The sequence below is a fragment of the Marmota flaviventris genome, chromosome 2, assembly GCF_047511675.1.
Source record: "Marmota flaviventris isolate mMarFla1 chromosome 2, mMarFla1.hap1, whole genome shotgun sequence".
Taxonomy (NCBI): Eukaryota; Metazoa; Chordata; class Mammalia; order Rodentia; family Sciuridae; genus Marmota; species Marmota flaviventris.
The window spans coordinates 34,861,196-34,933,284 of NC_092499.1; the positions used below are offsets into that span (position 1 = coordinate 34,861,196).

Sequence of the window (72,089 nt, forward strand, 5' to 3'; positions counted from 1 at the left end):
AAATAACACAATGCCAAATATGTTCTTTGTTACCTGTAAAGTCTCACATCATTATTATTCTATGACCTTCAGCCTACCTCAGCATTTCCCAACAGAGAAACTAAATTAGTTGAATGTGAAATACTACTCAACCCAATGGGTTTTTAGAAGAAAAAAAATTTCTTTGTTTCTTGTTTACTATGTCTGAAAATATATTGCCATCTAGAAGAATTACTAATTCACAGTAAGTACAAAGGACAGAGGGATGTATTAAACCTATCATTAGTATATCATAAGCAAAATTCATAGTGTAAAAAATTCTGCAGGACAAAAAACTCTGAATTTTTCAACGATAAGCTTCAGAAAATTAAACGGAATGAGGAAACCTAAAGATTAAAGTTTCTGAAAATGAATCAATCAGTGGGCCCTTAGGTGGATGCTGAATCAAACAAACTGTAAAATAATTGAAAAATTGAATGTATATTGGGCATTAAATTGTATTAAGGAATTACTATTAAGTTTTAGATGTGATAATGGTCTTGTGATTGTTTATAAAAGTCATAATTTAGAGATTTGCTGTACAATTATCAAAGACAACAATTCTATATCTAGGATTTTAAAATGGTTTATGAAAAAGTAGTTTGGTAATAAGTGAAAGAAGTTTGGTCATAAATTAATAATTGTGAAACTGAGTGATGGGTACATGGGGCTTAATTTCTATATACACTAAACTTTCAAATATATTTGAAATTGTCCTGAATATAACAAAAAATAGAAATCAGCTAGATTCAAACCCTATCATCTTGATTGTAGAATGATCTTTGACATACTCTCTAACTGTTGGTGCCTCACTTTACTTATTTGTAAAATGGTGATATATAACTTATCATGTGGAGTTGGGAATCAAACAAAACCATGAGTCTATATAAATTATGTATATCTATTTATATCAGTTATATATACACCATATATATATATACACACATCAATATAAATTATCATATATAATATATATACACACTATATATATGTGTGTGTACACAAAAGCATGAATACACAAAGTTGCTAGTTTTGGTTTTTTTTGTTTTTTTTTTTTCCATTACTGGGGATTGAACCTAGGACCTCACACATGCTAGGTAAACATCTACCACTGAGCTATTTAAAAAAAATTTATTTTGAGACAGTATTGTCAAATTGCTGAGGCTGTCCTTCAAATTGAGATCCTCCTCCCTCAGCTTCCAAAGTAGTTAGGATTTCAGGTGTGTATGCCACCACAACCAGAGAGCATGTCATCTTGACACAATGGAAACTCAGTTTGTGCTAGCTATTATTAGTATAAAGGATAGAGGTGGTTCTTGGATCAGCATAACAATTTCAATCATGAACTCTTTACATAACACCATGCTGCTCTTTGTCATGATTTTCAAAGCAGAAAGCAAATAAGGCAGGAGATCCTGGCACAGCCTGGAAAAATCACCCCATCAGGGAAAATGCTTCTTGGTAAGTTTCTCCATCCATAGGTGCCCTTCCAACAGCACACACATTCCCAAAAACCCCAGGCCCTGACAGAGAAGCAGCTTATGTTTCAGAGAGCAGGCAGAGCTGTTTTAATCTGTCTGCCTTGGTAATTTAAGGGGAATTTTCTCATCTATGATGATAGACTAAGCAGACATTCTGTGACATAGTCAATATTCATGTCAGTATTCATACTGATTTTGTTTCAGCCTTTGTACTACCAAAATAGACAACCCAACAATGTCTCATGTCAAGATAAAATCTAAGAAGTAATGGTTTCTTTTCCCCTGAGAAATATAGTACTAATAGATGAGTTTTAAGACACTAAATCTCTATAGGTCATGAAGGTACACCCACTTCTTATTTTAAGAGTAGATTAATACTTTTTTCAATATAATTGAAAAATGACTGATTGCTTTAATCATTTCTTTTCTTAGATGAGGTGATTATTGACAGAAGAAGTTGTTCTCCTGTGCCCAGTTTCAGCATTAGCTGTCTTGGGAATGGGATGGTATGTATCACCTGCTTTAGGAAGCCATGAGAAGGTTCAGCCACCTCCAGAAACAGACATCTTTTTGTTCTCTGCTAGGGAACAAGGCTTTGGGGGCCACTTTGTCTGGTCACAGATTTGTGTCTGTGCCTAAAATGTTTCCGTTGAACAAAGGTAGTCTCCATATCTCTGCTGGCTGTACTCCTGCCTCAACCTCCCGTGACTGTACTTTCTAGAAGGAGGAACACAACAGGTAATGAAGGATGCCTGTTTTGCTGCTTGGTGGTCTGAGAGATATGGTCTAAACTTAAAGCATTGTCATTTTACAATTATAAGCACACTATAAAATTGTAGCGTGGCACTGAAGAATGTATAGTCACCATTCTTTTTTTTAACATCAGAAAATTATTAGTTGCTCAAAACATTACATATCATATATCATATATCACACATTTGTTGACATATCATATATCATACATTTGTTTCAAATGGGGTATGAATTCTTATTATTTAGTCACCATTCTTATTTCAGGACTTAGGTCTCTTGACATAAGCACAACAGGTGAATTCTTTCCACCTCTAAACTTCCAAATCACTGTTTAACACTTATTAATACTTGTCCTTTGACCCTTTGTATAATGGTTCTTAAAATTATATCTACATTAACACTGTGGTTAAAGTGACAAATACAGTACCAAGAGTTGGCAAGAACATGGGGCAACAGGAACTATCAAATACTGCTAGAAGGAATGGGAACTGGTCCAACTTTGAAAAGTATAAGAAAGTTTCTACCAAAACTGATGATATTTATTCCCTATGATCTACAAATTCCAATTCTAGGCATATACTCAATAATAAGCATCATATATTTATTCATAAAAATATATATACAAGAATGAGAAAATGTATTATGTGTAATTATAATACCCAGATCTGGAAAATAACCCAGATGTTTGTCATCAGTTTCAAGGGTATGTAAATTATGATAATGGAGCAGAAGAGAAATGGAAATGAATTAATTTGCTATATAATCCATGTGGAATGAATCCCATGAATATTTTTGGTTTAAAGATGTTAGACACAAAAGAAGTTAAAAAATATGCAAAACACAGGACACCGAGGCAGGATGGTTTTACAGTGAGATAGTTGCTAATCACTAGGAGTTAGGACAAAGGTGGCTTCTGGGGTGTTGGGAATTATCAGTTTCTCTATCTGGTGTCAGTTACATGGGTGAGTTCACTTTGTGAAAATTCACCAAACTCTGCACTTATGTTTTATGCTTGTTTTTGAATATATATTGTACTTGATCTTAAAATTATACCTTATCTTCCTCATTGATTAAATTCTGAGAAGTTATTTCATATTCAATCCACCTTCACATTCTTGCTTTCTTTCCTGCTGTGTCCTCATTTAAAAGATGCTGAATAAATGTTCACCCAATGATGGACTTGACTGTTGCTATGTGTATATACAAAGATGTCCTACTCTCAGTTCCAAGAGTACAAAATGTTAGCATGTGGACTTGAAATTTGTTCTGTTGCCTGCTGAGTACTTCCCAGTTCAGGCTCACAGAATCTCATACCTGGGGTTCTGTAATAGCATATCAACTGGCCTTTCTATTTCCAGGGTTTGCACCCCTAATCCAACCTACTTCTCTCTAAATGGTTCATTCTTGCACAAAACACAGTACAAATCACATATGTCTCACCATTCAGTAGCCATCCTCTACCCATGTAAGTAAGATAGGCCTCTGGATGAGGCTTTCTATGGTCTCTCCCTTCCCCCACAAAAGTTCTGCCACATCTCAGACACAGAGCAATGAAGTTGGCCACTTATGGACTCTGATCTGGAACTGTGAGCACCAAATACATTTTTCCTACTCTATATTGTTCTTGTCAGGTCTTTTGGTCACAGAAGTGGGAAAGCTGACTAAAACGAATTTTGTCATAATCTTTCTCCTTTAGCAAATGAACTCCAACATGAGAATGAGGCAGGGAAACACCCTCTGTCCTCCACCAACAGCTCTGCCTAGGGCCTCTTGCCGCCATCATCACTGCTGTCTGAATGCTTGCCGTCATTCTTCCTTCTGATCCCAGACACTGTCCAGTCATTCTTGCCTCATGAAGAATCCCTGATCTCTCCTGCCCACAGCATCTCTCCCTTCTTACAGAAAGTCCTGCCACTCAACCACTGCCTCTGATAAATCATCCAATTTTAAAAAATATTTCAGTTATGCCACCTAAATTTACAATGCACTACTATAAGCATTATCTCATTTATTCCTCAGGATACCTTTGTGAACAAGGCAAGTTACAGAGAATTAAATACATTTCATAAACAAAACTGTTGTTCAGAGAGGTGAAGAGACTTGATCCAGTGAACTCAGCCAAGTTAGAGCCTGTTCTAGTCTTCTAGGTTCTTACAGAAAATTCCCAGTGTTTGAGCTTATGTCTTATAACCCCCAAATAATATGGGTCTTTTGAAACATGCCCACACTTTTATATCCCCCACAGCACTAAAAAAAAGTCACCTGGGCTGTTTCGTAGAGGTAATTAATTTCTTTCAGCATTGTCCTCACTCAGCTGAAGGACAGACTTTGGCACACCAACTCTGCTCCATGGCACTTCTGGAGAAAGGCTGATTGTTGGAAGAAACCTATCACTGCAGCTCCAAAGTATTTAGCTTTGCAGAGTAAGAAGACATATGTGAACCAGCCTTTTAAGGCGAGGTCAGCCTTGATTTTACCTCTGAATCATGGGTTTAAATTGAAAAGTGTCTCAAGGGAGGCTAGCAGAAAGGGTGGCAATCGGCTCCAAGAACCACCATTTCATCACAATTAGATCAGATTGACTAGATTGAAGTCCAGAAAACATTCCCTGAATAATTCTATTTGGAAGTAAAATGGAGAACTTTTAGACATTGAAACTGTTTAGTAAAAATAAAAGTGTGCTTATATGAAATTTAAACTTTATACTAAACTACACAATATAAAAGATTTCTGGAAGCATCAGAGAACTAACGTGGTGAAATAGAGAATGGAGAAGGAAGCATTGAGATGTCTGGACACCCCATGAGGTAATGCTGCCTCCTCCCACAACATACTCCATCTTGCTCACTGGGGTCAGAACCCATCTGGACAGCAGGCCTAAGAGAGGGAGGAGGAGGTGGAAGGACAAAAGCAAACTTAAAGACTGGACAAGATATTCAGAAGGCTTTTCTTGCCTATTGATAAATCTATTAGCTGTTAGCTGTCTATTTCCAGTCCCACCCTTCATTCCACACACTGGGGTCAGGCTGGTGGGAGCACTGCTGTGGAAAATGATTCATTTTACTTATCTCCTTTTCACTGTGCATAAAGAAATCTATTTCTGCATATATATATATATATATATATATATATATATATATATATATATATATAATATATATTTATTTTTTAATTGTAGTTGGACACAATACCTTTATTTCACTTATTTATTTTTATGTGGTGCTGAGGATCGAACCCGTACTTGCGAGGTGAGCATTCTACCACTGAGCCACAATCCCAGCCGCTATATTTATTTTTAACAAGAGCTTTATACATCATAGGTAACTCTGTCAGCTTCTGGAATGGTTGTTTCAGTTTAGGGCTTCCTGAGCATGCACAACAGTATGAGAGCAGCTGGGTCATCTGCTTATCAGGGAATCTTACCCGTGTAGTAATTATATTCTAGATGATAATAATTTAAGTATAAGTTAATCAGCCTAAAAGTTCATTTGAATTGGTGTAAAAACCCACTTTGGGAAAGTATTAATCATTTGGAGGTGATTGTTATGTTAACTGATTTTAGTCATGGCCACTGTTTTTCCTTGGGGAGCACCACCCCTCAGAGTCTTGTTGGAAGATAGCATAGCCAAGTTTCAGGGCTTCAAAATGGTTTATGTAAGCAGAAAGCCACACCATGTCTTCCTCCTATGATATGATCATAACTTGCATAAATAAAACTCAGTCCTAGAGAAGCAATGAGATCTAAAATTGGTCTTTTTAATTCTTCTACTGAGCTAGTTTCACTAGCTCAAATAGATACAAAGCAACTATCCAACAGAACAACAGACACCAAGAAAATAGTTCCTTTAATTTAGATTTATGAGACCACTAATGAAACAAGTATAAGGGAGACAGTTGAACACAATATCAGAATGAATAGAGCCTAGGTAGTTGCATTAAACCTCTAAAACCTGGGTTCCAAAAGAAAATATGTATTTGAACTCCTGCAGAATCATGACCTACCTTTCAAGGCTGTAGGAGAGGGCTACTGCCATCCAGGAGTGGCCAGGGACCCCTAGGGAGACTTTTGCATTCTGAAACTGTTTGTACAATGGCATCAAAGCAGTGTCTGCTTTTTTATTGTATATTCTCACAGCTGTTTATGCACATTTTCCAGAGTCCCCATGTGATGTGGATGACCACCTTGCTCTGATGGTTGATGGAATTTACCTCTGTCTCCACTCCATCCCGCATAAACAAAACCTCCCTGTTGGAGCCTTGTCTTGACACCACACAGGGATCCTCAGGCCCACATGTTTGACAGCTGATGTTTCAGAGGCTGCAGATTTAAGTTATCCCTGTCTGATTTTAAATAGTGCTTCACCTCTTCACATGTAGTGCAGGACACACAGCATTCCTCCTCCATCCTTTTTCCTACTGTTGCCACCCACTTTCCTCCTGTGTATGTTAAAAATCCACAATGCAGTTTTATAATTTTGCCTTTTAAACAATCATCTTTTGGAGGACATTTCCTCTTAGCCCTTTAGTTATGTTCTGATGTGTGCATTGTTTCTGGTTAAAAGCCAAATGTCATTCTTACCTTTGATCCTCTGTGTCCTTTCCATTTTCTCTCTACCCAAACACAGTTGCATTTAAAAATTTTCTCTTTATTACTGTGTTTCAGAAACTTTATTACTGGTTTTGACATGGTTTGGATCTGAAATGTCCCCCAAAAGCTCATGTGCTGAAGGCTTGGTCCCCAATACAGTGATGTCCAGAGGTGGGGTTTTGGAAAGTGATAGGATCCTGAGTGTCTGACCTCAGTGGATTAATACAATTGATGGGTCAATAACTTTAATGGACTAGTGGGAGTAAGGTGAAACTGGGGCACGTGGGGCTGGTTGGGGTAAGTAGGTCACTGTGGTGTGCCCTTGGGGACTATGCATGTTCCCTCTCTCCTTCCCCACTCTTCTCTCTCCTTCTCCAGTCCCTGGCTGTCCTGACCTGAGCAGCTGTCCTGCACCATGCCCTCGACCATGATGTTCTGCCTCACCTCAGGCCCAATGCCGTGGACAACCTTGGGCTGGAACCTCTGAAACAGTGAGCCAGACTAAATCTCCCTGCTCTAAGCTTTTGTCCTCAGGTGCTTGTCACAGCAACAAAAAAGTGACTAACACATTTGAATGTGCTTTTCCCCACTGAAGCTCATCTTGAGGCTTGATCCCCAGTGTGGCAGTGTGGGAGTGGTGCCTTTTAGGGATGAATAGGTCACCACAGCACAGCTCAGATGAATCGATTCAGGTTTTTCTTGAGAGAAGAGGTCAGTTCTCCCAAGACTGGATTAGACTGAACTAGGCCTCTCAGGAGTGAGTTAGGTCTCCCAGAACTTGATTAGTCACTGTGAGGCTGGTTGTTAGAAAATGACTTTGGCTTTTTTGCTTTCTGCCTTACTATGTTGCTTGCCTTTGAAGCTTTTTCACACATCACTTCCCACTTTTAACATATTTTTCTGTGGTGTGATGACCTCTTCTGTGTTGTGATGTGGCTAGGGGGGCTTTGGAAGATGTTTAGACTTTCCCATCATCAGAATTGTGAGCCCAATAAACCTCAGTACTTTATAAAGCACCCAGTCTCATATATTTTGTTATAACAACACAGAATGATCTAGACAATTACAATGAAACTTGGAATAAAGTTTGTTCTATTTATTCTGCCTTGTATTGGTGGATTAATAATTAAATCTGGAAAGTTTCAGCTGTTGTTTCCTCAAATATTTTTATTTACTTCTGTCTCTCTTCATCTCAGGTTTCAGTTCCACATATAAAAGCACTTGATTTTTACCATACCTAGAGGACTATATTCCATTTTCTTCAGTTTATTTTCTTTATGCTTCAGTTTGCACAATTTTTATTGCTTTTTCATCAAGATTACTGAACTTTTTTTTCAATTTACTATATTATACTTTATTATCATTGTACTATACTGAGCATTTTGTCTGTGGTTTCTAATGTTCTTCTAACTCTATTCAAGTTATTTTTCAATTGATTAATGCTTTTCATCTATATAAAATCCATTTCGACACATATTTTATCCATTTTTTCTACTCTTTATTTCCCTATATTTCTTGATATTGCTTAATATATTTTATTACAGATAATTTAAATAATTTATAATAATTATATCATTTTATAATATTCTATCATCTGTGTCATTTTTAGATCTGTTTCTCTTGGTTGATTTTTCTCCTGATTATAGATTACATTTTTCTGCTTCTTCTTATTTCTGATAATTTTGATGATGCTAAATATGTGCCCTTTACATTTTTGTATGCTGAATTTTGTATAAACTACTTTAAAAGGTATTGGATGTATTTCAGGCCAGTGAATAATTTGCCCATAGTTTGATCTTTCGAGAGTTACTTTAATCTTTACTTGGAATGACTCTATTTTCAGTCTTCTGAGTGCCTGCCCTATGTATTAAAATATCTCTTGAGTCCTGGCTGCTGTGAACACACACAATGCCCAGCACTATGTGAACTCTGGAAATTATTTTTGCTTATTGCTTTCTCTTTGTCTTGGAGAGGTCCTTCACATGTGTGCAAATCAGCCCAGGATTAAAAGTGAGTGTGAAGGTCAATCCCTATAGCACTCAACCTTTATCAGTAAATCAGACATATCAGAAACTTGTTTTTATTCTATTTACAAATGTATCAGTCCATGATGTCTTGGGAAAACACTGGTCCTTCTCTACAGATTGAGGATCACATAATGCGATACATCCTACAAGATGGCATGCTGACTGGGGGAAGGGTGGTGAATGAGGTTGTGGGCTGGAGGAGAGGGAGGGGCACTCCAGGCACCCAAGGGACCCACAGGGACATGTGCAAGGAAGAGGCCTCAGACTAATCCATTTCAAAGTTGTGCCTGGGATTATTTGAAGCTAGAAATCTCTGCACCAAGTTGAGAATGCTGAAGTAATGTTGGAATATTATTCCTAGTTGGAACATATGAACAAATGCTAAATTCTTTTTTTGCCTTTTTCTCAAGCTAGTTTAAAATACCCCATCCTTCTAGAACACAGTTTTATAAGCAGTTCCCTGCTGTCAACTGTGAAATGAAGATATTAAGTGGGAATTTCAAGAAACAGATAATTCTTATTTCAAATTGCATGCCATTATGAATAGGAAGAGGAAATCTTGCACTGTCCTGCTCTGTGTTGCCAGGATTGAATCATCCCTTGGTCCAGTGTATCCAGACTGCTCTTTAGCCCCTATTTGTAGTCAGTTTGTGTTTTGAGGTCACCCATCAAGTGGAAAAAGTTACAGCTACAATGCAAGACAAGTGCTTAGCTAATGAGGAAAATACACTACATTTGTGGGTAGAAGACGTGAACACAAAACATGTTCCAGTTGATGGCAATGTGTTGTATCAGAGAACAATGTGCTTAATTTAATAAACTTTATCAAAGTATGTGTGGATAAGAAAACATGGAGTTCAGTATTAACTGTGTTTTCAAGCATCCACTGGAGATCTTGTGCAAGGAAGAGGCCTCAGACTATTCCATTTCAAAGTTGTGCCTGGGATTATTTGAAACTAGAGATCAGCTATTATGGATGAGGAGGCAGAGGCATTGAATTATTAAAAATGGAGTCTGACAAGTTTGGGATGCAAATTGCAGAGAAACCACAAGAGGGAGAACATACCTACTATCTTTGTAGTTATAACTGCTGTTATGCAAAAAGGGGTTCTTCCTCCTGAGTGAAGAGTTTCTATAAGATCCATCTGGAGACTGGCACCAGGTGATTGGTGTATTGCATGTAGCAAGGACCATTCCCTTCGCTCAACATGCTTTATGTCACTGGTTCAGTTCTCCTGACCCTCTTAATGTTCAGTAAGTAACACTTTATTCTAATCCTCAATTATATTTCATTTTTGTACAATGCTGACAAGTTTAACCTTTTTCCCCATGTAACAAAGTATTTTGATTTTTCTTTTAGGGAGGAGTAATGGAGACTCGGTGACCCAGACAGCAGGCCTGGTTACTCTTGTAGAGGGGGCACCTGTGACCTTGAACTGTACTTACCAGGCCACTTATTCAGGATCTTTCCTTTGCTGGTATGTCCAATATCTTGATAAAGCTCCTCAGCTGCTCCTGAAGAGTGCAACAGAAAACCAGAAGACAGAGAGCCAAGGTTTTCATGCCACTCTTTTTAAGAAGGAGAACTCCTTCCACCTGCAGAAACCTGCAGTCCAACCCTCAGACTCAGCTGTGTACTACTGTGCTGTGGAAGGCACAGTGAGGGGAACTGCAGGGGGAGCTGAGCACAAACCCACAGGGGCACAGGAGGGCCTTGGAGGGGAGGGTTATTTTCTCTTCCTGGGCAGTGTTTAGTTTCCTCCAGAACAAGAGCCAGACTTAGATTGAATCCTAGAAACCTAGGAGAGCTTTAATTACCCTGAGATAGGGTAGGGTGGACATCAGGGTTAAAGAAAACCCAAGTGTTGGTCTTCATTAGTGCCAGCACAGCCTGTAGGCTTCTCTCTCCTCCAGAACATCGTAACTCTCAGAGCAATTTCCAGAAAAATTCTGATATTGGATTAGTCTCTACCAAGATATCTTACCTACTGAGCTATTTTAAAATCTCCTCGGACTATACCCAAAGGACTTAAAAGCAGCATACTACAGGGACACAGCCACATCAATATTTATAGCAACACAATTCACAATAGCCAAACTGTGGAGCTGACCTAGATATCCTTCAGTGGATGAATGGATAAAAAAAAATGTGGCATTTATACACATTGGAATATCACTTAGCATTAAAAAAGAACACAATCATGGCATTTGCAGGTAAATGGATAGCGTTAGAGAAGATAATGCTAAGTGAAGTCAGCCAATCCCCCAAAACCAAATGCAAAATGTTTTCTCTGATATAAGGGGGGTGACTCATAGTGGGGTAGGGAGGGAGAACATGGGAGGATTAGATTAATTCAAGATAGGGAAGAGGAGGGGTGGGAGAGAAAGGGAGGGGGAAGGGGATTAGCAAGGATGGTGGACTGTGATGGTCATCATTATACAAAGTACATGTATGAATTGGGTGTCAACACACCTTATATACAAACAGAGATATGAAAAATGGTGGTATATATGTGTATTAAGAATTGAAATGCAGGGCTGGGGATGTGGCTCAAGTGGTAGCATGCTCGCCTGGCATGTGTAGGGCCTAGGTTGAATCCTCAGCACCACATACAAACAAAGATGTTGTGTCCACCGAAATCTAAAAAAAAATAATAAATATTTAAAAAATTCTCTCTCTCTCTCTCTGTCTCTCTCTGTCTCTCTCTCTCTCTCTAAAAGAAAAAGAATTGAAATGCAAAAAAAGTACATGTATAATGACATAAATTGACATGAACATAATTTATATACAGAGATACGAAAAATTGTACTCTATATGTGTAATAAGGATTGTAATGCATTCCACTGTTGTCATGTATTTAAAAAAATAATAAAAATCAATTAAAAAAAAGAGAGTCTGTAGTTCACCTGCAGCACTACCATCAAAAAATTAAAATTAAAAAAAATAAAATCTCCCCTGATCTTCAATTTCTCATGCAGATATTTATGAATCAAACTAGGTACATAGAAGCTGATCTTATATCCCGTTTAGAGCTCCACAACCAAAGTAGGCTCTGCTTCTCCTTGGTTCATGCTGCAGAAAGTTCAGCCCAACCCCCCACCAGCCCTTCACTTCATGAAGCTACACAGGAGACACTGATGTAGGGAGATGCTTAAGAGGAGGCATCTTCTTCCTTTTCCTCACCACACACTAGGTGGGAGGCAGTGACATCAGGAAGGCTGTGTCCAAGTAGTTTTCCCTCTTCATGACTGGGCTCCTCTGCCCTCACCCTGACTTTTAAATCTCAAGTATGTGGTATAGTCATGCACCTGGGGTTGGCATATGTTTTCTGATAATTCATCTGGTATAGGAGAAAGGAGTCCAGGTTTTAAAAATCTCAACTCTTTCAGCAAAGCATTACTTTAAATTAAATACAATAATATTCTTATATGTTTCTTTGCAAGGTAAGAAAGATCTGAATGCAAGGACCTTAGATTTGTCTCACAAGTGTATCATGTCTATGTATAAAAGGGAAGGAAAGATATACACTCTCCCATATTGACCAAGGAATCAAATCCCATGTTTCTGACTTCCAAAACTGAACTAAAGCAGCAATACATGGAAAAACAGGGCTCTCTAACCTGAACCCTGGTCAAACTTCAGACCCCAGGATGAACTCTGAGTTCTGATAAGAATCACTGGACATTTCTCTTGGGTTCTTATCATGGGCCTTATGACTCAGCTTCCATGTGAATTGAGGACTTCACTGAGATGGGAAAAAGGACAACCAGGGTTCAGCACTTGTCTTGTCAGTTATTCTATTGCTGGTTTTTCTTATGTTTTCCCTTTTACCCTAATCCATGCTTCCTCCATTTCTGTCCTCCATACAGTAGTAATTTAACCCCTGTGAACTGAATCACCAGGCTTATTGAGTATCTGTGCCCCAAACCTGCTCAGATGTGGTGGTTCTGACATGGGCTGCACCCTGTAAGTGCAGTTCTGTGGGGAAGACCCCCTTCCATAGCTCCAGCTCCTGCTGATACTGTGTTTACCCCTTGTCCTTCAGACTGAGGGTCTTACTGACACCCACTGCTCTCTGGCAGCCAACCACTTTGCTGGGTCCCTCCTGGACCAGCCCCTTTCTCAACATGCCCTTCATTGAATTCCCCTCATGTTTCCAACTAACCATGCCTCTGTCCTCTTGCCTACACCCTGGATGGCACAGGACTCCTAGTGTTGCTCCCCTGGGGGTTAGCAACTGTCAGTTCCCTTGACCTTCCTACATCTGTGAGTCCTACTTTATAAAGACATAAATTTGATTTAGATTCTACTTCTGCTATGCTCCTGACTCTCATCCTCTCACCCTCTTGCCCAAGATGTTTTCTACTGTGATATGAGACTCTGAGTGCTGTGGAGTTCTGGGGGCCTCCTCTGACCTGTGTTACCCTGTGTGTTTTCATGGGCTCATAAGTACATTCCTAGTGTTTCTAGATGACTGTGTTTTCATAGTCTCAGTTTCTTCTGTTTGTTGAAACATCTTTCTTTTCACCTTCAGTTTCAGAATCTGGTATTTAAAATATCATTAGCTTCAACTTTTCCAAATTTATGACACATACACACACACACACTTATATACTTATATATATTCTAATATAGTATAGAAAAACTGATATATTAGAGCTTATTATTGGAATATGCATATAAGAATATATTCACTTACATACTCCCATAATATAGATATGTATGGAATATACATAGTTTGAAGTATAATTTAAGTAACAACAACTATTAAATTAGTTTTAATAAACAACTAAGCAACAATGAATATTATAAGGTGTTACTGTTTCTATCTATAACCAAATTCATTTAAGAAGTGATATGGTCATTCAGTCTGATAGGCTTGGGACTATTATCACATAATAAGAGGGTCCTTTCCTTGGTGAACTAGAATCTTGGACTGTAGAGTTATCTTATATATTAGTCAGTTTTCTTAAGACAAACAGAACATTTAGGAACTGGAGAGGTAGAAGGATCAACTTATATGATTATATGATTATAGAACCTGGAAAGTCCCATGATCTCCTATTGGCACCTGGAAGTTGAGTTTTAGTCCAAAGACCCAACCAGGTGTCTATCATCCAATGGCAGTGGAAGATGGATTCCCAGCTCTAGCAGAGACAGTAGAATCATCCTCCCTCTACTTTTTTATTGTATCCTGTCCTCCACAGATTGTATGATGCCATCCACATTGGGGAAGGTGAATCTTCTTTACTCAGTCTACCAATTCAAGTGATAATCTCTCTGGAAACAACCTCATAGACACAGCAAGAGATAATGTTTTGCCAGCTATCTGGAAATCCCTTAGCCTAGTCAAGATTAGAAATAACATTAATCATGATGGCCAGGTATGGTAGTGCACACCTGTAATCCCAGCAGCTCTGGAGGCTGAGGCAGGAGGATCATGAGTTGAAAGCCAGCCTCAGTAAAAGTGAGGTGTTAAGCAACTCAGTGATACCCTGTCTGTAAATAAAATATAATAAAGGACTTAGGAATGTGGCTTAGTGGTTGAGTTCCCCTGAATTCAATCCCCGGTACCCACCCCCAAATTAAATTATAATGTACTCCATGTCTGGAGAAATTCAAAGCAAAAAAATTCATTATTTTGTCATCATATCACTCTCATGTTATCCTAAGGAATATAAACTATTTTATGACATAATAATAATCATAGTTTTTAGATAGCCTTCTTTAGACACTAATGCATATTCATCACAAGTCCCAATATTCAACTATTACAGTTCTGCTTTGTTATAAGTGCTACTATTTTTCCCTAAGAAGACTTAGATTTAGAGAAGTCATTTGTGGTTATCCATGACTGGAAATTTGAAATTATTAACCTTGTAAATAGGAAATACATGTTTAAATTTATGTTTATAATTTGAATGTAGAAAATACAAGAAACTATCACTCTAACCCTTACTACCAATATAAGCCTGACAACCTACCAAATCAAAGTCACCAATAGAACAAAACAAACTGTCAGGAAGCTGAGGATGCAGAGAAATTTAAATGAACTAATTCCAGAAAGAAATTGTGAAAGGTAAAAATAGTGAATGGTAGAGGAAGATTCTATAGAGAGGGATAAAGGGAAATCAGTCAAATCTTTATGGAATCCTAAAGGCCATCTTTTGGCTGGCATTAGAGATCAGAATTATGAGGAGCTGCAGCCTCTGAGCAAGTCTATAGCCTCCACCAAGCTTCTCCGATATCTTCATGGTACACAGGCAGGACTCTGAGGCCTTGGGAAAGAGCTGGAGAGTGAGAAAGAAGCTTCTGGGAAAGATTGATAATAATAGATGAGAAAAATTTTAAAATGGTGCTAATCAAAAGATAATATTAAGAAAATCTATGAGAAACCCAGTCTGAATAATATTCAAGAAAGGTAGAAAAGATGATTTCCAGACTATATAAAGAACTCTCACAAATAAACAATATAAAGACTACACAATAATAAAATACATGCACCAAATTATAAGTACTGCTGTTGGCTAAATGTTTTTGTCTCCCCCCAAAAAAATTCATGTTAGAACCTATTGTGATTTTAATTTATTGTGATTTTTAAATATTTTTTAATTTATTCTAATTAGTTATACATGATAGTAGAATGAATTTTGACATCTCATACATAAATGGAGTATACATTCTCATTCTTGTGGTTGTACATGATGTAGAATCACATCAGTCATGCAATCACATATGGACATAAGGTAATAATGTCTGATTCATTCTACTATTCTACTTACCCCCATGCCCTCCCATCCCTTCACTTCTCTCTGCCTAATCCAAAGTACCTCTATTTTCCCATGACCTCCCACCAGTATTATGAATTAGCATCTGCATATCAGAGTAAACATTCAGCCTTTTGTTTTTTGGGGTTGGCTTATTTTGCTTGGCATGGTATTCTTCAGCTGCATCCACTTACCTGCAAATACCATCATTTTATTTTTCCTTAAAATTGAGTAATACTCCATTGTGTATATCTACAACATTTTCTTTATCCATTCATCTGCTGAATGGCATATATATATATATATATATATATATATATATATATATATATATATTGTAAAATTTGGTTTGTGACTTCTGTCTTGCTTCAGAGTAGCCATAAGCCAAGATGGATACTGTCCATGAGAGCCTTAACTTGGGAGTAAGTTAGTTTGTGTCCATTTTTCAGAAGAAAAATGATGAGATCATGAAAAGAGAATGTATAAAATAAAACAAATTTATCATTCACAGGTCTCAGAGTGGTTAGGGATTTCAATGAGAGGCCAATGGTAAGTTTAGAGGTGGCATAAAGTTCAACCTCTTGTTACAGGAGGGTGGAATCGAGAGAGAGAGAGAGAGAGAGAGAGAGAGAGAGAGAGAGAGAGAGAAAGATAGAGGGCTTTTTGGTCTATCTCTTTATTAAGCTTTCCCAGAGGGATTGAAGATTGGCTAGATAAAAGAAAACATACATAAAGAGGGGAAAATATTTATGTGATATTGGTGTTTACTATTAGGTTTTCTATGGTCAGCACTCTGGGTTTTTTGGGTTTTGGTTCAATGAGATGAGGAATAATAACATGGGGATTTGTAACTAGGCCAAATGTGATAAAGCACAGTCAGGTTTCAAAAAACTTACATCAGTCCTAAATGTAGATGCCAGAGCAGCAAGTATATTAAACAAGTTTATAACAAACCTCATCCCTTATGTAATGGTATTTGGATGTTAGGCCCTGGAGAAGTGATGGTAATGGGAACACTGTCCTCATAAGAGAGGCCTCAGAGAGCTTCCTTGCTCCTTCCACCCTATAGAAGACTGCTATCTATTAACTAGGAATCAGTTCCTCATCAGACCTGAATTTCAATTATTTATAAGCCACCCAGTCTATGGTACTTTGTTACAGCAACTTCAACAGATGAAGCCAAGGACATAAAATAAGCTAAACATCATTAGTCATTAGGGAAATGCAAATTACATGCACATTCTGATGCCTTCATGCCAAATAGAAAGGTCAAAACCAAAGAGTCCAACAACTCCAATATTGGGAAATGTTTGGAGCAACTGGATATTTTGTGCAGTGTTAGTAGGAGTGTAAAATGTCACAATCACTGTGGGACCTGAGTTGGTTTAGCAGGTCCACACATAGGTATTTAGCAAAGAAAAGTAAAAACAAAGGACCACAAGTGACCATCCAAAACTATTTGTTCCAGCCTTATTCATATTTAGCACAAATTAGAAACAATTCTAATGTCCATCAATAGGAGAATATGTGAACAATCATGGTATGTCCATACAAAGGAATTTTACTCAACAATTGAAAAGAAGAATTGACTTATACATAACACTATGAATGGGTCTTTAAAACCTCATGTTGAGCAGTAGAAACCAAATTTTTCCCCCAATATACAGTGTAATTCCTCTTATATTAAATTCAAGAACAACAACAACAACAACAACAAAAACAACAACAATGAAACAATGATGGTAATAGCAGTAAAATATATGGTTTCCTCTGGGAAGTATGGATTGGCTAGAAGGGGGCACAAAATTTATGGGATCATAGGAATAGTTTACATACTGCTTTAGATGGTGGTGACCCAGGTGTAAAAAAGTTTTCAAATTCATTGAAATGAACATACAGTATCTGTGCATTATGTGAATTACATTTAATAAAAAAGAAACAAAATAAAATAAACCTATATAGATAGATAAGCACCTGCATAATTATAGAAAGATATACACTTTCAAAAATTGGAAAAGCCCAGGGAACCAGCACAGCTATCATGGAAGATGGCATTGTCCGCATGCCAGACCATTCTTGTAACTGCTTCCTCTCTACAACCCCAGTAACCACCATCCTGACATTTGTCATGCCTGGATCAGTTTGGTATATTTGTAAATGGGGCCATTTAGTATGTGCTCTTGTATCTGGTATATTTAATAAAATCTTAACTTTATAATACTCATATTATTATGTGTAGCAATAGATCTTTATTCTCAGAGCTACATGCTATTCAGTTTTCTTTAATCATTCACTTGTTTACATTTAGACCCTTGAGTCACACTGCACTCCTGCCAATACTTTATTGATTCCACATCTTTGGAAGTTGTTGGAGGATCTGAGAGAAGGTTGTAATCATGGAAGACCACAGCTGTTCTGTAATAATTAGAAAAATATTAATACATTTCTGAAACTAGACAAATCTGGAATGCTGATTTTCTCTGGGTATGTTTTATTATATTTTGGTTCATTTTTTAATAGGGCAGCCTTTTTCTGGAATGAAATTCTCTTACATATTCAGTCTAGTGTTTTTTAAGAACTAAATTCACGCGCATAACAGGCAATACACAGAACATTTACTTTACCTCAACACAACCCTCCTTGCTCTTTCCAGTTGATCTCTTTGCTTGAAGACAACCACTTTCTGATACTAGTACAACTAATTGAATCATCTTGCACATTTTAAAAAAATCTATCTTTTCATAATATAAGAATTTGAGTGTCACTAAATTTATGTATTCATTTATGGAAGACTACATCCATGGGTAATTAAAAGTGGTAATCAACTAAATAACACACATACATTAGCACATTAATGGCAAGCAAATCATTCAATAAATTCCATGTTGCTAAAACACAAAACAATTGCAGTGCATCTACAGGGAAAAAATTTAAGCCACACCTGCCATAACAGGGGCTGAGAGAAGCATTGTAGTTTTTAAATTGCTTTGTTTTTTTTTAAAGCAGGAGAATAATGATGCCTGACCTGGTGAGTTTGTCTGCTCTCATTTTGACTGCAGGGTGCAGAATCTGGAAGCCAGATTTTTCCTAGCACAGACTTACTATTGATTACCATTGTGCACGTGTAACTGGACTAAAGCTGACACTCAGGAAATTTGCTATAATATCAGTAAACAGACAAATAACTTAGTCCAGTGTAAATTTCCTAGAATCCTTTACTACAGTATAGGATGAAAGTTATGACAATAGAGAGTGAATAATTTTATCTTCCCATCAGAAATAAAAATTGATGAACACATTTCATCATAGATTTTTTGCTGGAGACAAACAATCCTACAGCATGTGAAAAGATGGATCATCTTTTATTTCTGTAGTCACCACAACCCATAATAAAATGTATTTCTCCTAAAACTTTCAAGTCCACACTAGATGCAGTGGCTGAATGTAGCAAATGTCTGAATTGTCAATGGCCTTCAATTTAAAGTGACTCATGTACATGCCCAAAAGTAACTGTTTTACATTCAATTACAGTAAGACCAAATAGGCAGGTTAGATTCTCTGGTCATGTCAAAAGCCATGGCAGAGCTCAGGGAAAATGAAACCAAGTGGCATTTCCTGTTCTGACACAGAAGCATCTAAGCACTCAGTCATTGTGCACCTGCTTTCTGAGACACAGGCCAGACCTTCAGACCTAGATTTGAGACAGAGCAGAGCACATTCGCTCACAGAGGAAGCTTCCAACATGCAGGTACCCTGTCTGCTGAGGGCAGTCATAGCCTCCATGTGGCTTGGTAAGAATGGTGAGGGTGGCCACAGACTCAGGACCTGGCTCTGAGGGTGGGGGCAGAGACAGGGTATTATTGTCTGATGAGGTTAGGAGAGTAGAGTGATGGGTGTGGGAATCAGAGCTCTCCTACACTAGATCCTCAAGACCCCCTGGACGATGCCACAGGGAGAATCAGTCTAATGTCTGTCTTGGTCTCTCTCAGGATCCAGCATGTCCCAGAAGGTAACACAAGACCAAGCTGCAATTTCTATGCTAGAGAAGGAGGCTGTGACCCTGAATTATTTATATAATGCTACTAGTTTTAGTTATTATTTATTCTGGTACAAACAACCACCAAGTGGGGAAATGATCCTCCTCATTGATATGGAGTCTTACAGGGAAGAGAAGGTGACCGAGGGTCAGTTTTCCCTGAACTTACAGAAGTCAGTCAGCTCCATCAGCCTCACCATCTCGGCCTTAGAGCTCCAGGACTCGGCAGTGTATTTCTGCGCTCTGAGAGAGTCCACAGTGAAGCAGGTGCCTGCAGGAGCCCTACAAAACCCTCAGATCTCAACACCAGGCCTCCCCCAGCGATGATCACCTGGGTGGTGGACTGGAATCATCAGAGGCTGTCAGCAGGGATGGGTTTAAAGGGGAACCTTACCCTAAGGAAAACATTGTCTCCCTGGCTCAAAGAACATTTCCACACTGTCATTCATCAAAAAAATCTGTCTTCAGTTCTTTATCTGGGAATAGATTATTTGATTAGAGAAACCACTGCTCTTATGCAGGAAAGTGTCAAATACATAGAAATGGGTAGATTCAAGCTTGGTTTTGGAGCTGAATTTGACAGCACTTGGTGATAGCTTAGACATGCAGAGAGAACAAGGAGGTAAGAGATAAGCAGGCTGGTGGACAAAAGATCATTTCCTGTGGGAGGTATCATGGGGAAGTAAAGATGTGAAAGGGAGAATTGAATGGTCTACTTTGATATGTTTCATATTTGAATATACTTTGCAATATCATGTGCAAAATTAATGGGTATATGAAAAGGCAATTGATTATATGGGTTCATATCACAGAATACTGTTCCCATCTGTATATATAAACTTGGAAATCAAGATCTTATGGATATTTTGAAAACCTTGAGGGAAGAAATTTCCTTATGAAAAGTACATAAAATTAGACAGGAAGATGATCTAGAATCAAAATGTGAAGTAACATCATGTTTTGAGATCAGAAAGAGGGAAATCAGCCAGTAAGATGGGTTGAGAAGGAGCAGAGAGGGCAGTCAGAGAAAAACCAGAGGCATGTATGAAAACGTGCTCTGGATTTTGCATCATGGATATGATTTGTGATTTTGTTAAGAGCTCCTGTGAGGACAAGGTGATGGTGCAGAGCTGAGTTTTTTGGAGTGTAAAGTGACAGGGAAAATCAATGGCCATGTGCAGAGCCCACACTGTACCTCCTCAGTCTTGACTTCTCAGCTTCCCCAGTTTTGTTCCCTGATTTCCTCATTGTTTGGCTTTTTAAAAAATTCTATTTTAGTTTTCTATGCTATTTTGGATGTATCTATTGTATAGGTTTCTTCAGTGATTGCCTTATGTATCACATTACCTCCAAGTGTCATGGTATACTTATGACATCATGTCACCAGTTTGAATGAAGTATAAAGGCCCTGTCTCCTTTTACCTCCATTTATCTTCCATTATGGTCCCCCAATACACACACACACACACACTCACACACACACACACACACACACACATATATATATATATATATATATATATATATATATATATATTCATCAGATACTGTTTTAGTTTTGCTTCATCTCTCAGACATAAATTAGGAAATGTGAGAAAAAGGAAAATCTATTATATTTACTTATAATTTTGCTTATTGTGTCTTTCTTTTTTCCTGATATTCCAAGGTACATTTATATCATTTTCTTTGTGTTTAGTAGAGAGCTACCTTTAGACATTCTCAGAGGATAAGTCTGTTGGCAACAAATTTTCCTAGTCTGCCTTCATCTGAGAATGTCTTGATTTCATATTAATTCCTGAAAGATCAGTTCATATATGTTTCATTCTGATTGACAGTTTTCTTTCTGCAGTTGAAAAAATACTGGGCTACTTCCTTCTGGCCTCCATAGTTCTTGTTGAGAAATCTACTGTCATTGGAATTGTTTTTTTCTTGGGTAAGATGTCATTGTTCTCTGGCTGCCTTTAAGATTTTTTTATTCTTTAAAAAGCTTTCAGATTTTTTATGACGGCATGAATTTCTTTAGGTATATTCTGATCAGAATGCTTTTAGCTCCTTGAAGTATATTTATAACTCTTTATAAATTTGGAAGTTGTTTTAGTTAGCTTTTTCCCTGCTGTGACTTAGGGACCCAACCAGAACACTTGTAGAGGAGGAAATGTTTATTGGAGGCTCAGGGTTTCAAAGGTCTTAATCCATAGACAGCTAGGTCCATTTCTCTGGGCTTGACATGAGGCAGAAGAGCATGACAAAGGGAAGTAGCTCACATGGTGATCAGAGAGCAGAGAGAGAGACTCCAGCCTCCAGATGCAAAATATATACCCCATAGCCACACTCTTGAGTCACTTCCTCCAGTCACACCTCACCTGCCTCCAGTGAATCCCATTAGGGATTAATTCACTGATTAGGTTAGGACTTGTCATTTCTCCTCCAAACATTCTTGTATTGTCTCACATGTGAGCTTCTGGGGAACACCTCATATCCAAACTAGAGGTTTTCTGTCATTTTTTCATGGAGTATTTATTCAGCCTTATTTCGTTTTTCTTCTTCTTATGAGGATCCTGATAATACAAATATTAGACTTTTCATCCCAATCCTACAGATATTTGAGGCTCTGATTGCTTTTTTCTCAGCCTGTTTTCTCTCTGTGCACAGGTGAGCATTTTCAGTTGTTATGTGTTCTGGTTCACTGATGCTTTTCTCTGACCCATCCGTCCTGTTGTTGAGCGCATTTCCTAGTGTTTTATTTCAATTATTATATTTCCAAAAATTTTATTCCTTTCCTCTTTATATATTCTATTTTTTTGCTGAGACATTCTGTTTTTAAATTTAAATTTGTAATTGCTTGTTGAAGCATTTAAAAATGCCTGTTTAAAATCCTTGTCAGGCAATTATAATATCTGAGTCAGTTAGGTGTTGATGTCTGTGGTGTCTGTTGATTGAGCTTTCTCATTCAAGCTGAGATTTTCCTTGTTCTTACTATGGTGAGTGGTTATTGATTGAAACCAGGATATCTTGAGTATTATGTTAGGGAACTGAGGATATTATTTAAAACTGTGTGTGTGTGTGTGTTTGTGTGTGTCTGTGCGTGTGTGTTTGTGTCTTTCTGTGGTACTGGGGATCTAACCAGTCCTCACGCATGTTAGGTATGTACACAACTACTGAGCTATTCCCCCAGCCTATAAACTTTTAAATTAGAGGCCATAATGCATCTTAAAATCTGTTTTCTGAAAAGCCATCAATGACATCATTAAATCTAAAAAATATTTCTAAGTTGCCTCATCTTGACAAATGTTTCTCAAGTTTTAATGTGCATATAAACCACATTAAAATGCAGATTCCAACTTAGAAAATGTGGGTAGGACCTGAGATTCTGCATCTCAGACTAGTTCCAAGGTCACTAATTTTTTGTATTTTCCTCTATATAAATTGGATTTCTTAGTATTTTTGGCATAAAATGGGTTTGTCCAATCATATTTAATAAGGTTGTTATTAATTAATTTCACAATATTAATAAAGTATTTACCTTTTGGGGGGGTAATGTAACACACATAATACACCAATAAACTAAGGCTATTAGCTACTATGGTAGCAGAAATCAAAGGTGGTACTCAAGATTTTCCACCCTGGTAAACACACCTAGCACAATTTCCTCCCCTTGAGTGTTGTCAGGACCTGAAATATGATGGCTGTCACTCCTGTGATTAGGTTATATTTCATGGAAAGGGTGAAGGTATTTTGCAGGTATAACTGAAGTCCCTAATCAATTTGTCTTTGAGTTCATCAAAAGGGGCTTAGACTTGGTGATCCTGATCTAATCAGCTGGGCTCTTTAACATAGTCCTCAGGCTCTTCCTGATAGGTGGAAGAGTCTCCTGCTAGAGGAAGCTAGCACCAAGAGTTCTGCAGCTGTAAGTGGATGAATTCTTCCAACTACCATGTGAGTTTGGAAGAAGAGTCCCAGCCATCAGACAAGACTGTGAGCTTAGCTGACTGACTGCAGCCTGTGAAATCCAGCTTAGCTGCTCCTAGGTTTTTGAGCTAGATACTATAAGACAATAAGTGGATGCTGTTTCATGGTCGGTCCTAGATTTGTGTTGATCCCCAGCAATGAGGAATTAATACACACCCAATAAACTGCTCAATGAGTATTCACAGTTTTTGTTATAGCTGATGAAAACTTGATAAGCAAAGAAATCTTATAACTTGATGGACGTTTGCCCCAGTTTAACCATATTTATAAAAATTTACATGACACCATCTTAATGTCATGTAAATTACAAAACTGAAAGACGATGGTGGGGTTAAAGATGACCACATTAAATTTCTTTCTCTCCATAGAAAATATCACAAATTATCCATTCATAGCACAATTTTTTGTAACTCTGTATATAAAACATGTTCACGCCATTATACATGAGCTCTTTTATTGTTTTTTTGAATTACAATTCTTAATACACCTTTATACCACAATTTATCATATCTGTGTTTGTATATAAGGTATGTTGACACCAAATTCACATCTTCAAACATGTATTTTGTATAATGATGACCGTCTCCTGCCACCATCCTTGATATTCCCCTTCTCCCTCCCTTTCCCTCCCACCCCTATTCCCTATCTCATTTCACTATTGTCATGTATGTAAGAAATACATAAAAATAAATAAATAAATAAACAACATATGCTGGGATTGTGGTTCAGTGGTAGAGCACTTGCCTTGCATGTATGAGGCACTGGGTCTGATCCTCAGAACCACGTAAAAATAAATAAATCAAAAGAAAGAAAGAAAGAAAGAAAGAAAGAAAGAAAGAAAGAAAGAAAGAAAGAAAGAAAGAAAGGAAGGAAGGAAGGAAAGGAAATGATTCCCAGGGTCAATAGGATAATTCTTTCTTCTCTGTTGTTCTTTTCCTTACAAAGGTTAGGTTTAAATTGCAGCTTTAAATGGATTGACAAAACTGTAAATTAAATGTTACAAAAATCTGAATAAGTCTATATGGTTGCAGTTATAATTTGATTGCAAAAATAAAATTTATTCACAAGTTAGAAAAAAAAGAAAATATCACAAATGTATGGTCACATGGAGAGCCAATTAAGAAGTATGAATTCTATCCCCAGCACTGAAAAACAAAAATAAAACAAATAAAATGGCATCAAAAAGGGAAGGAACAAAAACTGTTATATAATAACATCAAGATAATAAGTACTCAAATATTACATAATTTTCTGAATTCTATGATGTTTGTGGCTTTTATTTTTCAAAAGATTAATTTAAAATATTTCTTGTTATTTTATTTTTTCACTCTAAAAAATTCTTTCATGCCATTATCAATTCATAGTTTAGTACTTTTTAAAAAAGACTAGTAAGTTGCTTTTTAATCCTTTTGTAAGGATAAATACTCTTCTGTACCCTATCATAAAGCATTGAAATTCAACCCTGGGAGGATTGGAAGGAGGTGTGGAAAGTTCATAAAACCAGTAAATCTCTTAGCTTTCTATTTGGCCCCTGGAGGATGCTGTTGCCTCAACAGGAACTGGTTTTCCTGTAGATTGGAATAAACTCAAAACACCTTCCTTCCCTACATTTTAAGGAAGAACTCTGCTCAAACATTTTTTTAGACCACTACATATAAAGAATCTTAGAGGCCAGAGGCAGGCAGATTTCTCATGAGAGTGTCTTTTCCTAACAGTCCCTTCAATATTCCGAAGTAGAAATCTGAATCCCCTGTCATTCTTCCCTAACTTCAGAGCCCCCTGAGTCCAAGTCCCCAGTCATCTGATTCTATTTATCAGGAATCACCCAGGAAGAAGCCTGCTGCTTCCTCACCTATTGCCATGTATAATCTTGGGGTGCATCCCTGCTGTGCTGAAGGTGCCCCTGGTCCTGAGGAAATGTCATTCTGCTCTACTGCCTTGTCAGTGGATGGAACACTGCCTGGTTTGACTGAATAGGAATTCTTGTGTTAGCTGAGCACAGTACTGATGTTGCAGGAGGATGCAGAGTCCAGTCAGGCCCTCTTGCAGGAGCCTCTCTGAGCCAAGGCACAACTACTCATCTTCTAAGCTGTATCCCTACTGGCCCATGCCAAGCATGTCCTGGCCTCCAGCCTCTCCCTAAGTACCAGTCAGGAAATGGGCTTGTTTTGAGGCTGAATTTGAGAAGAATGCAAACTCCTTCCAACAGAGGAAACCCTGAGATCATTGGAGCAGCGCTGCTGAGTATTTCTATGTCCTGAGTCCCATTGTGCAGAGTTGAACACAAACCACCAGAAACATGCAAATTAAAGAAGCAGGGTCCCAGGCTCAATTATTTCAGGAATTTGGCCTGTTCTCTGAAGGCAACAGTAAAGAGAAAGTAGAATCTTAGGAAGTGTTTGGTTCCTGAAGAGATCTCAGTGTGTGTTTGCCACTTTGCAAAGGAAGGATCCTGATTTCTGAATGGCAGCATTCTTAGAGAGTCAAGATTCTCCAGGACATTAGGCTATAGGATTCTCAAAAACTGGTTACTTTCTGGCACGTCATTTGATAGCTTGCTGGAAAGCCTGCAGTTGGATTAGTGTGGGACAAATCAGAGGTTTGCCTTCAGCATTAATATCTTCTCTCAAGCCATCAAGAAACCCAGAACAACTGGTTTTTTTTTCCCCCTAAACTGCATTATCTAGAGATTATTTTATTCAGTATCTTGATTTCAATTGGCTAAATTCCTCTAATGAGTCTTTTTCAAAAGATTTCAGCTCACTCACTCAAGTGAAGTGAGTAAGTTCATTTGAAGCTGGGTAAGTTCATGGAAATGGACATTAAAGGAAATGTATAAGGCCACCATTCCAAAGACAATATAGTAGGAAGAAAAAGATCTTCTTTTTGCACTGGTCCTAGGAACAGGCATTCCTAATCAAACACAAAGACCTTCAGAAGTCCCAGGTGGAAGCTTCAGGTTGTTTTTTTATGAATGGCCTGCACTTTCTTTAACAGAACCATCCTCTCCTTTTTCCCAGCTCCCCAACACTTTATCTTTTTTCTTATATCTTGTGGGGATTTTGTAATTTATTTTATTTTTATTTTTTTGGTGCAGTGGATAAAACCCAGGGTCTCACATATGCCAAGCACATGTTGTACCACTGAGCTACGAACTAGCCTATTTTCTTTCCTTCCAATTCAGTTTCTCTAATACCTTTTGAGTAGCCAAGGACAATTAGTAATTCCTTATTCTGCTTAAGTTACTTCCTGCACTATTCCCCACCATGCCTGTAGTGTGTACTTACAGTGTTTCTTTTTTTTTTAAATAGTTCATCTCATCTTCATTGTCTGTAGATAACTTCATTTTCTACTTCAGTGAAAATAGAAGCTATCTCATTTCCATTCCCTTTGTCTGCAACTCCATCTACAGGAGATGATATGATGATGATGATGATGATGATTAGGTGCTGGGGATTGAATCTGGACCTCTTGCATGCTGGGAAGGCACTCTACCCCTGAGCTACATCCCTGGCCCCTGAGATTATTCTTAAATTAGTTTAGCTTGTGCAAGCAAACAAAGTAAATATTTTCATGTAAACTTTTCTAAAACAATTTTCTTTCAAAACATTTTTTAAAAAATGGGGCTGAGGCTTTGGCTCAGTTGTGGAGCTCTTGCCTTGCACATGTGAGGCACTGGGTTTAATACTCAGAACCACATAAAATAAATAAATAACTAAAACAAAGGTACTGTGTCCATGTTCAACTAAAAATTTTAAAAAAAATTTAAAAATCTATTAAAGATGACAAGCAAAGTGCACATAATACTTAAAAACTCATATTTGAAATAAAATGTATTTAAATGAAACTAAAATTTTATTTTAAATTTTAAAAAATTATATTTTTGATAAAAGGGCAATTACTCATCGTTCTCATTCTTAATGTCTATATAATTGCAGAAGTAAATAATCAGTATCATTATCCAGGTTCAATGTACAAATATGTATAATTAAAATAATATTGTGTAATGGGCAAAACTTTCTAGCATCATAAGCAACTATTGTGAATATTGTGTTTTCATTAGCACTCTTCAGGAGCACAGTTGAGTAAAGATGACAAGAGATAAGAAAATGCATCCTTACCCATAGTGGGAAATAGTAATAAAAAACAATTATGCAAGAATGTAAGTTGTACCCACATCATCTGAGAGGGAAGGTTGGGCTAGCTCACAAATTTTTCTTTCTCTTCCCTAAAGTTCCACCAAATTCCAAATCAAGGTGCCCCTTCTACATTAGCAGCAGCACAGCCCCCCAAATTTCCTGCTACTCAAATGCACTTTCAAAGACAAGGGTCTGTTATGTGAAGGAGTATTTTCCTTGAGCCTGAAGGTATGAGTACAGAGGTTGTGTAAGTTTACAGATTGTGTCTGTATGTGAGTGGCAGAGACATCTTCTGTTCTTTGGTACATTTTCTGAGTGTGGTTTTTTTGGCTGGTCCTTTAAAATATGGGGCTCTGGGCAGGGGCCCTCTTGCCAGAGTCTAAGGATGGCACTGTCTACATCCTTGCTCATCTTGTGTGTTTCTTGTCCTTAAACAAAGGATCACTTTTCAGACATCATCATCTCTATTTTTGTAACTGCAATTTTGTCACCTCCACAGAAGGCATTCAGCACCACACCTTTTTATTGAGTTTTGTAATAGAAGCTTGAAGTAACATTCCTGTTCCTGTCTTGCTGCTCCTGACAAGACACATTGTTTAAAGCACATGTTTGTTATGGTATCATTTAGGCCTTTATTGAATTTAGGGAGATGTTTGTCTCTCCCAAGACATCACAAATACTATTAAGGAAGTTACTGACTTGTTCATTTTGCATTCTCCAGGTCTAGAGCATTCTTAAATATTTTGACACAGGCTCTTCTTAAATTGAGGCACTCCCTTGTGAGATCTAGTTTTTAATATTTTATGAATGATATAAGGATTCTCTGAGAATGGCAATAAGGATTAATAAATAATAAAGAGGGGAGAATGAGGGTGTCTGAGGACAAACTATATCATCATAAGAAACCTGCTTTTTGCTGACTATGTTTTATACGCCTTTCAAGTATTAATTCTGCCTTCTAAAACAGGACCAGTGACTTTTATATCAGGAGACTTTTCCTTGATGGAAGTCCTCAAAACTTACAACTATAATGCAAATATATAAATACATTGTTATCATAACTTTAATCTCCATTATTAATTGTATTTGTCACAAAACATTCCCAAATCATACAGAAAGTCATGTAAAGGAAAAAAGGAAATGGAGAATTCCAAAGAATAGAAACACACTTTGTTTTTACTTCTGATTTTAAATTTTATTGCTTTTTTAACATACCATAGTAAAATTCAAACTTTATTGTATAGGCTCAAAATTGTTTAAAAACTATTTGATATCATTTTTCTTTAATATTCCTTCTGTTCCCTTCCAGTACTGAGAAGAGAGAGAAAGTACAAAGAAAAGGAAAATATGGAAGCTAGACCTTTGTCATGTCTTTACTGGGAGAACTTTTAAATCCTTTCCTCTAACTTTTTAAAAATATACACTAAATTACTGTTATCCAGTCACCCTATAGTGCAATGTCACACCTCAACTTGCTCCTAACTGTAAGTTAGTAGCTACTGATCAACCTTTCTCCATCCTTCTCTCCTACTATATGGCCATTTCTTATAATAATATACCACAAATATTGGTTGTTCCAGAATAGTCCCAGTCCACGTTTTTTTATATGACAATAATAAGGACTCATTAATTATATACTAGATAGCATTTATATTCTTAGTTCTTTGTGTGACTGGAATGACTTTGACCTAGATCAATTCACAGGTCAGTATCCTTTAGTCAGAATACTCACCTATTTTCTGGGTTGAGCTATGCAGATGTTCTGTGATCCACCCCTGTCAAGAGCCATTGCTGAATGGTGCGTGGACCAGATCAAAATGGAAGCCATTGAGTGAGAAAGTCTGGTACTGGGAACTCACAGCGGCACTCTGACTAGTGAGACGAGCCAAATACATATGAACTCCTAACAAGTTCTGCCAAAGATACTGCACAGCTCAGGAGATGGGATGACCTGCTGCAGCCACATAGCAACACAGCCTCTCAAGAGATGGGTGTGGCTTGTCAAAATGCCATTCAACCAGTTGACTGCAAGACACCATGAAGCAAGTTCCATCTGCTGAAACCTTATCCCTGCCTTTGATGCTCTCCATTAAATAAAGTTAAGTATCGGAGCCATTTTTTAACTGCTTTATTCCAGCTCCTACCAGGACTGGAAGAATTTATCAGGTGCTCTGCTTTTTAAACTAATTCTGGCTTTGTCTCTTATTTCTTCACTAATTACTTCAGACTATATTTTTCTCAGGTGACTTATCCCCTCCTGAGTAGGAAAAATTACCCTAGAGAGGTGCTGACGGTCTCACAATACTCTGCAGGATCTAACTGCACAGAGGAGGCAGTTCTCCTTTGGGGGAGACCCTCTCCTTCCTCATGTAGGTCCCTGCACCCTCCTTACAATTCCAGGCATATCAGAAATTGTCCCTCAAGTAATATAATGACCTGCTCCTGCCCCCCTCAGTCCACCTGGCTCCACCCAGATTCTCAGCCAGGGTTAGGCTGGCACAGGGTCTCCAGGCACAGAGGGGCTATAAAGGGACTTGCTGTTTCTGGGTCTGAGCAGGGTTTGTAGGTGGAATTAGTTGGTTGCAGGAGCAGGAACCCTTTCAGAGTCAAATCCTGACATTCATCTCCCCAGGGTCTGGTGGATACACGGGTCTTAGACACTAAGTGAGGTCATGAAGAGGCTGCTGGGTGCTCTGTTGGGGCTTTTGTGCATCCATCTTTGCTTTGAGTTGGGCTGCCTTGATTTTGAGGAAATCAAGGATTTCCGCAGCTGCAGCATATGGAGGAGAGGGAGGAAAAGGAGCTCAAAATCTTGCAAACTTTCTATCATTTTCATAATTGATGGGGTATTTTCAGGGCTTTGTAGATGATGCAGTAACCATCACCTGTGTCTGTTTCCTTGTTTTTAATCAGTTGTGAGAGGGACATGGGTAGATAGATCAGAGTCCTCCAGCCTTGATCTTCCAGGAGGAAGCCAGTTCCACAGGGAGAAACTCACAGCAGCACTCTGTGCAATTTTCTACCTCTATGATCAACATGCAGTGGTTTCACCAAAATCCTGGAGGAGGCCTTATCAACCTGTTTTGCATTCCATCAGGGACAAAACAGAATGGAAAACTAAGTCCACTACCATCTCTGAAGAACACTGCGGATCCTTGTACATTTCCTCTTCCTTTCAAAACTGTTATGGTTATTCAAGCAAGTTTGCATTTCCATATAAATTATGAACTCAGTTTATCAGTTTCTACAAAAACTCTACTGGAATTTTGAGTGAAATTGCATTGAATTTGTTATAGGATTTGGGAGAACCTAAAGCTACTGAGGTTTCCAATTCATAATATGATAGATCTTTCTAATTATTAAGCTTTCTTTACTTTGTGTCAGTATTTCTTTAAACTTTTCTAGACAGATGTCTTGAACATATTTTTATAAACCAAATAGACAAGGCAGTAATTAATAGCAACTTTTAAAAATATGTATTATTCAAAGGATTTTTATATAGAAAATGTAAAGAGCTCTTTCAACTCAATAAAATAGTACAAAGATCTAAGTTTTAAAATGGGCAAAACGTTTGAACAGACTCTTAATAAAAGAAGATATATGAATGACCAACAAGCACATGAAAAGTTACTCTACAAAATATGAACCATGAGCCAAATTCACTATTTTTATGAAATTTTATTGGAACAAAGCAATGCTATTTGTTTATATACTGTCAATAACTGCTTTCATCCTGCAGTGGCAGAGCTAAGTAGTTGAACCAGAGAATCAATAGCCTTCAAATTTGAAAATGATATGGTTGTCTATGGCAAAGGGTTGTTGACCTCTATTCAACATCATAAGTCATCAGGAAGATACAAGGGGATACCACAATAAGATACCACACACAGCATTGCTAGTTAAAAACAGATGACTAAATGAAGTATCCACAAAGGTGTAAAACAATTATCTAAATTAGAATATATTTAGGGACATGATCCTTTCAGTGTGAAGGGCTCATTCTGATATGACATTAATATTATAGGAGGGAAAAGGGCCTATGCAATGACTCTACCTGAGGACCAATATGTGCTTCTGAGGAGACCTCAGGGCAGGTGTGGTGCAAATTTCATATTTCAGTAGCCCTATGCTTTCCTGATATATCCAACATCCCAACCAACTCCTTCTGAACCGTCTGTGATACACTTCAATGGGGGGCACCAAATGTTTCTAGCTGACTTCATCAAAGGCAAAATCTCCTTCCATTAGAAGAAATCATGGCTGCAACAGGAGGATTCAGATGTACTTCAGTGCTCTGATTGATCCATGGGTTGCTGGACACAACCTTTAAAAATAATTTTGCTGCACATTTAATTTTGGTGCACAACTATACAGAATGGTGGATTTCACTGCAGTGTATTTGTATATAAACAGAATACAATTTGATCACTTTTACTCCCCAGTACTTCCCCTTGCCATTTCCCTCCTCCTTTCCTCTGATCCCCTTCCTCAGCCCTAATGGACTCTCTTTTATTTTCATGAGATCTTTTTAATCCTATGTTTCTCTCTAGCTTCCATATATGAAAAAAAAAATACAACACTTATCTTTCTAAGTCTGGATTATTTGGCTTTACAGGATGCTCTACAGTTCCATCCATTTTCTTACAAACGGCAAAATTCCATTCTTTATGACTGAATAAAACTTCATTTTGTGTGTATACATTCCAAATTTTCTCTATCTGTCCATTTATTGACAACCCCCTAGTCTGGTTCCATAATTTGGATATTGTGAATTGTGTTTCAATAAACATAGGAATGTATGCATCTCTAAAGTATGCTCTTTAACTTTTTGGATAGATACTGAAGATTGATGTAGTTGGATCATATGATAGCTCCATTTTGCTTTTGAGGAGCCTCCATGCTAATTTCCATTGTGGCTGAACTAATTTACATTCCTCTCAACAGCATATAAATGTTCATTTCCCCATACCTTCTTGCCAGCCTTCATTGATATTTGTATGCTTGAAGATGGCCATTCTGACTGGAATGAGATGGAATCTCAGCATAGTGTTGATTTGCATTTCTGTGATGGTTAAAATGCTGCCCATCTTTTCATATAATCTTTGGCCACTTGTACTTCTTCTTTGAGAAGTGTCTGTCTAGCTCATTTTCCCATTTATTTAATGAGTTATTTATTTATTTGGTTGAACCCCAAATTTGAAGAAGCTATAGGAAATTGTACAGTGTTATATCCACATATGGCCACAAAGGGGCAATGCTGCTTTAGTGAAAATTAATGTTGGGCTGGAATTGTGGCTCAGTGATAGAGCATGGGCCTCACATGTGTGAGGCTTGTTTCTCAGCACCACATATAAATAAATGAATAAAAACACGGTCGATCAATAACTAAAAATTAAAAATAAAAGATTAATGTTTATCTCTCTTACACATATTTAATAAGTAGGGAGTGCTCATTCTTTAAAAATCTAGTAAATTATCTCCTACTCTGCTTCAATATATTTGGACATCAAACATGTATCTGTTTGTTTATCTATCCATCTACCTAAATAGTATCTATTGTCCTGGTCTCACAGGGTTGAAATTGACTTTGGAAGGGAACACTTCTTTGAAGGAACATGATGTCCTTCAAGGTCAGAGCCATATTAACACTTCTAATGAAAGCTTATAATGTTCTCCTTCCTACACGGTCTAATCTCCTGACACACTGAGTTAACCTATGTGTAGAATTCCATAATCTAGTCTTTTTTAATTATTTATTTAAAAGTTGTAGGTGGACACAATATCTTTATTTTGGTGCCAAGGATCGAACTCAGTGCCCCAAGCATGCTAGGCAAGCACTCTACCACTGAGCCACAACCGCCGCCAATAATCTAGTCTTTTTATTAGGAAATCCAATCATGGTTTAAGACCCAGTCCAAGCCCCTCCTCTGTCAAGACCCTTCTCTGACTGGGTCCAGAAGTAGACTTCCTCATTCTTTCCTGTGTCATTTTGTCTAGACACACATGTCTCTTTGGTGGGTTTTACTTTGCTCTCCTTGACTATTGGGACTGACCAACTGAAGATTGGAACCATGTCTTTCATGACTGAGATGCAAGTACTATTCATTTGTAGGTATTTACTAGATTCGCAAATAAATATTTAGCAGTCCCTTCTTATCCTCAATTTCAATCCCAGTCTTCCAGGTTCCTATAGGTAAATGAGGTCAGACTATTAAGTGGGAAATTAAGATATATGCAATTCATAAGTTTAAATTGCCAACATTCTGAATAGCATGACTAAATCTCCTCCCATCCTGCTCCTTCCCGCCCAAGACATGAATCCAGCCCTTTGTCAGCACATTCATGCTGCATATGCTACCTGCCCATTTGTCAGTTACTAGCATCTCTGTTATCAGAATGAGCATTCATTATCACAGTGCTCCTGTTCAAGTAATCCTTATTTTATTTAACAAGTATTCTGGAGTGCAAGAGTAGTGGTTCTGGCAATTTGGATAAGCCAAGGAAAAGCCATGAAGTGCTTCCTTTTTGGGGAAAGAGGAAAGTTCATTATAGGTATATAAGTTTAGGAAAAAAATAGTAGAAAGAGTTCAGTATTATTTGTTGTTTCATGAATGAACAGGAGATCTTAAAACATCTCCTATAGAGAAGAGGGTACTATTCTACGTTGAATACATGTCCAAATAAATAAACATGTGAGTAGATAACAAAGAAAACAACAAAACTTACATAAGCAACACAAAATTCTAGGATATTAGAATGAAATGGGAATAGACAGATTGAGGAATGTGGACCATTGTCTCCTATTGCACTGTGATAATATTTCTCTTTGGTTAGATTTGAGAGGACATAAAATATAGATACAGCAAAATATACTCTTTGATTTAGTAATAACAATAGCTACCTTAATTTTTAAACTTCTATTACTTATAATATAGCCCATCCCTATGTTTTGGATTACTTTAGAATTTATTCTCAGTTTCTGACTCTAAGGTCAAATTGATTCTTCATAGGCTCATAATTTATCCATGAGAATAAAGTGTGAATAAAGCATTAAATGCTTATTCAAACTCAGAATGAGAGTTACCCAAAACACTGAATTATTGGGTGGCAACCATGGCCTCATATCTTCTGAAGTTAGGAAGTTTTCCAAGTTCTCTTGTCTATCTCAAGATCAGAATTCTTCCAGCAGTGATAATCCCAGTATTTCCTAGTTTCTTACTTCAGGTATATTCTTAGAAATATTTAATTTCCCTCATCCACATTTTATAATACAAAGAAATTGACATTTATTTAATTATCTTCTATCATTTTCTAGGGTCATGTAAAATATAGGCACATTGAAGTTCCCTGAGGAGAAAGGGACTATTTATTCTGTGTGTTCTGATCCATGCTCTTAGCTTGCAAGGGAGTATTATGCCCATTGTGTCCCTCAAAACTGTTATTAATATTTGTACTAAAAATGAAATTCCTCTATTCTTGCTAATCTTGTGGCTTCAGGGGATTTGTTCTCTTCCACTATTGTCATATACAATGATTTCTACTAATGTACCCAACTGTCATAGAGTATGATTTTTAATATTCCAGGAGAAATGAAGTAAAGGTAGAAGGGGATTAGCAGAGAGAAATTTTAAACTGATCCTTATCCATGTGTAAGGAGGGGATTTTTGATTCCCCCTAAATGTGTTTTCAACAATTCTAAATTTGGACAAAACAGGAAGTGCTTCCTTGTCAGAAAGGTTTCAGCAAACTTACTTGTATAAAGGTGGAGCCTGTTAGAATTGCAGTGCTCACAAACTTAGAGTGAAGCTCAGCTGTCTGGGGAGACTAGAAGACCAGCTGGGTTCTCACTGGGCTGTGGCTCCTGGAGGAATGGACAAGATCCTGGGAGCATCACTTTTAATTCTTGGCCTTCACCTCACCTGTGAGTTGTGGAGGAAAAGCCCCAGCTCATGTGATTAATATGGGGAAATGGAAAATTGGGACACAGACAAATCTTGCAGGTAGGAGATTTAAGAGGGAAATATTAATTTGTTGGCCTAATGACTTTTTGTCATCTTTCCAAGCAGGGGTGAGTGGCCAACAGAAGGGAAAAAGTGACCAGCAGCAAGTGAAGCAAAGTCCTCAATCTCTGACTGTCCAGGAAGGAGGGATTTCAGTGCTGGATTGTGTTTATGAGAACAGTTTATTTGACTACTTCCCATGGTACCAGCAGTTCCCTGGTAAAGGCCCAGCATTATTGGTAGCCATACGTTCAGTCAGGATAAAAGAAGAATTTGGAAGATTCACAGTTTTCTTCAACAAAAGTGCTAAACATATCTCCTTGCACATCAAGAACTCTCAACCTGGAGACTCAGCCACCTACTTCTGTGCAGCAGGAGCACAGTGCTCTCCAGGCACCTGCAGCCTGAACTCAAACCTGCAGCTGAGGCTCAAGCAAAGCCCTGCTGTAGGGCTTAGACTGACAGAAACACAGACTGGCTTTCATTTGCACAGATAGGTGATGGAGTAAATGTATGGATTCACTAGTGCAGGTGCATGGAAGGGTGGTTGTTAGAGTAAATAAAATAAACTTAATGAGTAACCAACCTGCAAAAATTTATTCATAATAAAGTATTTGGGATGGTCATCATTATTTAAGCAGTTCTAGGTCATGTGGCTCTTTTATACATTTCTGGTAGAATGCAAGTTGGTCTGACCATACTGGAGAGTCTTTTGGCACTTTTTTATAAAATGATTTATTATATGGACAGAAATTCTATTCCCATATATATGCCCATGAGAAATTAAAATAAATATCTACACAAGGATTTTTGTTTAAGGTAGTCTTATCCATAATAACCCACATTCCCATAATGGAAACAACAAAATGCTCATTATCTGGAGTTATGAATTGTTGTGTATTTCTATAAATAAATTCTATGAATTTCTATGAAATACCACACAGTAAAAATGGGTTAAACTAATGATACACGTAACAAATAATGGATCTAAAAATGGGTATGCTTCATTGGATGAATGGATACATATATTGTGCTACACCCATATGGTAGAAAACTATTTATCAAGGATAAAGAATGGACCATTGATACACTAAAAATCTGGATGAGACTCATGAGCATTATACAGAGTGAAGAGATAATCTCAAAAAGTAATTAAACATAAAGATGTAATGCATGATTTGACTTATATAAAATTTTTAATTGGAAAAAATATGGGGATGTAGATAATGGCAGAATAGTCATAGTTTGTGTGGGGGGAGGGTATGCATGGAGAGTGTATTTGGACTGATGAATCAGTTCTGGGTCATGATTGGAGGGTGGTTACAAAGAACTATAGCTGTGAAAAAGTTTCATGGAATAGTAGAAAAAATGAAGAGTCAGAATCAGATTTAAATTTTTATGAATAATATTGTGTCAATATCAATTTCCTTGTTTTCATAATAGTACATAAGGATAATGGTGCATAGCTATGATTAAATAATGTATTATTAGTGGAGAAAGATGGGTGAATAATATCACTGCGCATTGTTTTTGCACCTTCTGAGTGAGTCTAAAGAGATTTCAAAATCCAACACAAGTATGTGAAAAAATTAGATTCTTCTACATTGCTGGTGAGAATGTAAACTGGGCAATCATTTCAGCAAATTCTTACAAAAGCAAAAATAGCAAAGATACATCTATTATTACCCAAGGATGCCACTTACAGGCATTTTCTTAAAGGAGAAAACTTGTGTTCATGAAATACTTGTTTAAAAATGTTCATAGCAGCTTTGTTTATAATAGCAATCAATAGAGAAAATGCCCACAAAGAAAAGATTTAATCAGTTGTGCTGTATATATTAATGTAATATTAATCAGCTATAAAATGGACTGAATGATTAATATACATAATTATATACAAATAAATCTCAATCACATTATGCCTAGCAAAATTGCCACTCATAAAATGGTCCAAACTATTTGATTCTATTTATGTCAAATTCTAGAATAAGCAAAACAATTCATGGAGAAACCAAGCAGAAAATAGTCATATTTATGGAGCAGGAGTTGTTTAGACACAAGTGATCTTGATGGAATAAAGGAAGGAAATGTTCTATTTCTTGACAGGAGTGTGGTTTTCAAGGTTGTTTGTAGTTTTCAAGTCTCCTGTAATTTGATACTTACCAGTCATTTTTTTTAAAGTATAATCCATACTTCAATAAATAATAAAATGTACAAATATTAATCAAACAGGGAACAAAAGCAAAGCAAAAGAAGGAGAAATTCAATGCTAATTATTTTTGAAGAAATAAAAAATAACTTGATAATGTTGATAATGGAAAACAGAAAGTATTTGGGCAATGTGATAGGCTGAATAATGGCACCTAAGCTGCCCATATCACAATGTCCAAAGTGTGTGAATTTGTAGCCTTACATGGTGTATATTAGATTTCTAGGGCTGTCATAACAAAGTGCCACAGATTGGGGGAGTTAAAACAATAGAAATTCATTGTCTCACAGTGCTGGAGGCCAGACATGTGAAATCAAGGTGCAAGCAAGTCTATGCCCCTAGAAGGCTCTAAGGAAGATCTGTTCCAGCATGTCTGCTAGCTCTGATAGTCTCAGGCTTGTAGATGCTCATATTCTTTCTGGGTTTCCTCCCATCATTTTCCTTCTGTGTGAGTCCCTGCTTCTTCACATGACATTATTTTTTTAATAAGGGCATTAATCATATATTACTGGCAATCCAGTTTATTTCAGCATGACCTCATTGAATCTAATTACATCTGCAAAAAATATTATTTTCAAATCAGATGATATTCATTAGTATTCAAAAGTAGGACTTAAATATGATTTGGAGGGACACAATTCAATAAAATAGTATATGGAAAAAAGGAATTTGCAGGAGTGATTAACTCAAAGATCTTGAGATGGAGAGATTGTCCTAGATTACCCAGTAGATCCAGACTAATCACAGCGATCCTTATAAGAGAGAGACAGATAATAGAGTAACAACAACAACAAAAACTCTATAATGAATGTGGAAATGAAGAGAGCCTCTAAAGCTGGAAAGGCAAATATTGAATTATTCCTTTATTTTAGCCTAATAAAACTTGCTTGGGATATGTATCCCTTTGTGCTAAGAGAATAAATTTGTGTTGTGCCACCAAGTTGACAGTAGATTCTTATAGGAAGGGGGAAAATTAATAAAAAGAGTGATATGAAATACTGAAAATCAGAACTGTATGAAGTAGAAGTTAAAATTTATTAAGAGAAAGTTACAAACAATTTGCGCCAATAAAAAATTTAAAGCTCTTAGGAAAAGAAAACAACTTTGATGAAAAAAAAATACATATTTCCAAAAGGAAGAGAAGAGTAATTTATAAAACTAAGGAGATTTATACTTATCAAAGTCATTTGAAAATTAGAAATAACAACCCAGAAAATTTATAAGAAAATCTAATTTCTTAACCTGCATGTGTGCCCTACCACAAAATTGAAAATAAGAAACATTCTTTTATATATTTGCCAACCACATAACCCAGATAATAGTTATTGGCATCAGATCAATATTGGCATCAGGTCTGTCATTTAGGTGGGGAGCCATTTTTATCTAGGAACTCCTAAGTTTTGATTTGGAAGCCATGTTATTCAGGGATCTCAGGTTTCAATTTAGGAACCATTTTATCTAGAGACTTCCAGGCTTCGATTCTGAATGTGCTTGCTAAAAGGTTGACCTCATCCCAGCCCATGATGCAACCCCTAAGCATGCTTATGAAATTCCTCTTGTGGTCTATAAAGGTGCTCTGAATGCTGAAAGGCTGCTGCTCTCCTTGGAGGGACAGCCTTGTAGGTTTGCTCCATGCTACTGACAATAAATCTCTTGCATGAGATTCCGGTGTGTGGTGTGGTCCTTTGACTTTTCGTGGATTTAGAAAGTATCCTTTCAATAGTAGGAATTAAGCTTAGAAAAGGAACTGCTGTAAATAAATTAAAAAAAAATCCAAAATAGAAAAAAAATTATAAAAGGCAGTTCAAAGAAGTGGAAAGAGAAATGTTTGTGACATGTAAGACATTCACTTCCATAGTATTTACCAAAAAATATTAAGGTGAAAAAAAAGAAATTGCTGTGTTATTTGTATCAGATAAACAAAATCAAAGTCTGATCAAGTTGTCAAGCATATGGGAAGATGGGGCAGTTCTACTTTTTCAGAGAAGAAAAACAACCACATGAAGAACAGTTTATGCAGCCATTTATGAAAACAACTAGCCTCAACTAGTTAAAAAGGTACAAATCTAAAAATCCTGCTATTCCAATTACATTAAAGAAATTCATATATGTGAAAGGAGATATTTACAATAATACAGAAGTATTTAAAAATAACAGTAAAAATCAATCAATCATGGGATGGACAAGGGTAGTTTACTCATACAATGCAAATACACAGCTATTTCAAGCAAAGAAGTGGTTTCACGCATAGTTTCATAAGATGAATCTTAAAAATATGGTGTTGAATATAAAAAGCAAATGTCAGAATGTTATATAGCGCATAGAACTATTTAGGGGAAACCTCAAAATTAGTTGTAAGAGTAAAATGTGAAAGGACCTGTAGGGAACCTTTCCAATTGTGACTACTTCTTTGGAAGAGAAGAAGGAAAAGAAGACACTCCTTTAGCTCTGTCTGTAATGCTTGAGAAAAATGAAGACAGAGAGAGAAAACATAACAAAATTTACTGTGTGTTTATTCATATTCTGGATGAAAAGGAGTCCATTACATAATTTTCTATACTTTTGCTTGTGGGACTTATGAAATAAAATTAAAAAAACATTTTAAGTGGAGAGCAACAACTACAGTTTTTATGATCTCCATCTGCCCACCAAATGGAGAAGGGAATCCTTATTAACTATTTTTTTTGCAAGATGTATTCTCATTAGGCTACACACATATCAACAATATTTCTTTCGAGAAAAAATTATTTTAATGAGTTGATGAATTAAAGGGTATTCAGCTGGTGGGGTGGAGTGCCCCTGTAGTTCCAGCCACTATGGAGGCTTAGGCAGGAAGATCTCAGGTCCAGGGCTCCAAGGCCAGCCAGGTCAACAAAGTGAGAGCCTGTCTCAAAACAAAACAAAACATGAAGACTGGTCCACCTGAAACACAGAAGCCAGAAGCTCCCTGACCAGTCCACAGTGCACAGTTTTTCAATACACAGAAAGAGAAAAATGAAAAAGAAAAACCAAATCAATTGGCTCTTACCAATAAGAGATGTGCCATAGACATTGTATGTAAACTCCCATGACTCACAGTGTGTTTTACATTCTTTTCTAGGAGTTCTAAAAGTTGGATAATTAATTTGGAATAGATTTTGCATATGATTGGAGTAGCTTTCAATGTTTTGAAATGTACAAGACTAAAACAGGGTGCAATGTTTTGGAATTTGTGGTCAGCATTAGAGCTGAGGCATTTTCAAGGATGTAAAATGTGGGAGATTTGAGATGATCTGGGAACCTTACTATTCATTCTGTGCCTTCATGTGGTATGTGGGTTTGGGAATTTTGTTAAGGAACCAGGGAGAGTCTGAGGACCGATTTCCATAGAATATCTCAAGTGTTTCCATTTGGGTTTCTTTATGGGGCAATCAAACAAAACTAAATTTTTGGAATTTAGGAGTTAACAGAAACTTCTTCTCCAGATGAATTTTCACCATAAAGTGGAGAAGAATCTTTACTCAATTCAATGTCTAAAGAAGGAAAAATTTTGTTTTGGACAAAATTTATACAATTATCAATTTTGAATGTTTCACAGATGAAAAGGAATTTTGGGAGAGGTTTTGTCTTCCTGAAAACTCTTTAACAAGAGTAGCAGGATTGTTGCAGACCACAGACAGCTGTGCACTTGGAAACAATGTGGCTGCATGTTGGGATTCAGGGGTCCACCACTGCTCCCTTCCAGTACTTCTAATTAAACTAAGCACAGAGTTACATTATAAATAATATGACTGGACTTCTGCTGCCATTGTCACTTCTGTCACTGGAGAGATTTCAGAACTCAGGAACCTGTTTGGATCTCTTTTGTCTGAGCAGATGCTGTGCTTCTGTAAAGGTTTCAGTCCCATGGTTTGGGTGAGTGGGAGGGACAGGCAGTGAGGGATTATGTAAGAAAACCAAGGAGTGGTGAGCATGTTTCACTGCAGGATCTGACAGGAGGCAAGAGATCAATCAAAACCTGAGAGAATACTTGCAGTCACAGTCAGAATTCATACTTTGTTTCAGACAAGCCCCTGAGATCTCAGGCTAATTAACTAATGTTGGAGATTTTTAAATGATCACTCTTCTTCAAATGCTTCCTTAAATATTAAGCTTTATACTTTACCAAATATTATCTGTCAATTACATCAAAAGAAAGTGTCAAGGATGGGACAAATTTTGGAATTGAAGTGTTAGCCCATCCAAACAAGACCCTCCTGGAAACCACATTTCAGAGACAGTTGCCGCTTGCTGCTAAGACCCTGCACCTGCAACTGCCAGCAGCACAGAGCAGGAACAGGTCAATGGAGGGTAATTCTGCAGTCATGCTGCTCTCCTTTCTGCAGTGGGCATCCCAGTGTCCATCTGCTTCAGGAAAAATGCTGTAAAATTGCAAACCAGTTGCCTATGAGCACCTAGAGAGAAATGAGACAGAGAAGTATAGCTCAATTTATTGTAAATGCTTCCCTGCACCACAAATTGATCTGTATCAAGTAACTGGAGCTGTTTTAGAGAACATATCTGCAACTATCTTCATCAATTGTCTTTTGGTCTCTTTATATTCACTCACCCAGTAAAACAATGGGACCAAAAGAAAGATCAACAGCTATGTTCCACACCATCATATAGCAGCATGCAGAAATTCAGTCACCAAGTTCTGTGGTGTTGACAGGCCCCTAAATCATTGCAGTCAATCACACATTCTGCAGGATTAGATTATAGCTTTGTGTCACAGAAAGACTTGGCATGCTTATGAAGATGTTATTTTACAAATAAAAATATAGAAAAATAGACACCATTTAGCAAGTGAGGTTGAATTATTCAGATCAATGGGATAGAATGTGTGGTATAAAAATAGTTCTTTAAAATATGATCTAATAAGTGTGATTCCTTTTGTGGTGGCAGCAGGATTAAATGTTCTCATCCTCTTAAAATCTAGTAAATAAAATTCAACATCTTATTTAAAAAAAAATGATATTTCATTCCTGTTGTACTTTTACAAAAACATAATCAACTGAAGAGCTGCTAAAAGTCAAAGGATTGAACTTTTGAGAACTCCAGCCTAATTTCATTCTAAGATTGAAAGCAATCTCATCACAAAGTTATAAAAAGTTCATTTCTGTTTTACTATAAAATGTATAAAATACATTTCTGTTTGACTATAAGACTTCTAGTTGGCCTGACCATACTCTGAGTGTTAAACTTATTTGAACTTCCTGACTGTGCTCTGAACTCTCCCAGGCCTGGCTCTCCTTTACCAGATAACAACCCTCCCTAAAACCTTAGTGGACACTCATAAATTCTGGCTCCCCCTGACCAGATAATAACCCTCCCTAAAACCTCAGCTGCCCCTCATAAATTCTGATGTTGGAATCTCAATTTACTCCATAACTTGAAATATTAAGCCATGTGGTCACTAACCTGCTATCTGACCTTGTATTATGAATGCCAGAACCCTATTAGCTTAAGTTCCCAAGACACTGGCCTTTGTAACTTTTTGTACCATAAAAACTTCCCTGCACTTAGAACAGATGCTGTTCTCTGGCCTGGCTTTCAGGTGAGACAGTCGCTGGCCAGCTCTCTTGTGTACACAATATAAACTTGCTTTAATTTGATTTAAAATTGGAGTCGGTGGTCTTTACATAGTAGTTCAACACTTTTATCATTGACTTAGATGTATCTTTATTAATTTTAAAATTTAAATAGGCTCCAGAACTCAGTAAGGAAGAAGAAAGTGATTATGTAACTATTTTGATTAACGTTGCCTTTCATGGAGAAAGACAAATTCCCAGGAGGATTTTCTTCTTTTAAATTTCATTAGGTTCTGAATGGAGAAAAGTAAATATGTGTTAAATTTGTGACCCATAAATAGATTACAAAGAGACTCTATGACTCATAATAAATTCTACTTTAAATGGATACTCCAAATTATTCCACTGAATAACATCAGTGTGTGTAAACCAGTTCCGTCTGCAGCTCCCTCAGCTCTAACCCTCAACACTAATGACTTTTCTCATGCTCCCTGTGTCACTTCTGTCTAACTTAGTTACCAGGGAAAGAGAAGTAGGCAAAGTAACAGTTTGGGGTGAACCACACTTTTTCTCACATCTGTGCACAGACCTTGTGGTCTATAAATGTAAGAACCCCCGTTTCCTATTGGGGGTGTAGCATGGGAACCCAGGAAGTACATATGTACACTGCCAGGCTCTCAGGCACTGAAATCTTGGTCTGAGGCAGAAATCACCACTTCTGTGCAGAGGGATATGAGCCACATGCCGCTCTCCCACCTGCTGTGGGTGTCCATGGCCTTTATCTACTTCTACTCCAGTATGTTTGGTTCAAACATGGCTAAGGATGTTAAGGAGGAAAGGACTGCACACGGGCATATGGTGCTCCATGTGGCCTCAAGGAGGAAACGGGGAATGTAGGAAAGCAATCTATGGCTCCAGTTTGTTTTGGTTTTGTGTCCTAAATTAGTCTAATGTTTATAATATTTTATTCACTACATCAGAGGCTCAGCCCTGTTTTCTGATTGTTCCCACAGGATTCAGTGTGGCCCAGAAAGTGACTCAAGTCCCGCCAGCCACATCTGGTCAGGAAGGAGGAGCAGTCACCCTGGAATGTTCTTATGAAACAAGTTGGAGTGCATACGATTTATTTTGGTACAAAGAACTTCCCAGTGGAAAGATGATGCTCCTTATTCATCAGAGCTCTTCTGGTGCAAATAGAAGAGAAGGTCGCTATTCTGTCCAGTTCAGGAGAGCAGATAAATACATCAGCCTTACCATTTCACCCTTACAGCGGGAAGACTCAGCAAAGTATTTATGTGCTCTGAGGGAACCCACAGTGTTTGAATTGATAGTAAAAGCTGAACAAAAACTCAGGAGCTCTATAAGGAGATGGGGCCCTGCTGCAGAAGCCAGCTGAGATGCACCTGCAGAGCCCAGACAAGAAGGTAGTGACTGTGGCTGCCTACTCTGTGGTTTAGATCAGAAGATTCAATTCTAACTAATAACTGCTTCTATCTCATTTGGAAAGAGGTCTCTGCAGCAACTTTCTTCTAAAACATTCTCAGTCTTCAATGTTTGGCTTAAAATAGATCAAACAGAAAATGCTTAAAGCTGTCTAAATTTGAAATATCTTGCCCCATCATAGTTTAAAATGATAGCTTCACTTAAAGATGTTCACAGCACACATCTTTGTTGTTGTTGTTGTTGGAAAAAGCACTAAAGCATTTATTATACATTATTATTCTAAAATACAAATGTCAAAGGCCTTAACATGTTTTATTAATTAAACATATTTACTGAGCATTTATTTTATACCCAAGCATTTGTATAGGTTATGGATATAGAGAAACAATTAGTTGTTTTTAAGAGCACAATTTTTTACATCTCTGGTTGTATACAAAATTATTCACACCAATTTGAGTCTTCATTCATGTACTTTGGGTAATAATGATCATCACAATCCATCATGATTTATAACCCCATGTCCCCTCCATTACTCTCCAACACTTCAGCCCTACCTAGAATTCATCTATTCATCCCATGCTTCCTCTCCCAATTCCACTATGAAGCAGCCTTCTTATATCGAAGAAAACATTCACATTCGGCATTTGTTTTTTTGCTATTGGCTAAATTTACTTAGCATTATCTTCTCTAACTTTGCATTTACCTGCAAATGGCATGCTTTTATTCTCTTTTATTGCTGAGTAATATTCCATTGTGTATATATGCCACATTTTTTTAATCCATTCATCTATTGAAGGCATCTAGGTTGGTTCCATAGTTTAACTATTATTGTGAAATGTGCTGCTATAAACATTGTTGTGGCTGTGTTCCTGTAGTATGCTGTTTTCAAGTCCTTTGGGTATAGTCCAAGAAGAGAGGATAGCTGGGTCATATGGTGGTTCCATTCCTGATTTTCCATGAAATCTCCATACTGCTTTCCATATTGGCTGCACTAATTTGCAGTCCCACCAGCAATGTATGAGTGTAACTTTTTCTCCACATCCTCGACAACACTTATTGTTGTCTTCATAATAGCTGCCATTCTCACTGGAGTGAGATAAAATCTTAGAGAGGTTTTGATTTGCATTTCTCTAATTGCTAGTGATGTTGAAAATTTTTTCATATATTTGTTGTTTGATATATCATCTTCTTAGAAGTGTCTGTTCAGGTCCTTGGCCCACTTATTGATTGGGTTTTTTTTTTTTTGATGCCTAGCTTTATGAATTCTTTATATACCCTAGAGATTAGTGCTCATCTGATATGTGAGTAATAAGATTTGCTACCAAGATGTAGGCTCTCTATTTACCTCACAGACTGTTTCTTTTGTTGAGAAAAAAAAAAAAAAACTTTTAGTTTGAGTCTATCACATTTATTGATTCTTGATTTTAATTCTTCTGCCAAAGGAGTTTTATTAAGGAAGTTGGGGCCTATTCCCGTGTGATGGACATTAGGCCCTGTTTTTTTTTTTTTTTTTTCCTATTAGATGCAGGATCTCTCATTGTATTTCTAAGTTCTTGATCCATTTTGAGTTGAGTTTTTTGCATGGTGAGAAATAGGGGTTTAATCTCATTTTGTTACATATGGATTTCCAGTTTTCCTAGCACCATTTGTTGAAGAGATCATATTTTCTCCATTGCATGTTCCTGGCACCTTTATCTAATATAAAATAATTTTAATTTTGTGGGTTAGTGTCTGTGTCCTCTATTCTATCCCATTGGTCTACCAGTCTGTTTTGGTGCCAATACCATGCTGTTTTTGTAACTATTGCTCTGTAGTAGTATAGTTTAAAGTCTGGTATAATGATGCCACCTGCTTCACTCTTCCTGCTAAGGATTGATTTAGCTATTCTGGGTCTCTTATTCTTCCAGATGAATTTTATGATTGCCTTTTCTATTTCTATGAGGGATATAATTGGAATTTTTATTGGAATTGCATTAAAACTGTATAGTGATTTTGGAAGTATGGTCATTTTGATAATATTAATTCTGCCTATCCAAGAGCAAGGTAGATCTTTCCATCTTCTAAGGTCTTCTTTGATTTTTTTCTTTAGGGTTCTGTAATTTTCCTTATATAGATGTTTCACCTCTTTTATTAAGTTGATTCCCAAGTATTTTATTTTAATTTTTAGGCTATTTTAAATGGGGTAGTTTTCCTCATTCCATTTCTAAGGATTTATCTCTGATATACAGAAATGCCTTTGATTTATGGGTGTTGATTCTATATCCTTCTCCTTTGCTGAATTCATTTACTAGTTCTAGAAGTTTTCTAGTGGAAATTTTAGGGTCTTATAGGTGTAGAATCATATCATCAGCAAATAGTGACAATTTGAGTTCTTCTTTTCCTATGTGTATCCCTTTAATTTCTTTCATCTGTCTAATTGCTCTCCCCAGTGTTTCAAGAACTATGTTCAACAGAAGTGGTGAAAGAGGGCATCCCTGTCTTGCTCCAGTTTTTAGAGGGAATGCCTTTAATTTTTCTTCATTTAAAATGATGATTTTGCCATAATTCATTAAAATGAATTTATGTGTTAATGATGTAATAATAATAATAATGATAATTTCATTTCATTAGGATCTGATAGAATGCAGAGTAGTATCTCTACTTTTTTAGATTTGTTAAGAGTTGCTTTGTGGCATAGTATATGGTCTATTTTAGAGAAGGATCCATGTGCTGCTGAGTAGAAAGTGTATTCTCTCATTGAAGGATGAAATATTCTATATATTTCAGTTAAGTCTAAGTTACTGATCATATTATTGAGTTCTATAGTTTCTTTTTTAAGCTTTTTTTGGGGGAAGGGGAAGATCTATCTAGTGATGTAAGTGGTGTGTTAAAGTTCCCAAAAATTATTGTGTTGTGGTCTATTTGACTCTAGAACTTGAGAAGAGTTTGTTTGATGGTATAGATGCTCCATTGTTTGAGGCATATATATTTATAATTGTTAATTTTTGTTTGTGTATCATTCCCTTGAACAGTATGTAGTGTTCTTCTTTATCCTTTTTGATTGACTTTAGTTTGAAGTCTACTTTATTTGATATGAGAATGGAAACCCCTGATTGCTTCTGCATTCCATATAAGTGGAATGATTTTTCCCAACCCTTCATCTTCATTCTGTGGATCTCTTTTCATATGAGATGAGTTTCTTGGAGGCAGCATATTGTTGGATTATTTTTTTGATCCAATCTGCTAGTCTATGTCTTTTGATTGGTGAGTTTAGGTCATTAACATTCAGGATTATTATTGAGACTTGATTTGTATTCCCAGCCATTTTTGTTTATTTTTGGTATTTAACATGATTTGCTTTCTCCTCTGATTATATTTTCCTTTAGTCTAGTTTCTCCATTGCTGACTTTCATTATTGTTTCTCATTTCCTCTTCTTGGAATATTTTGCTGAGGATGTTCTGTAGTGCAGGCTTTCTAGTTGTAAATTCTTTTAACTTTTGTTTATCATAGAAGGTTTTTATTACATCATCAAATCTAAAGCTTAGTTTTGCTGGATATAAGATTCTTGGTTGGCATCCATTTTCTTTCAGAGCTTGGTATATATTGTTCCCAGATCTCCTGGCCTTGAGAGTCTAGGTTGAAAAATCTGCTGAGATATGAATTGGTCTCCCCCTATATGTGATCTGATTCCTCTCTCTTGTGACTTGTAAGATTCTATCGCTTGGCATTTTCATTATAATGTGCCTTGGTGTAGATCTGTTGTAATTTTGTACATTTGGTGTCCTGTAAGCCTCTTGTATTTGGTTTTCCAATTCATTCTTCATGCTTGGGAAATTTTCTGATACTATCTCATTGAAGAGGTTTCATTATTTTGGTTTAAAACTCTGTGGCTTCCTCTATCCCAATAATCTTAGATTTGGTCTTTTGATGCTTCCCATAATTCGTGGATGTTCTGTTCATGGTTTCTTACTATCTTCACTGTGTGATCAACTTTATTTTCCAGATTGTATACTTTGTATTCATTATCTGACATTATTTCTTCCAAGTGATCTAATCTGTTTGCTATGATTTCTATTGAGATTTTTAATTTGATTTATTGTATCCTTCATTTCAAGGATTTCTGACTTTTTTTTTCAGAGTACCTATTTCTCTCTTGAAGTAATCTTTTGCTACTTGTATTTGCTCTCTTATCTCATTGTTAGAGTAAGTAATTTTTCCTGTATTTTCTCATTTAGGTCATTCTTTAATTCACAGATCATTTTAATTATGAGCCTTGTGGAAACTTTCTCTGATACTTCATCAACTTTGCTGTCCATGGGTTCTGTTTATTATAGTGTCCTTATTTGTTTGGGGCACTTTCCTCCCTTTTTTTTGTGTTGTCTATTTGTCTTCCTTTCTTGCAGTGTGGATCTGATATATTACAGTTTCTTCCTATATTCTTGTAATACCTGTGCAGATTGTCTGTACCTCACCTTGATGATGGGTTTCTAGACCCTGCTGGTGAACCTCAATGTATGCTACTGCATCCTGGATCTGGGTCCTGCTCAAGTCGGTGTGGGTGGGTCTGGGCTGCTGGGCTTGACCTCCCTGGGATGGTCTGCTGGTTGAAGGGTGGTCCTGTGCCAGAGGCTAGGCTCTGACAGGTGTCTGCCCCACTGGGGAAGGGGGTGGACTGGACCTACTGTGAGCCTGGAAGCCACACAGGCCACTGTGGGTGGATCTGGGTCCCACAGCACAAATCTTGATCTACTTATTTGGAATAGAAATGAAAATAATTTTCTTAGCCCTTTCCCCTTAGCTTTGTGTTAGTTAAGTACAATGGAAGCCAGTAGGTTTTTAGGCAAGGGTTAAATCCTGAGAATGGAGGGATTGAAATGTTAATTCCTTCAGAACCCTTCCTCTACCCTTATCAAAATGTGCCCCTGTTCCATCCTTTTGCTAAGGTAACATGTCCCAGGAATTGTCCTTCTGAAAATGGAGTTGTAAAAGTTGCTACTTAATTTGCCCTGGGTCTCCTTTCTGCCTGGTTGACTACTCCATGGCCCCTCCAGCCCACCTGTTTCCCACCTTTTGGCCATTCAACTGAGCATTTTCTGGGCCTAGTCACATGAGCATGAAGGAGAGAGAAGGGGCAAGGGAGCAAGAGAACAAAGGAAGCCTAGGACATACAAAAAGGCAAACACTCTCACTTCTTGGGATCCTAGGATACCAGTTATGGCCCCCTTCTCCCTCCTGGGAGAATTCTACATTACCCCTTCTTAAATAAATCCTGCTTTATATGCTTGCCTCAGCATGCTTCTCTAATGTTATACTTTAACATGTGAGGGAGCAGGACTCATCACTGGTAACCAGCAGTATCATATTCAGAGAAGAATAACCACAATGGGTGATAGAGAAAAAAGAGACTACTTATTAAGGATTAAATCTCAGCCAATATCTGGCACTGATGGTAGAGTTTCTACCAAGCTGTTGTCTTTGCAACTGTCAATGAGCCCGAGTTTATCAAAGGTCTGCTAGATTAGATTTAGGAAGGAAAAATGGAAGAGGACATGAACTTGGATGAACTATGACTTGTAAGTGAGAAACTGATGTGACTCCATTTTTGAGTAACCAGTCCTACCTCAGAGCAAAGCCTGTCCAAGGAAGGGGGCGTGGCCCTTGTCCTTGGAAAAACCCACAGAACACTCCTAGGCACATATCCACCCTGCTGAGTTGTTTGTCTGTAAATAACGGAAGAGATCTGTGGTACCAGGTGCCCCAGACTCAGTTAGGCTAGGTGAGGATCCATAGCAACCCCCTAGGAACCACCAATCAGCATGAGACAAGGGAAATAACTGGGATGCCAGAAGACCCCACCAGTAGTTTATGGTGGTTGATAACATGTTAGGAAACCATGTAGTTCAGCATGAACTCCCCTTGTGGCTTAAGCCAATCAGTTCAAAGGAATCCTCCTCTTGTACTAACCAATCACCTTTACCCAACTTGTTCCCACCAGTGAATGTGCTAATCAATGTTAAGAGTTGTTGTTTGACTTTCCCACGGTGTGAAATGATTTGCTGTGTGATGTTGATGCAGAGTATCCCCTCAAAAAACTATAAATCCTCACTGAACAAAGGACTGGGACCCACTCCCTAGGACTGCTGCAATGGGAATGGTTGTGAGTCGAGGCTCGAGCTTGCAATAAAGACTCTTGTGTGAGTGCATCGCATACAGCTCCTGGAGGTCTATTGGGGTCCCACAAATCTGGCATTACATAAGGATATTGTGGAACCCCTGAAGACAATAGGAAGGTACAAGAACAAACTAAACCTATCTGTCCCTTAACTCCTTCAGTCTTATTTGGTCTATGACTTTAAGGTGAAGCAATTCATTTGCCATCACACTACAGGTCAAAGAGGAGCTGCAGGGGGAGGTGTGGTGGGAAGTGAAGCAGCTGTGAATCCACAGTAAGATGAGCTGGCAGATCACAGCACATGTTTCAGCTGCCTCAGTGGCTAATGCTCCAAACCTGCAGTGCCTGTAGGGAAGGGCTGCTGCCCACCTTCCAGTCTCATGCATTTCTTTTGTGGACAATGCTAAACCAGAACAATATTGGGAAGCAAGTAATGGGAAAATATTTGCATGTAGTTTAGCTGAAACAATACAAAGCTGCCATAGCAGCCCCTTGTGAACTTGGCATCAATATGGAGCTTCTTTAACAACACTTACTGTTTAAATAGACAATGAAAAAATCATTCCTCCAGATTATATGATGCCACCACTTCTCACTCAACCAAAAGCATGCTAACCCTCTCCACTAAGGATTCAAAGTACATTTATCCATCTCAGAGTGATAGTTATTCCCCTTTTCTCTCAATCATACTCTTCCACTAATGTCCTGTAGCTTAACTACTAGATATAAAGAGATATAGGATTAACTCTCATTAGTACATGTTAGGCTAGTACATGAAGAAAAATGGGAGGAGAGTAAACCATGCTTAACATATATCAGAATAAAGTCATGTTAAAACAAAAATGTTTCATAACTATTATAGTCTTTGTTTCCACAAATGGTCATGTGATTGAAGCTGGTTTTACAACTATCTATTCTGTTAACCATTCCATAATCTCTGTCCATAACCAGCAAGCATGTCCACCCATTGTCACACTTGACCTACCTCAGTCAGAAACAATGTTATGTGTGAGGTCAGAAAGTTGAATAAGAAATTCTGTAAGTCCACTACTCTGGTTTTGAAAAAAGAATGAAGGCAAATTCACATGTGGGGTACCCAGTTAAGAGGAAAATGACAACACTAAAATCTTGCCAAAAAGGCAGATGAAATTTGTACAGTATATTCTGAGAAACAACATTATGAATAATGCCTGACTTCTCATTTGAAGCAATAAATTCAACATTGATTCTTCAGAAAAGCATTTTTAAAGTAACTAAAGAAAGATAAGTAAAACATTTAAATTAGCTTCATATGAACATAAAATATGTTTTAATTTTTTTAAAGAAATTGCTCTTAAACTGGGGCACAGCAGCCCATGCCAGCATATGTCTGTGCCTTTTAGCTATTTGGGAGGCTAGGGCAAAAAAATTGCAAGTTCAAGTCCAGACTGAAAAACTTAGCTAGACTCTGTCAAAAAAAATTACACTTTTTTTCAATTTTAAAATTTTAGTTATACATAATATTAGAGTTCACTTGGACATAATTATACAAGCATGGAATATAATTTGCTCTTATTCATTGCCCAGTAAATCTCTTTTCCCTGTACTCCTCCCTCTCTCTGTTACTTTTCCTTTATTCTAACTGATGTTTCTTCTATTTATTTATATTTTTCTTTATTAAAATAGTGCCTTGAGGATACATATAAAGGTGAGATTCACTGTGGCATGTTCATATACGTACATAGGAAGGTCAGGTCAGATTCATTCCACAGTTATTTCCTTTTCCCATCTCTCCTCCTTCTCCCTAAGTCCCCTTCATGTATTTCACTGATATCCGTTCTATTTTCATGAGATTTCCTTTCCCTTCTTTTTCTTTTCTTGTCCTTATTTTGGTCTAGTTTCCTCAGATCAGAAAAAAAACTTTTGACCTTTGACTTCCGAGGTCTGGCTTATTTCACTTAGCCTGATGTTCTCCAGTTCCACCCATTTACCAGCAGGGAGAGAGACAGAGATCAAGTTTCATTCTTTACATACAGATGTCCAGTTTTCCCAGCATGATTTGGTAAAATGGCTGTCTTTTCTCCAATATGTGTTTTTGGCACTTTTGTCAAGTATCAGGTGACTGTACCTATGTGAGTTTGTCTCTTTGTCTTCTTTTCTATTCACTTGTTTGTCTTCTATTCTATTCACTGGTATTTGTAATCTGTTTTGGTGCCAATACCATGCTGTTTTGCTACTATACCTCTGTAGTATAATGTTTTGTTACTAGAGCTCTGTAGTATAATGTAGTATAATGTATAATGTAGTATAATATAGTCTGGCATTGTGATGCTTTCAGTACTGTTCTTTTTTGCTCAGTATTCTTAGCTATTCTGAGTCTCTTATAATTATTCTTGTATTTTAAACTCTTTTTTTTCTAGTTCTGTGAAGAATGCCATTCGTATTTTATGGGAATTTCATTGAATACATATAATGCTTTTGGTAATATGGCCTTTTTGACAATAGTGACTCTGTCTAAGAACATGGGGTTTCTTTCCATCTTCTGAGGTCTTCTTCATTTTCTTTCTTCAGTGTTCTATAGTTTTCATTGTAGAGGTCCTTCAACTCCATTGTTAGATCAAGTTCCAAGTATTTTATTGAGGTTCTTGTGAATGGGATAGTTTTCCTAATTTCTTTTTCAGTAGATTCATGATTAGAGTATGGTAAAGCGACTCATTTATGTATGTTGATCTTGTAACCTGCTAGTTTACTGAATTAAATAAAGAAAGTAGAAAGTCCATTCACTTAATTAAATAAATAAAGTAGAAAGTCCATTCACAGGTGAAGCCTACTGGAAACAGGGCTTTGCTCAACCAAAGCCAGGGAATTTCTCATAGCAGTAATCAGAGAGGATTCAGCCAGAGCATTCAGGAGGGCTGACTAGTTTTTGATCTATTGCCCTTCCAGATGTGAAACTGACTGACTTGAAATACATCTTACTTTTTTTGTGATACATCTTACTTTTCCTGGTTTGAAGCAGGTTTTCACTATGTTGCCATGCTGGCCCTGAACTCCTGAGCTTGAGGGACCATAGATGCATAGCATGGTGCCTGCTCTGCAATGCATATTTCTGGAAAATAACTAAAATGCAGGATGTTCTTAAAACCAATAAGAAAAGAGACAATAAAAATGGCAAATACTTAGCCATTGTAGAAATATGATCATCAATATCTAATAAACACACAAAAGCACTTAGTATCATTATTCATTGGGGAAATTAAATAAAAGTCCATTTGAGTGTTCATCTGTGTTCTTTCAGCATCCTAAGTATATTAGTGTAGTCAGGAGGACATGGCCCCAACAATTTAGGGAAATATAATGACAACCTCCAGGGGAAGGTTGCCAGATGTTTCCAACATGTGGAAAGAAGAAAAAACATTAGCAAATCACAGACTTGGGCAATGAAGGAAAGGCAGGTTTTACTATGAAAAAACAATGTTGGTGTTAATTGGGCTTACCATACATGAGGCACTGTATTACATTTCAGAATCCTTATCTAATTTACACATCAACACCCTATGCCATAGGTTTTATTATTTTTATTTTTAATATTTGGGAGACAAGACCTAACTTTTCCTTATTTTGAAGAGCATCTCTAACTTTTCTTGTCATCCAGGGTGTAGTGTCCTAGAGGTCTCTAAAGAATGAGGTTTTGCCTATGGAGAAGTAATAGCCCCAGAGCAGGATGGCTGGATGTCTCAGTGATGGTGACATTACTGATTGCAAAAGGAGCTCAAGCGAACTAGGAAAAAAAAAAAAAAAAAAAAAAGATGACAAACCATATACAAATTCCCCAAGGGATAATAGGTTAAAACAGTCATCAACTAACCAGTTAGCAGTGCTGTGTCCATTAGCCAGTCTCCTTTATGACAGTGTGCTGGAAGGTACAAGGGACTAGATTACTCCTGAAACTTCCCAGGCATGTCTCCATATCAGTACCTTTGCCCTTTGCCTTTACTCTCTGTCTGCAATGCTAGCCCTTGAAATATCCATATGGTGTACCTCTGTACTTCCTCTATGTTATTACTCAATTGTCACTACTTTGTGAAATCTTTATCTAAATAAATCTTCCTTCTTTGAGAATCAGGTTTTAGCACCCTCCCTGTGTGGAGAAAAGGAACAGTTCTTAACTGAAGCACTGCCACCTGGTGTCCAGACAAAATATTCTGTGATTTTTGCTGACCTAGCTGCCCTTAGTGTTCATGGGTTAAATGGTGGTGAAGCCTACTGGCAACAGGGCTTTGCTGAACGAAAGCCAGGGAATTTCTCATAGCAGTAATCAGAAAGGATTCAGCCAGAAAGCATTCAGGAGTGCTGGCTAGTTTTTGATCTATTGCCCTTCCAGACATGAAATTAACTGACTTGAAATAACAGATGCAATATATGAGGTGATTTGGGCTTCAGAGCAGTTGGATACTGTGGAAATTAAGCTTTACATATTATACAAGGTAGGTGGTTTTTCTCTGTGAAGTGAAATTGTGTTTATTATTCTATTATTTACTGTACTAAAGAGGTATCTTGAGAAGTGGGAACAAGAGTCATTGATGGCCAGGTGTTACTGCTGTTTTCCAGTGAGGAGTCCTTCATTCCCTGAATGCTGAAGTATAACACTAGAGAAACACGCAGAGGCAAATGTAGAGTGGAAAGTGGGAGGCTTTATTAAAAGATAGCAGAAGAGACTTCCTCTAGGAGGAAGAGGGGGACCTGAAAGGTGAAATCCATGGGAAGGGAAGGTCTTCCATTTTTATATCTAGGGCCTTCTTTTAGTCCTCCCACATTCCTGTCCTTTGTTTCCCTCTATCCTGCAGTGATAGAATGCAGGTGGAAGGCAAAAAGATGGGAGATTGGTGGATTTATGGGGCAGAGAGGAGCAATCTGGGCAGGAAAGGCCTGGGGTGGTTTTTAGGATGGGTTCCAGGCCTTGGGGACATTAATATTTCAATTTCCCCAGGTGTTGTTCTGGTTTCCTTGACTCCATTCTTGATATGGTCTCCATTTTCTTTATCATACTCAATGTTAGACCCAATTTACCTAACTATACTAACTACCTATATTTAAACCTGGCTTCACTGGCACAGTGGTGCATGTCTGTAATCTGAGGGACTTGGGGGACTAAGGCAGGAGGATTACAAGTTCAAAGTCAGCCTCAACAACTTAGCAAGACCTTGTCTCTAAATAAAAAATGTTGGGGATATGGCTCAGTGGTTGCACACCCCTGAATTCAATCCCTAGTTAAAGAAAAGAAAAAAAAAGAACAAGTTACTGATGGAGAATAATAAGCTATTATAGGGAACACAGTGTTGTAGACACCTTTCATGTTATATGCTATGTGGAGAGGGCCAGCATCTAATTGAGGGATTCTTCTTCCACCTGAGAAATTAAAATCTGGAACAATTAGTGAAGAACAAAAGACAAGAAGTCAAAAGATATTTTCAAAGAAGTTGGAGCCCCTGATAAGTCCATTCCACACAGAAGCTGGAACTAGACAAATAGAAAATGGCTCCAGTGGTTCATTTAAGGGGGTACATCAAAGGTAGGGGTAAGGATTCAAGGGTGGAGTCTTGTTTCGTGATGTCTTGCAGTCAGCAGGTTGATTGGCATCTTAGCCGATCACTCCATCTCCAATGCTGTGTGGGATCTTTTCAGAGCTGAGGGAGAAGTTCATCTGAATCTGGCAGTCTATTGGGGGTGCCACTGGCAGTTCACAATGCCAGACCTATTCTCTCACTGGCTGCAATATGCGACACTCCACACACAGCCCATGAATGGCTTGTGACAATATACCTCCACTCAATCTCACAGTATTGCAATGCACTGAGTTCTCATAGTAAGAAGCAAGATAGACCATGGATATCTATATAGATTCTGCTCTGTAATTGCAAAATACACCTCAGAAGAATATTGTGAGCTTTGCCTTTTGAATAGACTACACTGCAATTTCTAATTGAGTTTCCCAATCCCCAATATTTTATGTGGGAGGATCTGGTTCAGTGCCCCAGACCGTGAAACTATTCTAGATGATTTGAACATACGTTTTTATTTAATTCTTATTGGAACTCTTTGAGGTCGGTCACATCTTCCTTTAGCACAGCAGTGAAGCAACACTCTTGACACCATAGTCTTGGATTGCATTTCTAGCCTGTTGCTCATTAGCTCGGTGGTATTGGACAGATTAGTTAATAATTTTAATGCTTAATTTCATCGTTCCTCCTGTGGGTATTGGTAGTATCAACCAAAATTGTATTATGGGAAGCAAATGAGGTGATGAACACCTAGTCCAGTGCCAACAGAACATGACAGGTATTTTAAAGACAAGAAAATTGAATATGTGAGAGGTGACATGTCTTTCTCAGTGTTAAAGAGTAAGTATCAAATAAAGTCTTTCTCTATAATCTATGTAGATGCCAAAGACCTTCTCAGTGGAAACTGTAATTTTTGTTTTACTTCTTGACCTCCATGTACTGGCCTGATATATCTAGTTGGCTCTTCAGTCATAATGACATTTCAGTTATCCATGTAGTTGAATTCCTATTGGAGAAGAACTTGAATGACTACAAAATTTCAAGTAATATTATTCTGCTTATAAAAGAAATCTTAGTTGTACAAAAAAGTTATTTAACTTTAGGAAAACAAAAAAAAAGAAAAGAAAATTACCTGTTAGTTCATATCTGAGAGAAATTATTAGGATTTGGCAGGATTTCCTGTTTAGTCACAGATAATAAAGGTGTATTTAACAAAAGTGTGAGTGTACTGTACATCCCATATCTACTCTACTTTTTCACTTCAACGATTGTTACACTTCCTCATGTTTCTCATTTTTCTTACCATGTTAGTCCTTCTAGAAACATTGTTTTCCAAAATAATAGCACACTCTACCTTGGTGGAGTGAAGGAGGATCCTGGGTCTGGAGGCCTCACAGAAAGTTGTCCCACAAAGGACCCAGTCATTGACCTCACTAACTCCATTTTGTCTCTCTGGCCTGTCTGTCTCTTTGACTTTTTCTTTTCTTTTTTCTCCCTTTTCACATTTCCTTCCTCTCTTTCCTGGTGTTTTCTGAGTTATTTCTTCCCTCAGTTTATCAAAAGTTCCAGAATCACAGATCTAGTGGATAAACTTCTTGTGACAGAAATTGAAACTGCCCGTGACAGAGACTGCTGGCTGGGTAAAGACCCTCCACTCTTGCCTTTGTTTTTCCCCTATCTATACCCAGAGCTACTGTTGATATCCTGAAGACAGCTAAATGCTGGCTTCCTAGTACAGCCATACTAAGAATAAACTGCTTTCCAGCTTCACTTCACTATCACTTTTGTGGTGAATGGCTTGGACAGGTCTGTTGGGATTGCCCTGGAGCCAGGCCTTGAGCCAGGACTTCAGTAACATCCACAGCCCTCACCTGAGAGCAGCACCAACCCCTTAGAGGCAGGGAGATCATCTCTTCATTTAGTCTTTGTTATATTTGCTAACTTGGAAAATACACTAACATCTCTTCTGGAGAGTTGTAATGGTGAACCCATAATACAAAGAAAAGACCACTAACTCCAATTTTAAAACAAATTAAAGCAAGCTTATATTGTGTACACAAGAGAGCTGATCAGCAATTGCCTCACCCAGAGGCTGGGCCAGAGTACAGTAGCTGGTCTAAGCACAAGGAGGTTTTTATAGTACAAAAAGTTATAAAGTCAGATGTCTTGGGAACATTAGAGCTAATAGGGTTCTGGCAAGCCTAATACAAGGGCAGATAGCAGGTTAATGATCTACATGGCTTAACATTTCAAGGTAGGGAGTAAATTTAGATTTTAACCTTAGAATTTATGAGGAGCTACTGAGGTTTTAGGGAGGGTTGTATCTGGTCAGGGATATCCAGAATTTAAGAGGGGCCACTAAGGTCTTAAGGAGGGTTGTTATCTGGTCAAGGAGATCCAGGCATGCATGAATTCAGAGCACAGGCCGGGATTTCAAACAAGTTTAACCCTCAGAGTATGATCAGGCCAAATAGAAATCCTAGTATTTTATAGTAAACAAAAATGAACTTTTTATGAATTTATTGAGAGAGGGCTACCAGTGTTAAGATGGAATTAGGCTCAGTTCATCAATAACATGATTGTTCTCATTTTTAGAAAAAAAGAATTCAATTTCCATTTTAACAAAAACCAAGTTATCCAAATTTGGGTACTTTAAGTGACAAACTAGTACCCTCTGAAACCCTCCTTGAGGATCCTCCTGAAGCCCAATGGTCAGAAATGGGTGTGGAGCACCAGTTCTGAACATATGGCCCAGGATGAAAGGCAGCAGAGATACAGTGTGATGTTGTCAGTTTCTCCAGAATGGGATCCTATGATGTCTACAACGATGCACCAAGCAGCAAGCTTAGGAGAGGTCACATGGCCTCCTTACCTTTAGGCTTTTAGCCATTTACTTGAACTGTGACCTTGGATAAATATTTCTCCTGGGCTTTAGTTTATTCACCTATGAAATGAGGGCCACAAGCCTTCTTTCTTCACAGGGTAATAAAGTTTAGAGAGGTAATACATCAGATGTTTGGTCCTGACTTTGCTAAACTGTGGGATTCCAGAGAGTGAAACATAAAACCTTGAATAAACTGGGAGCTCATCACAGATCTGCACCTCTGTGAGACCCACTCCCTGGTCAGAGGCTGTCTGATCAGAGCTCTGGGGAGAGATTCCCATTTCTTTGGTGTCTGCTATGACGGACAGAGCTCAGGAGGAAAGCTGCCTCAAAGGCTATCAGTGTGGAGGAAAGACATGCTGCTTCTTCCCTGATGCCTGCTCTTAATCTAGTTGTTCTGCAAAGAGATTCTGCAAGTCACAAGTCTGTCCCTTTTACCCCCAGCTGTCCCTGGGTACGGTTTAAAATAATCTAGTGAATGGAGGTTATCTGGCATTGTCTTGACCAGGAACTTTTCTTGGTTTGGTCTTCTTTGCTGGTGTGGGGGTGGGTGAGACTGAGGCCTGCCAACACACATAGTTTCACCCCTCCGGGGCTGCTGTCCTTAAGAGGCAGTATACAGAGGGCTAATAGATGCAGCTGTTGCTGTAACTAAGTACAATGGGTTTGCATCTGGGTGAGTGCAAAGCCAAAAGCATAACCAAGAAATAAAAGAAAGGAGAAATATTTATTATCTGTAGCTGGTAAGGAGAACATGGGTTATTTCCAAAGTAATTTCCTCCTTGAGAAACACAATTATGGGGATTTTATTTAGAAAGCCTCTAAGTATTCATATAGGAAGAAACTTTAGGGGTGAACACACTGCTGAGAATCCTCAGTTCAGGATTTGCATTGTTGAGCGTGCTTATTTCAGGGTCATAGTTCAAGAAACATAGATGATGGACACATTTCTGGGCATGCTCAGCTCAAGGTCATAGAGCTCATGTTATAAGGTAAGATAGCAGAACTGAACCCTCCTGGGCATGCTCAGTTTGATTTGCCAAGTTTAGGAGTCTAAAAGAAAAAGAGTGACTTGTTGATTCCAATGATCTTAGTTTGTTCTTCATAAGTTTTTCCAAAAGTTTTTGCCAAAACAAAAGAAAAATATACTTTGAAAGTGCATTAATGTAGGAATTTGCTCCAAAAATGCATGTCTTGCATAGTAGCTAACATTATTTTATATTTTATACTACTAATTTTTAAATTATATTTATTATCCTATATTTATAAATATACTATGTTTTGCACACAGTCTGAGAGAAAAAAATCAAGGGAAAATAAAAAGTAAGAAAAATTTGAGGGCAAATTCAGCATTGCTTATGTATGTTGGAGTCCACGTCATTACTAGAAAAATGGGACAATTCCATACCATTGTTTCTGATAATGAGACAAGAGTCAGTAAAAAAGTGATGGGGCTGAGAATTTGTCCCAGGAATATTTATTCTAGGGTTATAGTTGTGTTGGAACCATGTGCCATAAGCAGATCATATTGAATCACGTTTTCCAGTATAGATTCCATATTCCAAAATGATATTGGCCTAATGTGTCAAAGCAAATACAGGAAAAATGCAACCAAGAAATATCATGGTGAAATATTTGGAATTTATATTCAATGATGAATGAGTTAACAAATGCACAATTTAACTAATTATGTTTACTGTATGTATTTCATAATATATACATGTATTTCTATATTAGGAAAGTGATACTACCTAATCAGTCTAGAGATATATAAGCTGTGCAAAGTGGAAGTAGCCTGATGCTTTCTGAGTTTCTACTTTCTTATGTCAGTTCTTTGTAATAAGTAAGCCACATACCCATAATCTCAGATACTCTGTTCTGTCCGTAGAAAAGATTTCAAAGTACACACAGATTTCTTATCACTATCAGTTAACTTTTTTCCTTTGGTTAGAATATTTTATTAACTCATAGAAGCCTTTCTCCTCCTCCTATTCTCTATTACTTCACTTTTTACTAAAGAACATTCATGTTGTGAGCAATGGTACTGTCCACGTCCTGGCAATGGCAAGATTGATACCTAGACTAGATTTGGAGAGGCAGAGCCTGCAATAGCATCTGACATATTTAGGGAGACTCTGTGCTTTACTCCTGTTTTTGTGTTTAAATATCATCTACATAGTTTTCATCTATGAGAGTAGAACCAAGATGATTGATTTGGATGTTTGATCCTCTGGCCAATTTAAAAAAGGAGGAGAGGAATAAGAGGAGTAAGAATTTTACTTTTCAATTGCTGAGGAATCCTAATCACAGTATTTTCCTGATATCATATAGACTAAACATGATGCCAAATAAACATGGGAAACCTGAAGCTTGAAATTTATTTAAAATGACTAAGTAGTGTGCTGAGAAGATGAGGTGGAATTCTGCACTCTGCATTTTCACTGTGTTTGCTCTCTGCTAATCTACATAATTTCAGATTGGAGACACACTTGGAACTTACTTTGTTTGATCTGCTGCTGTTTGTGTGTCAGAATTTCCCATAGACACAGGGTAGAAGAGGATTTCATGAGGTGAGTTAGCAGTTGCGGATCTGGCCACAAGATGGCAGAGCATCTCTGCTGATGCAGAACGGATGGAAGGTTCTTTTTGGCTGACTTCTGTGAGAGCAGGCTGCAGAAAGGAGCTAATATCTGTGCAGGCAGTTTAGGAAACTGCTGTGCTTTGGAGGAAAAGAAGAGAGACTGATACTAGCAGTTCCTTTCAAGCTGCAGACTGCAGTCCCAAAAGGGGAGCCATGAAGACCCTTCCTGGGCCTTTGTTCCTGTTCTTGTGGCTGCAGCTAAACTGTGAATTGAGAGCTTTTGGGAAACAAGGTGTTTGGTAATATTCATTATAAGTCTGACCAGGACACTGGCCTCTTCCAGTCTGTTTGAGGTTGCACAAACCCTGGGAAATGATGTCCTGATGATCTTGTCCAACATTTCCTTTTACCCAGGTGTGAGCAGAGGAGAGAAGGTAGAGCAGCATCCTTCCTTCCTGATTGTCCAGGAGGGAGACAGCACTGTCATCCACTGCACTTACACAGACAGTGCCTCCACTTACTTCTTTTGGTATAAGCACAAGCCTGGAGCAGGTCTGCAGTTGCTCATGCAGATTCTTTCAAGTATGGAGAGAAAGCAAGACCAGAGACTCACTGTCCTCCTGAGTAAGAAAGACAAACATCTCTCTCTGAACATCACAGCAGCTCATCCCAGAGACTCAGCCAACTACTTCTGTGCATCAAGAGCACAGTGCTCCCCAGACACCTGCAGCCTGTACCAAACATGCAGCAGGGCTGAAGAAACACTATTTTTTTTTCATCTTTGAGAACATGATTTTCCTATATTTTATTATCAATACATTCAGTATATATTTTCAACATTCTTAAACATGCTGCAAACTTGTCGCAAAATGACCCAAAAAGGATTAGAGCAGTTTAAATGAACTCTTATTGGGAGTTGGTGATTTCTTAGATGCCAAGGCTCTATGGTCATCTCTCTGGTGCCTTTGAGATTTCTCCCAGGACATATTGATGTCAATATCAGAAAGTAGTCTTCTTGATGACAAGTCCTTTATTTTTTTTTTTTTAATTTTAGATGGACACAATCCATTTGTTTTATTTATTTATTTTTATGTGGTGCTGAGGATTGAAGCCAGAGCCTCACACATGCTAGGCCAGCACTCCACCACTGAGCCACAACCACAGCCCCTTGTCTTTTAATAATAGTATTTGCTGGCTATTTCTTATTATATAATTATTAACTGCATGGCGTAGGAAAAACAGTAAAACATAAAGTAGAAAATTAAACATGTTCAAAATCAAAAGCTGTCTTTTTCTAAATAACGTTTTCTTCCTCCCTTCTTTATTCCTTCAGTTAGGGCTGAAATATTGAGGCTGACTTCAAACATACACTACTCTAGGGTCTCACGTCCATTATTTTCAAGTTTCTCCATAGTTTTTAAAGTATCAGATGATTTCCTTCTCAGGCCTTTCCTGGCCCTCTTATTTAAATCACAAGCTTCCTCATGCTATTCTCCCCCGATTTCTTTCCTGTTTAGTATTTCCAAAGCACTCACTATCAGATAATATTCTATTTTATTTATTCATATGTTATTGTCTTTCTCTCCCCTTTATGATGCAATCATAAAGAACAGAGCTTGTCACACGCCAGGCCCTAAATAAAGCTGAATGAATGATTTTTCTTTTTGATAAAGAATAGTGAAAGTGATACTTGTCACATTAGACAATGACTTATTTTTTTTTTGTATTTTTTTTTAGTTGTTGATAGACCTTTATTTATTTATTTATGTGCAGTGCTGAGAATTGAACCCAGTGCCTCACACATGCGAGGCAAGTGTGCTACCACTGAGCTTCAGTCCCATCCTGGACAGTGCCTTCTTGTTACTGCTGTAAGAAATATCACTGGATTAGAATAGCTAGCCCATAATAACAACAATAATGATGATTAGTACAAAGCCAGTGGAAAAAGAAAACACAAGGAATGTATTAAATAAAAAGAGTTTTGCACAGGATACAAGAAGAGTTTTAAATTAATGAAGAAGACCAGGATTATTCCTCAAATTGTGTTATATTAATTGTTTAAGTCAGAGATCCTCAGACTTTGTGCTGAAGCATCTCTGCAGACCAGGGAGAATGAGCACAGCCCTCTTCCTTCCAAAAACCTGTATGATGGGGGCACAGAGATCCCAAGTACTTGCTGAAAGTGAGCATCTCCTGTTCATTTTACAATACTTGAGTGATCATTTTTATTTTACTGCATGATATATCCCTATTAACTTCAGGGCAGTACAGCTTTTAAATATTTACCTGTTGCTTTCATTCTCTAGTAATAATAATGCTCTCAAATTATGCATCCTATTCATCTTGAGTTTTGTAGTAAAGGCAAGAGCTGTCTAATTTGAGAAGCATATAGTCAAATATTTTAAAAAATGTAAAATCACCAAGCAATCAACACACATTAATTAAATTTATAAATTAAATGTTTTAAATTATGAAATAAAGTCTGGAGGAATTAAAATAATTATCACAAAGTTATAAGTAAAAATATAAATATATATAATTACTTAAAAAATCTGAGGGAGGATTTTCAGAATTGACTTAAAAACTATGTAAGAGGGAAGAAATCATCTAAGTAATTGTTTACTTTTTTTTGCTGCTAATTTAACAATCGTACCAAATACTTTTTATAAGAATATCAAGAAAATATCAATATCCAAACAAAAAAATGCATAGATGATATAAGGAGTCTATTTACATAGAGAAAACAACATGGTACAAAACAGATGGAAAATGTCTAAATCTATTGGTAGTCACAAAATTGCAAACAAATAGCTTTAAGAACTCATTATGGAATTATAGTAATTATAAAAGCAAAAGAAAGAATTTAGAAAGGAAGCATTGAAATAGATAAATTTGGTGGGAAAGTAAATTTGTAAGCCATTTTGGCAAGTAATAAACTGGAAAGACTTATGTTACCCCCAAACTGAAAACCCTAGTGTCTAATCTTACAAGGAAAGACCTAATGACCCAAATGGAATATTATGTAACAAATCAATGTTGTTTACAAAACACAAGTATAGTGATTATTGAGAAGTGGAAATGAAAAATAGTCATATCACATGTGTGATTGCTGCTTGATAGAAATATAAAAAGTACCACAGTTGGAATGTGACCTTCCAAGATTTTTTTTAAAAAATTAATATATATTTTTAGTTGTTAATTGACCTTTATTTTATTCATTCATTTATAAACGGTGCTAAGACTTGAACTCAGTACTTCAAACATGCTAGGCAAGTGCTCTGCCACTAAGCTACAACAGCAGTCCCCTTTTAAGATCTTGATAGCACAGATTTTTGATTGATAGGATACTTAGTGATTTTATACATTTTCCAACATATAATCTTATTTAATTAAAAGTTTTTTCTGATCCATTTTTTTACTATAAATTTTCTAAAATTCCTCTTTGTCCTGAAGTTTGGTGATGCTTCTCTTGTCACCTAAACTTCAAATAGAAGACAGCAGTGCCTTCTGACTGGTTGTGCAGCCTTTGCTTAAGTCTTATTTTTATGTAAATTTCTAACATTTATTGTGTTCTTACTGTATATGATGTACTCTCAAAGTGTTTTATGTGCATTATCCCATCTAGCCCGTTTCATAGTATTCTGTTGGCACCCACTTTACAGAAAGGACATTATACTTGTAGACAATTAAGTAGCTTTTCCAAGCCCACTCAGAGAGAGTAAATGAAATAGCTGGGTTTCAAAGTCAGATCTGTTTGAGGCTGGAAAACAATCTCATATATATATGTATATGTATATATACATATATGTATATGTATGTGTGCATACATATATATATATATATATATATACAACTATATATATATACATACAAATATATATATATATATATATATATATATATATATATATATACACACAAATATATATATATTGTTGTAGATGGACACAATACCTTTATTTTATTTGTTTTTATCTTTATGTGGTGCCAGGGATCAAACCCAGTGCCTCATGTATGCTAGACAAGCACTCTACCACTGAACCACAATCCTGGCCCTGGAACACAATCTCTTAACTAATTCTTCCACAGTGCTCATCAATCTTTTTCTCTTCCAATTATTCTTATGGAGGAGTACTAAGTGTAGAGAATTCCACTTTTATAACAATACCCACTTACTCAAAAGCCTCAGCAATTCTTTGCTAAACCTACAAACTCATTCAGCATTCAAAAACTTCTGTTTTCTGGATCCAAACTCTCCATCCTTCCTGATTTCCCACTACACTCCAGCCCACTCTCCTTCCATCTATCCATCTCTTCGGCCATCTTTCCACAAAATGGCTTAAATATATTTGATGAAATGACTACAGTACATCCACCCTGGCAATAGCAAAGTAGAAAAGAAAGAAATTCTGACATAAACCACCAGAAAACTGGTATATTAAAAAAACAATTTGAAGTACTTCTTCATAGGGAATTTTGCATAAACTGAAAAAATCCTTACTGATTGAATTCTTGGTGGATTTAAACTGACTGTCTACATATGCTAGTCCAGTAATATCAAGAAAAAGTCCTTTGAAGTCAATGAACTTCCTATGGGAGTCCAGGAGTGGTGGCAAGAGGGGGTTCACTACCCAGATATGAGCATGGGTTCCCCTGTGCTTTACATTACTCAGAATACATGACAACCTCTCCTGTGTGGTTGGATCAGAACAGTTCAACTGGGCAAGAAATGGAGGCTCTGGGAAACCTGGTCATTTGTCCCAAGTCCAACCTTAATACTGCAAAATCCATTTCAAGCATTGAGACTCAGCAGGCTTGCTACTTAGAGTTGTGCTCTGAGAACTAGCACCACCAGCATCTCCAAAAAACTTGCTAAAATATCAACTGTCCAGCCCATACCAGACCAAATGGAATATCTTCCTCTTAACAAACAAAATCTCCAGGTGATTCCAATGCTCATCCTTTGAGAAGCCTTGCTCTAGAGCCCATTCCATTAGCCTAACAACCCTCTGAACACAAGAGGGCAGAGTTTCCTAATACCCCAGAGCCTTTCTCAATTTTTAAAAATTGTACAGGTGAAGTGTTTTAGTTGGATACATGTGTACAGTGTGCTATGATCAGATCAGGTTAGTTAACATTTCCATCAGTTTAAACATTTAAAACAGTTTTGATTAACAAGTAATAATTGTACATATGGGGAAAAGTGTGATATTTCAATTCATATGTACATACACTAATCAAATCAGAGTTAATAATATTTACATCTCCAATCACTACTTTTTTATTTGGAACTTTTGAGTTCCTCTATTCTAATTATTCAGAAAATATATGATGGGATATGATGAACTAAACTCAACCCATTGTGACTACTACCTCAACCTTATCTAACCTCCCTCTATATCCTCACTCTTCCTAGTCTCTAGTAGTCACTATTATATTTTCCAACGGACTTTTTAAAGCATCTACATATAGAAGAGAGCATTTGGTATTTATCTTTTTCCCCACTAAACATAATGTCTTCAGTTTCATCCATTTTGCAAATGATGGGATATCTTTGCTTTTCATAGCTGAATAACATTCCATTGTGTATACATACTATTTTCTTTATCCATGTATCCATTCATGGCATCTAGGTTGATTCTGTTTCTTCACTATTTTGAATGCTGCGGCATGTTGGTGTTTCTTTAATTGCCTGATATCATTTATTTTTTTATATCTACCCAGAAATGGAATAGCTGGATCATACCGTAGATCTATTTTAGTTTTTGCAGAAACTTCCACATTGTTCTCCATAGTGGCTATGCTAGTTTTCTACACAGCAAGGGAAACCATCCACAATGTGAAAAGACAAGCTACAGAATGGAGAAAAATGTTTGCTAATTATTCATTTGATAAAGGAATGTATAAAGAACTTAACAAGAAACTGAATAATTCAATTCAAAATGGCCCAAGGATATGAATATGAGTAGATACTTCTCATTAGGTTAACACATTCATGAAACATAGTCAACTTCATTCACTGTCAGTTAAGTACAAGTCAAAATGCTGTTGTGATATCACATCAGCCCATTTAGAAAGATTGTTATCAAAAAGATGATAAATAACAAATGTTGGTGAAGAAGTGGAGATAAAGGACTCTTACACACTGTTGGTGGGAATGTCAATTCATCCAGCCTTTCTCATGTTTGAAAAGAAGCTCCCCCTGAAGTTGGATTTGGCCAGTGAGTGTAAACAAAGGGCTCAACATGCTGATTGGCTGGTAAAAAGGCAGAAGCTTCCTCCTAGGGATAGAAGAACCTCAGTAGCACCCACTGCTGAAGACCATGGCTTCTGACTGAGGCTGAGTCCACAAACCAGGTCACAGCTGGGAGCAGCATGAAGCCATTCCTGGGAGGTGTTCTGGTGATTCAGGTGATGCTGTGGCTTCACGTGGACAGTGAGTTGGTGGTTTCCTGATGAGAGGGACAGAGAGATCCAGGGACATAGCACACAGAACAGAGGGGAAGGGCCAGGATTTGTTGTACTTCCTCTTTGGTTGCATCTGGGGTGGTGGGAAGAAAGCTGACTCCTAGGGTTGTTAAATGTGGTGACTAACCCTCCTTTCTGGCATTGTGCTCTCTCCAGGGGCTGATGGCCAAAAGGTGGAACAGAATCTTCAGGTCTGCAGCATCCAGGAGGGTGAAAATGCTTCTCTGACCTGTCACTATACAAATTATTCTCCAGAGTCCATCCAATGGTACCAACAAGATCCAGGGGAAGGCCTCTTCCTCTTGATACTAGTGCGTGAAAATGAGAGTGAAAAACAGAAAGGAAGACTGAGAGTCACCTTTGATACCACCACCAAACAGAGTGCCTTGCATATCACAGCCTCCCAGCCTGCAGACTCAGCCACCTACCTCTGTGCCCTGGCTCACAGCAGCATCCTGGCAACAGCTTCCTGTACATAAACTTGTAACTTCTTCCAGTCACAGAGCTGATGTCTTTGGGGACTGTGCTGTCCCCAAAGACTTGCCAGAGCTCCTGCAAAATAAAAGGGAAGGGAGCTCACTTTAAAGTGACAAAGTGTGGGGGAATGATTCTGGATTACCCAGGAGCAGGGGATCCTTCATCAGTCTCAGAACTATGATGCTGACTGCATGACTGTCAAAAACTTGTGAGGTTTGCAGGTCTCAATTTCCTCATATGAAAACAATGGACTTAAATATGTGATTCTCAAGTAGCTCTGAGGTTCAGAATCTAATATTTCTAAAACAAGCAACACCCTGAAGAATGCCAGAGAGTGGGGATGAAGGATATGCTTTTTTACCCAGTGAGATATTTTTGTTGGTGAGTTATAATTATACACCATAGTGGGATTCATTATGTCATATTCAGATATGCATATAACGTAATTTGATCAAACTCTTTTCCCAGTACCTCCCCTTTCCCTCTCCTTCTCCTTCCCCTAATCCACTAGTTCAACTCTACTGATCTGCTTTCTATTATTATTATTTTAATTAGTGCATTATTTATTCACTATTCCTTGTGGTCAATGTGTCAGATTCATTGTGGTATAGTCATCCATAGACAGCATAATTTGTTAGATTTTATTCCCTAGTATTTCCCCTGACCTCACCTCTTATCCCCTTCATCTATTCCTTTGGTATTCTTTCTGTTTTCATGAGAATCCCCTTTTAAATTCTGTTTTCCCCCCTTTCTCTCTAGCTTCACATTTGAGAGAAAACTTTGACTCTTGTTTTTCTGAATCTGGTTTATTTCACTTAGCATAATGTTCTCCAGGTCCATTTATCCACAAAAGACAGAATTTAATTCTTCTTATGGCTGAGTAAAACTTCATTGTGTATATATACCACAGTTTCTTTATCCAATCATCCATTGACAGGCACCTAAGTTGATTTATAACTTAGCTATTGTGAATTGTGTTGCTATAAACATTGGTATGCATAAATTACTATAGTGTATTGCTTTAAGATCTTCTGGATAAATACCAAGGAGTGAGAGAGGTGGCTCATGTGGTGGTTGCATTCATAAACTTTGGGGGAATGTCTACAATGATTTCTAAATGGTTGTACTAATTTGCATTTTTATTAACAGTATATAAGTGTACCATTCCCCCCACACCCTTGTGAGCAATTAATGTTCTTTGTATTCTTGATGGTTACCATTCTAACTGGAGTGAGATGAAATCTGTGTTGCTTTGATTTGTATTTCCCTGATTGCTAGGGATGTTGTCAGTCATTTTTATTTCTTCTTTTGAGAAAAGTCTATTTATTAATTTGGTTACTAAAATTTTTTGGTGTTAAGTTTTTGAGTTCTTTATTCTGAATTTTAAAACCCTGTTGGAGAACTAGCTGGCAAAGATTTTCCTGTTTTTAGGTTCTATCTTCATGCTCTTAATTGTTTCATTTACTGTGCAGAAGCTTTTTAATTTAATTCTATCCCACTTAATGATATTTGGTTTACTTCTTGAGCTTTAGGAGTTTTTTAAGGAAGTAGATGTTTATGCCAATGTGATGGAGCATTTTCTTTATGCTTTCTTCTGGCAGATGCAGTGTATCTCTTAATTCATTCATCAGATTTTCTTTTAATTTATTAATCATTTTAATAATCTATTTTTGGTAATGTTTCCCTGGAATTTCATACCTTTTCATATCTGTTGACTTCTTTGCTGAAGAATTGTAAATTTTATAGGGAGACTTATTTGCATGTTTCCAGAGTTCTTGGGTTTGTGCATCTGTTAAGATGGTTTTCTCTTCCTCTTTTATGACGGTGTCTTTTGGTATTGGTTATCTCTTTTGCAATAAGTTCTGCACTGTTGCTATATCTTAGTTTCAACACCTGGGAACAACATAACCAAAGTATCAATTTGCTACTGCAGAACTGCTAATTTAATTCACTCTTGGAGAGCTGCTACAATGCTGTGGGCTCCTCTGAGCCTGTGTCTTGAAATCCCTGTTTTTGTTGTAGGAGCAGATGCTTAAGAGGAGACCTGAGGTCCTCCCCAGCTCTTCCTACTTTGTGCCTGGTTGTTGGTGTTTTTTGTTTGTTTGTTTTTAGTCTTCCCTATTTTCTGTGTTAAAGTATTGTTGAAGCTTGAATGGCGTTGGTTTGTGGTGGAAGTGTGCTGTCTCTTGACTAAACTGTGGGTATAGATTGGCAACAAAGTATCTACACTGAATTTGTAGTGTCTCAGTCACTTTCCAGGCTTTTTCAGAAAAAAGGAAAACAACAGCAGTAAACAACATACAGTATTAAAATAAACACTTGATGCTTCGTATGACATCTACAAAAAGAGGAATGGCAGGGTCAGCCATTAGCTCCAGCAACAAGGGCAGAATGTGCAGGTTTGGGGGCCAGGGCTGGTGTCTTCGTCTACTGTAGGTCACATGAAGTCACCACCATAATGATGTGATCATGCATCCCTTGTGTGAGTGTAGGTCATATTAGATATGGAAAATGATACACCCCAAAAGTAGTGATAACTGGGAAAAGGGGAGTGAGAAGTAAAGCCATACATTGGGAACATTGATCCTTTCCCAGTACATTCTTTCCTGGTCATAAAACAAACCCTGGGGTTGGAAAAGAGGTGTCCATCAAACCTGGAAAGGCAGTCACTGGGAAGAGGCTGAAGCATTAATTCTTCTATAAACAAACCCTGTCCAGATACCTGTTAAGTCAGTTTGAGGTGGATAAGAGTCAAAGCATCAGGCAACCCACAGAGCGAACGAACCACCAATCAGGCTTTGACAGACCAGCAGTGATGGTGCCTCAACCACCTACCTGTCCATCAGCGGGGTCTCCTGACCAATCCTGGAATGTCAGGGATCTTAGCAAGATCCCCTGACCAACCATAGGAGGACAAGGGACTCTAAAAACCTCCCTTTCCTGTCTCAGGCCCTACCTTCCTGCCCTAAACCCGATAAAATTCCAATCTGGGTGATCCTGGGAGCGA

General features: G+C 37.5%; 1 long non-coding RNA gene across 1 annotated transcript; it reads left to right on the forward strand.

The window, feature by feature from the left end:
* The first annotated feature begins 35,558 nt into the window (after positions 1–35,558).
* On the forward strand, positions 35,559–36,586 carry LOC114084309 (uncharacterized). The gene is made up of 2 exons (XR_011705757.1): positions 35,559–35,700; positions 35,846–36,586. It is a non-coding gene; the product is annotated as an uncharacterized lncRNA (long non-coding RNA).
* Positions 36,587–72,089: the final 35,503 nt, after the last annotated feature.